The sequence below is a fragment of the Salvia splendens genome, chromosome 11 (genome assembly GCF_004379255.2).
Source record: "Salvia splendens isolate huo1 chromosome 11, SspV2, whole genome shotgun sequence".
Taxonomy (NCBI): Eukaryota; Viridiplantae; Streptophyta; class Magnoliopsida; order Lamiales; family Lamiaceae; genus Salvia; species Salvia splendens.
In genome coordinates this window covers 24,474,480-24,545,148 of record NC_056042.1, presented here as the reverse complement: position 1 = coordinate 24,545,148, position 70,669 = coordinate 24,474,480, and the positions used below count along the sequence as shown (strand labels likewise).

At 38.2% G+C, this 70,669-nt stretch overlaps 8 protein-coding genes across 10 annotated transcripts in view; 5 read left to right on the top strand and 3 right to left on the bottom strand.

The window, feature by feature from the left end:
• The window catches only part of LOC121754649, a 4,784-nt gene extending 2,274 nt beyond the window's left edge, over positions 1-2,510 (bottom strand). Inside the window, exon 1 of the mRNA XM_042149973.1 lies at positions 2,198-2,510. Coding sequence (XP_042005907.1) covers positions 2,198-2,510 — 313 coding nt within the window. The remainder of the gene's footprint in view (positions 1-2,197) is intronic.
• Positions 2,511-18,346: 15,836 nt separating this feature from the next.
• On the top strand, positions 18,347-19,125 carry LOC121756411 (gibberellin-regulated protein 9-like). The gene is made up of 3 exons (XM_042151961.1): positions 18,347-18,562; positions 18,668-18,740; positions 18,815-19,125. The coding sequence occupies exons 1-3, from the start codon at positions 18,518-18,520 to the stop codon at positions 18,994-18,996; spliced, it is 300 nt and encodes a 99-aa protein (XP_042007895.1). The 5' UTR covers positions 18,347-18,517; the 3' UTR covers positions 18,997-19,125.
• A 67-nt stretch (positions 19,126-19,192) lies between these two features.
• Positions 19,193-21,105, bottom strand: LOC121756410. Its single transcript, XM_042151960.1, has 3 exons — positions 21,045-21,105; positions 20,737-20,809; positions 19,193-19,879 (listed from the first exon to the last, which is right to left on the bottom strand). Exons 2-3 carry the CDS (start codon positions 20,800-20,802, stop codon positions 19,295-19,297), a joined length of 651 nt encoding a protein of 216 aa, XP_042007894.1. The 5' UTR covers positions 20,803-20,809; positions 21,045-21,105; the 3' UTR covers positions 19,193-19,294.
• Positions 21,106-34,277: 13,172 nt separating this feature from the next.
• On the top strand, positions 34,278-38,739 carry LOC121755147 (probable hexosyltransferase MUCI70). Of its 3 annotated transcripts, XM_042150428.1 has the most exons (8): positions 34,278-34,665; positions 35,333-35,955; positions 36,022-36,374; positions 36,633-36,844; positions 37,007-37,263; positions 37,353-37,531; positions 37,803-37,883; positions 38,607-38,739. In XM_042150428.1, exons 2-7 carry the CDS (start codon positions 35,490-35,492, stop codon positions 37,881-37,883), a joined length of 1,548 nt encoding a protein of 515 aa, XP_042006362.1. In that variant the 5' UTR covers positions 34,278-34,665; positions 35,333-35,489; the 3' UTR covers positions 38,607-38,739. The 3 variants fall into 3 exon arrangements, with proteins under 3 accessions (XP_042006362.1, XP_042006360.1, XP_042006361.1); XM_042150426.1 differs by lacking the exon at positions 38,607-38,739 and having other exon boundaries at positions 37,803-38,083; XM_042150427.1 differs by lacking the exon at positions 38,607-38,739 and having other exon boundaries at positions 35,330-35,955; positions 37,803-38,083.
• Positions 38,431-38,916, bottom strand: LOC121754648. Its single transcript, XM_042149972.1, has one exon. The coding sequence runs from the start codon at positions 38,914-38,916 to the stop codon at positions 38,431-38,433; it is 486 nt and encodes a 161-aa protein (XP_042005906.1).
• A 1,187-nt stretch (positions 38,917-40,103) lies between these two features.
• On the top strand, positions 40,104-42,046 carry LOC121754062 (transmembrane protein 18-like). The gene is made up of 4 exons (XM_042149397.1): positions 40,104-40,449; positions 41,142-41,247; positions 41,459-41,607; positions 41,690-42,046. Exons 1-4 carry the CDS (start codon positions 40,309-40,311, stop codon positions 41,783-41,785), a joined length of 492 nt encoding a protein of 163 aa, XP_042005331.1. The 5' UTR covers positions 40,104-40,308; the 3' UTR covers positions 41,786-42,046.
• Positions 42,047-44,224: 2,178 nt separating this feature from the next.
• Positions 44,225-45,769, top strand: LOC121755098. The gene is made up of 3 exons (XM_042150393.1): positions 44,225-45,060; positions 45,139-45,257; positions 45,327-45,769. Exons 1-3 carry the CDS (start codon positions 44,250-44,252, stop codon positions 45,744-45,746), a joined length of 1,350 nt encoding a protein of 449 aa, XP_042006327.1. The 5' UTR covers positions 44,225-44,249; the 3' UTR covers positions 45,747-45,769.
• A 4,302-nt stretch (positions 45,770-50,071) lies between these two features.
• On the top strand, positions 50,072-53,273 carry LOC121754037 (probable magnesium transporter NIPA6). Its single transcript, XM_042149365.1, has 9 exons — positions 50,072-50,508; positions 50,929-50,985; positions 51,070-51,160; positions 51,243-51,403; positions 51,525-51,652; positions 51,757-51,894; positions 51,980-52,072; positions 52,158-52,275; positions 52,863-53,273. Exons 1-9 carry the CDS (start codon positions 50,388-50,390, stop codon positions 52,988-52,990), a joined length of 1,035 nt encoding a protein of 344 aa, XP_042005299.1. The 5' UTR covers positions 50,072-50,387; the 3' UTR covers positions 52,991-53,273.
• Positions 53,274-70,669: the final 17,396 nt, after the last annotated feature.

Sequence of the window (70,669 nt, the reverse complement as noted above, 5' to 3'; positions counted from 1 at the left end):
GAACAACAGCTATGATGACGGAGAATTACACGAGGCAGCGGCGGCGCAAATTGTGTGAGAGAGGTAGGAAGGAATTTGAGTTTCTCTGATTTTAGTTTTGGAATTTTTGGATGGGTTCATTGTTTGAGATTTACAGTAGAGAGAGAGAGTGAGGAGAAAGGGAGCCGACGAATAAATCATGCTGAGAGTTGCTAAAATCTTACACGTATCCATGCATACAACTTCTATATATATCTCTCATAGTTAGTAAAACTAATTATACAAGTGTTTATAAATTAACATATTGTAAGTAGTGCTCATATCTAAAGTCCTAAACAAACTGTTGCTTATTTATGTACATATACTAGGAGCACGTGTATTTATATATATATATTCGAAGATAATAGATCCTCCGACAGCCGCGAATTTATTCGTGGCATTATAACTCATTTAAGTCAATGCAATGATCACAAATAATGAAACATATTTGAGATATCACGTGTAGTATTTAGAGATATATTTGATTTCTTTATTGCTTTAATATTTAGAGCTCGATTTAAAATCGAGTTGAGGGAATAAACGTGTAGTATGATGAAAATTGGGAGTATAATTTGTATTCTTATGAAATCCTTTTTAATATCTTTGGAATTTGATTATGGAATTTGATCTTCGGCCTAATTAGAGTGGATGTTTTGTTTTGGGTCATGGAGTTAATTAAATCATCATGGATTGAGATATCTCTTTGCCAAATTGTTGGGGATGTGAACGTCCGAAATTAATCGAAATACTTAAGCTTCTAATTGGAGAAAAATCTAATCCTATCAATAAAAATAATCGAAGCCTTAAAATGCATGCATCTTATTTTTGGCTTGATTTGTTGTGTTGATTTATGCGTTATTTAAATGCTAAATGTGATTCCTTGCAAGCGAGACGTGATATTAAGGGAAAGGAAATAATTTCGGATTAAGAACTTGAGGTGGACTTTCTTTTTAAATAAAGGCAATGCCCTAAGTATATTTTTATGTAAAAATAATAGGAATATTTATCATGTCGTGTTTTGTTTTATCTATGGTACCTATCTGATGTGGCTTTTGCCATCTATGGATAATCGAATTCGGGTCTGACTAGGGAGTGAGTCCCTACTCAGGCTAGCGTACACAGAGGGGATCGTGAGCCGTCTTTTGGGTCGGCCAGTCCAGTGACTTGGAATGTGGCCACATTCCTTGTCATCAATGGATCAGATATGGTAGACATCTATGGGAAAATGACTGCGCAGTCACGAATTTTACGATGGAAATGATTTTAGTGTCTTGGGCGATTTCTAAAGTTAAAACCCCAAGGTCACTCAATGGTGGCATGATAAATACTTTTTATAAAATGTTTTCGGCATGAGTCCACTGAGTGCATCAAGTACTCAGCCCTGCATTTCTTTTTAAAAATGTGCAGGTTGAGCGTGACGGGTGCGGTGGGTGTTGAGCAAGACCGTTGAAGAAATTAAGTGTTTAGAATGTGTCATGTCTTCACACGTGGCATATTCCTTCTCTCAAATGCTTCCGCTAAGTAGTTGTCCTTCTTTTGAGTTCTTGTATCGCTGAAATAATATTCATTTTTTTGAGTTGTTGATTGTTGAGATACTCTGGTTTTATTCGAGCTATTCCCATTTGTTTCGAGCTATGATCGAGTTGCGTTGATTTCCCCTTTCTTCCCCGCTCCTTTAACCCTCCCCTAGTCGCGATCAACCGTGTTTTCTATCCTTAGAAAATGCGGGCGTGACATATAATATCAGGCCGATCAGTTGGACACAATCCTTTGGGGTCAACGAATCTTACAATTTCTGGCCACTTTGGGTTACAAGTAAAAGTAATAAAAAAATTTGGGTACCCCACCCATCTACATATAGACATTGCATCTTGATAGTTCTGAATCATATATCTAGTGCCACCAACAAAACTGTAAGGCAAAATAATGCGTTTTCCTTGTTTTGAGCCATCTGTCTCTCCTCTCAAAACTGCATCAGCCAAACCCTTGTACATCTCAGCACGTAAATTTTTTTGTTGGGTGCGTACAAATCTTAAGCAGCCTGCCTCAATCATAGTATATGCATCAACAACAAATTGTAGAAATAATCGCCGTGAGAAAAGAATGATAGAACACTCATCAACTCATTCATGTAGCCGATATGCAAAATATTCTTTTGGACTAATTCGACTCCTACAACTTGTAGAATCATGTCCAGTAGATTTCGCAAATGGAATGTCATATGTATAACCATCCTCATCATATGGGAATAAAAGGGGATATTGAAGTGGAAGATAAGAAGGATAGAGCTCATTTATACGCTGCAATTTCCCAGACTTACATTCTATTATAATGTCTCTATCACCAAAAGCTGCATCTAAATCTCCCACAATAAGAACAGCAACCTCAGACACAGAAGGAAGATTATAAGTTCTCCCATCTCTACCTCTTTTACCAAGCAACCTCAAATGAACATTCTTATTATTTTCTTCATGAAGTTTTTCTTTGGCCATTCGGAAAGTTTTTACTAACGTATTATTTTCGTCCAGCATCTTTTGAAAATCTGATATTATTTTGCGATGAAGATTATTCGCAACATTCTTTTCCCTAAAAAAATAGTATAATTACTTGGAAATTTTAAAATTAATAAATAAATTCTTTAAAAAGCGAGAATATAAAGCACATACCTCACGGACTCCAACCTATTAGTCACTTCGTTTTCTGTATCATAGATGTACAATTGGGAAAATTTTGGCGAGCAACCATCTAACGGCAACAAACTGGCAATCAAGTGGTAATTCTGGCCACGCAAACGGAAAATGGGAGGCGCACGACCGGTGTTCAAGCTATTATCGATTTTACCACCCAACGAAGTAAAGGCAAACATTGAATTATAGGAGCGAATATTTTTCAAAAAATGGACACTTTTTAATTGTTTAGAGAACATTAAATCATGTAAGACCTCTGGAGGACGAAGAAGCTTAGGAATCTCGATCTTCCCATTCATACAACATTTTGAAAATTTGGGTTTCTTTGCTTTAGACAGTTTGCCCAATCGTTCTTCATACCAAAAATATGCACCACAGAATTAACATAGAAATGAGCATCACCAATATCCCATAATTCTACAAAACATTAAACTAAAGTGAGCTGACAAAAATAAATAATTTAGACATCACAATAAAATTTATCACACGGCATTATGTCCACCCAAACAACTACTTTAATTTTAAAAGCATTATAATGATAATTGCAGGAGCAAGTTTACGTTGCTCGAACCCCATCACCAAGATGAATGCACACAACACAAGCAAAACTAAGCAATTAATCCAGCATAGAGACAACACAAACAATAACCAATTTGAACCTAATACACACTAACAAATTCGAAACTGATACATTTAATTCTGTGAAGATATGAATTAACCGTTTTGCATTTAAAATTGAAAAATGAATCATTTAAACTCTCTCTATATATTACTCTATTTTTTTCAGAAAAACGGTTGTTTTTAGTTTAAGTTTTAATATGGCCCGCTTAGTAAAAACAAACGAAGGAAGTTAGGATTAAGCTAAAATATAAATATGTGGAAAATAATACTGTACATTTTTGTAAAATGGAAAAATGAATGTGACCGTGAGACTAAAAAATAAAGTAAATTTACATCACACAAAACAAAAAAACCTAAGGAACGTATAATTACCACTTGTCCTAATGAGATTTAAGATATTGTTTATCAAAAGCTATAATTTAAGATTGCACTAGTGAGACACTTCCTAGTCGAGCTTCATTTCATTGCAATATAATGACCATATACGCTAAAAACCCAAGCCTTGAAACCTAAATCCTAAACCCTTAACTTTAAAATATACTCATCATGACCAACAAATGAGCCGAATATCAATAAAATTCTTCCTCTGTCTCAGTTCAATTTTACTTTGTTCATCACTTATTCTATTTTGGGGGATTTAGATATGTATTCGATATCTTACACTGGGTCGGCCTACGTGATAATCCTTACTGATAGTAGAGGTTTTTTACATGAATCTTGGCTGTAAATATATTCATATGCTCATATGAAGAAAGTGCTTTATAATAGGGCTATGTGAATGGTAAAATTAAAAAAAATCTTGCTTGCATTCATCCTAGCATCTATTCACCTAATGATATTATTTATTGGAGCCGAAGTAGTGTTTTGTTGAAGCTATACTTGTATTCTATCTAATCAAATAATTATGTTTCACAGGTGCAAGGAATGTAATAGAAGGAATGGAATACATATACGAAGTCTCAAAAAATGAAATGCAAAGCTAGACTCAGTAAGATGACCATTCAAGGAATATTTAAAACAATTACATCTCAAATTGAAAGCAAACCTGTGTTGTGAAGCTCCACTGAACTGGATTTAGCAATTTCCTCTTGTGCAGAAGCCGTTTACGGTTGTAAAGACTTTAGCTGTTTTTCCATTGTCTGTGTTATGGAAAAAAAATAGTAATTGAGTCAGTAAAAGTAAACTAAATACTTATAGAAATGTAACATATAAAAAAACGTTACAAAACCCCATACCACCTCTTAATTAACCAACCATATATATACAGTTTAAAACTATTTTAGGGCTATAGCTAATGTTGTGATTGAGATCTCTATCAGTGAAAGGGCTTTCTAAATGTCAGTTTTTTGAAAATTAGAAGGAAAAAAATCTATAAGTAGTATTGATCTGTATAGTTAGTCACTTAAAGTCTTAAAATAGTACTATAATTTTAGGAGCCCTTTGCATTTTTGTGTGGGAACTCTCATACCACCCAGTTCTATGGTTGCAGCTGGAAAGTGTACACGATGTGCAAGAAGCAAACCCGCCCAAGGAATTCCAAAAATGGTATTTAGATATTAGGATTAATATATTCAAATAAATATTCTCTAGAGATTTTGTTGTGTATCAGTTTTATTATCTTAAGATTTAGTATAAATATCAAGTATATGGTTATAAAGATATTTTCATTTTCTAAGTCTGGATACATGGATACATAATACTATAAGGGGAATAGTTATTTGTATTAGTTTTGGAATACATAATGTAATGAGAAAAATAATTTAACTACACAAGCACTCAAAGTCAAATCATAACACAAATTCATAATTGTTGATTCTTAAAACCTAAGAAGCTATTTGCAACCTCAGTTTTCTTAGATTTTATTTTGCAAAAAATATTTTTGGTGTTTACGATAAAATTGGTGTATAAAAATTATTTATTCTCAAGAAGTCTGGTTTGGTTTACTAATTCAAAATTCTAGTAGTAGCATTTTATTTATGTTTCTATGAAATAGTATTATTTATTTTTACAATTTTATTAAATATAATCAGTCTATTTACACAAAAATACCTATAGTTAATTACCTTCAGTTCAAGAGAGTATAAGTTTTTTGGGTGTATATTTGGAATTATGTAGTAAATGGTGGGTAGAAAATTATTCAATACAAATGAATAAAAAAATGGCGCTAACTAACAATGAAACAAATAACACGCTGTAATCCAACAGTGCGGCTAAAAGTAATCATAAAACCTCAAAAATAAAAATATAGAAATGCATATAACAAAAGCTTATCATCCATCACTTTTAGCAATGATGTCAACCTAACAATTGGAAAAACAATAGCAAATACCAAAAAACTAAATAAAAAACAGATCCATGGGGGTTCATCTAATGAAAATTACATTCTATAAACTAATTCTTCTCCTGCTTAATCATTAATTTCTTCTGCTCACCACCAACAACAATCGTTTGTCCTAAAATTTCAACATCCAAACTTCTTTTCAATGAATCTTTAGCAATCAATTTAGTATGAGTGTCGTTGGTACCAGAGGTAGAGCCAACGTCCGTTCCAACAAGCTGAATAGAAATGAAAAACATTATTACATGGAAGTGTAATAAAAGAACATAAAAATAATCTGGGAACAAATCATTACCGGAGAAAGCCCTTCCAAAGTGGGAGAAATTTCCAATCCTGAATTTGAACCCCTTGAGTCCAAAGTTTGAGGAATGTACTTCTCAACGATTTGAGGGTCATTACAAATTTTATTCACATTGTATGGTTTATCAATCCAATACTCATTACTGTTTTTCACATGGATTCTAAACAGTAAAGTTTACCCCAAAAGTTTTTTGTTCAATCTCAGGAGGAATATATTCATCAGCTCCAAGCTAGAAAAAATAAAATATATATATAAAAAATAAACATGTAATTAAAGGGCCATAAATAATTTGGTATATTACCAAAATACCTCCTCATGGCCAATTTGAATTTCATCAACTTTTTTCCCTAATAGTTGGACACATTCTCAATCCCATAATAGCAATGATGCATTGCTAACGTTCACGATGAACCGGAACTTGCAAAACGAAAGCAAGTGGACAAGTCAAATGCGGAAACAAATATAAATGATGATAAGCAATGGGAAATATCAAACCTCGGAATGGCAATCCCATCAGAATTATCACATTCCTCACAGTTGAACCCATTCTTAATCTTCACAACCTTTTTGACACATTGTTTGCATGCCATGTATGACCATTGGCCATAGTGACACTCAGCATTTTCAATTCTACCACAAATCCAGTAAGAACCATCCTATAGATAACAATAATTAACTTTAAGTTAAATAAAATTAATCTATAAAGAAACAAAAATAGCAAATAGAAGGGGGAAAAATGACCACATCTTCTTGTACATCTGCAAGAGTCTTTACGACCAGGCCATCAAATTCATTAGACACCCTTATATCAGTAAAACGATAAATTGATTCTTGAGACAAGAAAACGACGTCACCAGAAATCCTATGATGATATCACGTGGATGTTAAGACCATTAACATTTCAAGGAGAGTCAATACTATAATAGAGAGTGATTTAAAATCAAAACTCTAAATATGTAAGGAAAATAGCTTTACCTCTCTTTGAAATTGGAAATCTCATCAATATCTTGGTTGATGTAAACCCTAGATGTATTAAAGCGGGTACTCACACGAATCGTGCCTAAAATTTTACTTTTTAAAGTTATTAATTTGTCGCAACAGAAAATTACATATAATTAATACAAAAATGACACTTACCGCGAAACACAGTTAACTTGCAAAATTGGACAATAAAAATGTGCATTTTTCCTTTAATTCTTTCTAGCTGTTGAAGATAGGAATCAACAACATCTCCCCACAATGTGCAAAAAAGCATGTTATGGCTGTGGAAAAAAGGGGTTCAAATACGTTCTAAAAATAACAAAACAAAACAATTTTCAACACTTACTCAGAATATGATGGCTGGATTTCGATGAGTCTAGATGTAGAATGCGTAACAATTTTTCCAGTGTCGACAACCACAACAATGACATCTGCAAAAATATGAAGGTAAGAATCATGGACAAAAAAAGTGTAAAGTAAAGTTTTTTTTTTTTTTTTAAAAATTAACTTCATATATTTATATCATATATATGAAGGAGGAAATTACAAATCAACTCCTATAACAAGGAGGAAAGACAAATGACTTACCAAAAAGTGTAAAGTAAAGTTAAAGATGCTAAACTTACCAAAAAGTGGTTCATCACATACATTACCAATCTGCATAATCTCCTCAAATGACTTCAAATTGAAAAGCATTTTTGGAAATTGAGGCTCATTAACTTCAATCATTTGTGTGCTTGAAATCATCTTAATGTGGTATGCATGATTTGTAACTGGCGTGTAAAATTCGTGGAATAGTTGCTTGAATCCTATGCCCTGAACACAAAAAAGTCCATAGCTAATGATTTCATATAACTTGCAAAAACATAACTAAAAAGCACAAAACAACATACCATTCGATCGTGAAGCACACATTCTAAACTCATGATATTTGTTCTGTCTCTAGGAGCGGCAACTTCATAGACATGGATACAGCGGACGTTGATAATCGAATTAGTTTCGTTGGTTGTAGATCATCGAGCAAGGTGTGGAATGGTTCCATGGTATCAACCTTGCTACTCGTGGGAAGAACAAAAAGATGAAGTTTGAGTTGTATAAGGTAAGTAGGTATGTGTGGATAGATCAAATCGTCAAATGTCATATTTATAGAGCAAAAAATGAACCATGAGGCTCTTTTCAAACTTTTCACATTCTCCACTTAGGTTAAAATTAAATTTGTTATTAAGGGTTTAGGACAAACGATTGGACGCCTATTTCTGGCCATGCTTTCGGTTAAAATATGAAGTGAAAAGCTTATTAGGGTACATGTAGTGCCAATTTCAGTATGGGAGTTATTTTTGTGGTAAGACGTGTGCGTTTAATACACACAATAATGATGGAAGTTATTTTTGTGGTAATTAATGTGCAATCATCCGTAGAATGTCTTGACTAATCTTTTGTGATTTATATTATTTTTGTTTTAAGAATGGAAGGGTTGTATCTTATACACATTCCACTTTTCTGACTTTTTATTATTTTTAACATTTGACCTCCTTACTGTGCTTATTTTAGCAGTACGTATGCTTGTTCAATGGAAGTGAAATATTGTATGCTTGTCTAGATTCTAATTTTAAGCTTAAATCAGTTTTATATAAATTATATTTTTTTATCTTGATTCAGAGGCCTTATTTTCCAATATTAATAATATTCAATGGAAGGTGTGAAATGATTCAAAGCATGGGAAGGCAACGTCTATTACAGTTTCAATTCTTAAATGTCTACATTGTAGCGTCTAAATTATATATCCAAAGCTTAAATGGTAATTCCATAAATACCCCCAAAACTCCCCTTTTATATACGTATAGATTTGGTCCTTTCATTTATTTACAGTACTTATTTCATTGTTTTCCTTGAGCTTGAATTTTCTACTCCACTTGTTAGGGATAAATATTGAAGATAGTCACAAGGTGTAGTGAGTTATGTAAATGCACTAAACCTTAAGGGCTTTATTGCAATTTTAGAGAAGAAGTCATCTCGATTTTTTTAAAACTAACAAAAACACAATTGGAATTTGGAAGAACTTGATATACTACTGCCTAACACTATTTAAAGGGCTTCAGAATTGAAGTATGTTGTCTCTTCTACTCGTCTCGTTTTTCAGTCTCGTATTATATTTTATCTGGCACATTCTATTTGTTAAAGAAGAACCGGAGAATTCATGTGCGTGATACAAGTGATATGGTAGTAGTATTACTTATGAAACGAAGTATGATAAAGAAAATTGAGAGTTGAATCTAAATTGTAGTATAGGAGTACTATAGAAAAATCGGTGAGAATATTACACAACATGTGATAAATTCATCCGAATCGATGAAATCACGTGAAAAAAGAGAAGGAAAGTTTGCTTCCCATGCAACAAGATGAACACATACATGTCAACTTGTAAAATAAATATTTTTATTGAAAATATTTGCTCCTAAATCTCTCATGATCCATGTTTATACAGAATAATTTTTTTGATAAGAATACAAGAAGAAAAAAATATATGTATATTTAAAGAGGATCGACAATGGTTCCCCATTTACCCCCATGGTGACTCAAACCTGATGCTCTTCATCGTCACAAAATATTATGGTCTACAGTTAAATGTGTTACATAATTCTTTTTCAGCGCGAAAACCTAAAATAAAACTAAACAGCAGGACCCGGATGTAAGTTGGAGTCGAAGTCAAGGTCATCCAAACTCAAAGTCGTCGTCGCTGATGGAACGTGTTGATCACCTAGGAAAATACTATCTCCATGTCGCCTCTCCAGTTCTTCGATTAGTTGTTCTTCGGTCGAAACAGTGACGTCAATTGCATTCGCCCCGGAACCTTCAGGGTTCGGCTGCGGCTGTACAGAAGCCAATAATCATGAGCAGGGACCGAGATAGCATAGGCCAAACCACCGCCCCAACAGGGGCTTGGCTGTCGCTGTCCTCCCAGATTCGCCTATACTATATTTGGGTTTTTTCACTGAGACCAGCCACGTATGGAGGAAGAAGATGCAGGGGAGAGAGAGGGAAGGGGGGAAGGATAGAGGAGAGAGGAATAGAAAAGGACTTATAATTACTCTACATAGGGAACAGATCCAACGTTTATATCCCCTTTTTGATTTATGTGATTAGAGCATCCACAACGGTGGTGGGAGTGAAGGCCGCCGTCCGTGCCAGCGGCGAGGACGAGGACCGCCGCCGCTGCGCTCGCGCCGCTGGCACGGCGCTGCTCGATGCCAGCGAGCAGGCGACGTGGCGGCTTATGATTGGGCAACGGCATAGCCGTTGCCTTTGAATTATTTTTTTTATTTTAAAAATCGTTTTTAAATTATATAAAATGATTTAAAAAAAATTCCAAATCCCAAAAATATGGCCGTTTTTTTTCCGTTTTTCTGAATTTTTTTGAGTTTTTTTTATTTTTTTCCCCCCAAAATCATCTATAAATACACACATTCATCATCCATTTATCACATCAATTCATCTCCCATTCATCTCTCATTCTTAAAATTCTCATACAAACTATCAACACATTCATCCCTCATTCAAAACCTCAAATGGATTTCACTTATATTATGACGGAAGCGGAACGCGAAGAACAAGAATACTACGAACAACATCGTGCCGCTTACGAAGCATATGTCGCGGCGAATACCCCCGCTCCTCCTCCTCAACGAACCAGATCAAATCGGCGCTACATCCATCGTGACCGGGAGGAAGCCCACGAAAGGCTCGTTGCCGACTACTTTGCCGACCAGCCGCGGTTTCCGGCAGATTACTTCAGGCGCCATTTTCGCATATCAAAGCGCTTGTTCATGCGAATTGTCAACACATTGTCCGCACGTGTTGAATTCTTCCAAACAGGTCAAGATGCAGCCGACCGGCAAAGTATCACGCCGTTGCAGAAGTGTACGTGTGCCATCCGACAACTCGCTACTGGGCAAACGGCCGACATCTTCGACGAGTATTTGCATATCGGTGAGTCCACTGGAATCCTTTGTCTAAAGAATTTTTGCGAGGGCGTTCGTTCAGCTTTCGGGGATGAATTCCTTCGGGCACCCAGCACCGATGATTGCCAACGGTTGCTGCGTCTTCACGAATCAGTCCATGGCTTCCCCGGAATGCTTGGCAGCATTGACTGCATGCATTGGAGGTGGAAGAATTGCCCGAATGCTTTAAGCGGTCACAAAGGCGGCGGCCTAACACTTATCCTTGAGGCGGTCGCCGACTACCGCCTATGGATTTGGCATGCATATTTCGGCGTTGCCGGAGCCAACAACGACTTGAACGTGCTCTATTCTTCACCACTCTTCAATGGTGTGATGAATGGTGTAGCACCGGCGATCGACTTCACCATCAACGGAAATACATACCACATGGGTTACTATCTCGCCGATAGTATCTACCCAAGGTGGTCGACGTTCGTGAAGACGCTCCACAACCCGCACGACCCGAGACGGGTTCTTTTTGCGCAGCGTCAAGAGTCAGCGCGGAAGGACGTCGAAAGAGCCTTCGGGGTCCTTCAAGCTCGATTCAACACTGTGAAGGCCCCGGCTCGGCTGTGGTACGTGAATAATATCGCCGACATCATGTTCACGTGTATTATCTTACACAACATGATTATAGCCGACGAAGGGCCAAGGGCGGCTAGCTTCTACGACGAGGATGAAGCCGGAAGCTCAACAACGAGGTCTCCCCCACGCCAAGGTGAGCATATGACGGTTGGCCAGAGGATCGAGACAAGGCACACAATGCGCGATACCCAAACCCACATTCAGCTACAAGAAGACCTAATCAAACACATGTGGGCGAAATTCGGCAACGAGTAGTGGTTTTTTTAATTTTTAGTATTTTAATTATGTAATTTTTAATTTTTAGGATTTTAATTATGTCGTTTTTTATTTTATTTGTCATTTGTAATATTATTTATGTTTTTCTAATGAATTTTAGTATTATGGAAATGTTTATGTTTAGTTGAATATTAAATTAATTGTGCTCGTCCTTGCGGAAGAGCACAGTTGTGGGTGTTGTGCTCTTGCCAGAGAGCAGGCATGAATAGTACCACCCGGGCCCACAACCGTGCCGCTGGCAAGAGCACGGTTGTGGATGCTCTTAGGAGCAGTTAGATAATTTGATTTCTTATTTAGTGTGCTTATTAGTTTAAGAATATATTATTACTCTTTCTATCTCTAAAATTGTTTTAAGAATCAATTATTACTAATAAAAGTAATTATTCTTCTCATATTTTATTTTCGATCTTTATGCCAATACGATTTACTAATAAATCCACAATTTACTCATAATTAATTATAAAATTAATACTCCTTATAAAACGATTCACTGTATAATAACTTTTTCTATCATTTTAAATTTATATTTTCAATATTTGAAATGAGTCAAAGTAGGACAAGTAATCGCGGATGATTGGAGTACCATATTTAGGTCAAATTAATATTTTAACAACGTAATTTGTGAACTCTTAGGATATCAAGATACACTTTAATATATGAAGATATTCGTATACTTGTGTATACTAATATTTTCTTAGAATTCGCAAATCAAAAATCCTAGATACAGCACTATGGGCCACTAGAAAAGGCTACTACCGGAGATTCTAGAAGCATCGCGCGTCCTACCGTAGCTCATTTCAAGTTCTGGTTCCATCTCAAGTTCTGGTTCCATCCCTGATCATGAGTGAATATGAATGCAAAAAAAATAAAACAATACGGACTATATATGTTACCTAAATATTTAACGATGAATGTATAAAATAATAGTCTAAATAAACTCACGAATCAAGACTATCATCTGAAAATTCTTCGCCGTCGCATTTCTGTCTTTTCATATCATCACTTTCAAATCGTCTTCATTTGGAAGATCGACCTCCGCCGCCCTCTTCATTGATACAAACGGGGAGGCCGGAACTGGAATTGGAACTGGAGCCGGAGCTTCATAGCCGCCACTGTACGGAAGAACAGTCGAACCATCGCTAATCCTTGGATAACTCATCTCTGATTGAACAACTGGAAGTTCATAACCGCCGTAGTACGGCTGCAAAATGGAATAAAATGGAATCAGAAAGCAATTTACGTTTAAATTTGGATAAAATCGAAAAACCTTAAAAGAAAATAATGAAAAAAAGCACCTTATATGCGTCCAGCTGTAGCGGCTCATCGGATTGCTGCACAGTTGGAACACCACCGGGATTTGCAAATAGCACTTCATTTGCCTGGAACAAAAATTCCAAAAAAAAGAAAATAGATATCAATTTACATAAAGAAAACACAAGAATTTTCTTGAAAACCCTTAAAAAATACTACTAAAAGAATTAGTAAAAAAACAAATAGTACCTGATTTGCGTCCGCCAACGGCTGTGGCTTCTTCTTGATCGTTTTGGTGATCTTACAGACGACGAGGTCGGCCGCATTTGATATTCCGCTCTCCTTAACATATTCCTTGCTGAGGCAATACTCGTGCATCGTCCAGTGCCCGACATCCGCCTCGCCTGAGTGCTCGTACGCGAGCATCTTGGATTGGCCGATGATGCAGCCGGTTTTGGAGTTTTGGATCTTCTTGGGGCCCGTCTGGCCGCCCCACGTGCCCTTCCCGGCTCTTCTTGAAACCCTCTTCGAATTCGAAGCTCTAAGCAGCGTAGTGAAGGCGTGGATGATCTCCTCCATCTTCGAGTGGTAAAACCTTCCACGGCAAGTTCTCGCCGTCCCATCTGAGCTTCTCTCCCTTCACCCACGGCAACAGGTAGCCTTCCATCAGGAGCTCCCCACTTGGCTTGAACTCAATTCCGATCGGAAGCATGTTTGCTCTCATCCCTCAATGTTTACTATTTCATCAGATGTCACACATTTATATTTTGGATAATTAATTTCTTTTTTTTATTTAGATTAGTATTTTTTGTTATTTGGATAAGATCAGTATTTATCTGTATTTCCTTGTTTATTCAAATATAGAATATATGTACATCTTGTCTTATGTATTTATGGAATCTTTGTTCTTTTCAGGTACGTTTCGACCAGAATCCCCTTATTTTTGGATATCAATTTTCCTTGTTTAGTTAGATTCTACCCTCTCCGTTTCATAGTAGTAGAGACATTTCTTTTTAATACGGAAATTAAAAAATAGGTGTGTAATATATTAAATAAAAAGATACTCCCTTCGTCTCCAAAGAATATACACTTTTGGTTCAGCACGATTTTAATGCAAAATTGGTAAAATACGAGAGAAGTAGAGAGAAAAAAGTTAATAAAGTATTGTTAGTGACTTAAACTTTGGTTGTCTATTATTCTAAATAAATTAAGTTAATTATTAACTCGCCAAAATGCTTCTCTTCTCTCTCCCTCTCATCCACGGACATGATCACGACACCTACTTCTTCAATCTTGTGACAAACTTGAAATAAATGTTCGAATTCTAAAGCAAACCTATCGACTTATCGAGCGAAAGTCCAACTTCGATTGTGTAACCATATTCACGTGATTCGTAAAATTCCGTGGGTAGTAAAATAATTAGTAAAATATATTTGTGTTTCCTTTTGTGTTAGTGTTTTATTTATTTACATTTATCAACTAGGGGTGTCGAAATGGATACCCGCGGGTATCAGCACTCGACGAGATGGATACCCGCACCAGATTTCACTCCAAACCCCCCACCTGATACCCGTCCCGCCAGCATATCGGGTATCCCGCACCCGATTCTCAAATTCACAAATTATCTCAAGACTCACAAATGCAGCACTCTCCTCTCCTTTCATTTTCCACACATCACAACTCATAAGTAACTCTCGGAAGCATTTGTTTCCCCATAGCAACTTTATAGTCAAACTTACATTCTAAACATTCTTCATGTATATTAACATAATTTTTTCTGCAACCTATGCAAAAGTTTTTTCAAGTTAAAAATGAAAATACATCATTTTGTATAAACTAAGAAATCATACATGAATACAGAGTGAAACTGAACAATACCAGACAAAACCAACGATACAAACAAACAGAGAAGAAGGTATTCAAAGAGAGAATTTTTATTTCAGATTTTTCACAAAATCGCTGTTACATTGACTCTCTCTCTATTTATACTACTAGCTAAGATTATCAATGGCTCACCCTTAGTCTCTCGCCCACAGCCAGCTAGCATTCACTTGCCTCTTAACGAACTAACCGCCACAAAATATATCCCAACGGCTAGTGACAGGTCATCCTCCAACGGTCACTTTCTTCCAAACGATGAGCTGCTCTTTCAGATATTTCAACACACCCCTTCAAGATGAAACATACAAACTACAAAAATTCATCTTGCTCAAGATTCTTTGTAAAAATATCTGCCAATTGCAAATCATTTTTAATGTGCATCGGTTTGATAATTCCCTCCAAGAACTTCTCCCTTACTGTGTGACAATCGATCTCAATATGCTTAGTACGTTCATGGAATACTGGATTCACACTGATGCGCATCACTGCCTTTACTATCTTAACTCCAAAGTCCTTTAGCAATGCAATAGCCCAGACTACTTCACAAGTTGCTTGAGTCATTGCTTGGTATTTGGCCTCTGCTGATGATCTTGAAATGGTGTGTTGCTTCTTAGCTTTCCAAGAAACAAGCAATAGCCAGTCATGGATCTTCGAGTATCAGGGCAGTCATCATCCGAAAATATACTCAGTGTAGGAACAGTTTTACTCGAGTAAAAGAGCCCATGGTCAGGTGTAGCCTTCAGATACTTCAATATCTTCTCACTTGCCTCCCAACGCTCAATACTGACTGAGCTTGTGTACAACAAATGTTATGTCCGGTCCAGTAATGCAGAGATATAGCAGTCTGCCTATTTGCCTTGTATACTTGGATGAATCCTCCATAACATCACCTTCCTCTTGGATCCATGGGCACAGAAGAGGGTTTACAGCAGAGCCATCCTGCATCTCGTATTGCATATTTCCTTTTAGAGACCATAATGCCTTTCTCATTTCTTGCTATCTCTAGCCGAAGAAAATATTTTGGAGGTCCTAAGTCCTTGAACTTGAAGAACTGACTCAGAAACTCCTTCAAGTCCTTCATCAACTCAGGCTTGCTAGTGGCAGCCATTAAGTCATCTACATACACAACTATTACAAAGAATACAGAATTTCATTCTTGAAGAAAAAAGAATGATCTGAGGCTGATTGTTGTAGACTCAGTGAGCTTCAAATACCACTGTCTTGAGACATGTTTCAAGCCATACAAAGATTTGTTCAGTTTGCAAACCAATCTGGGACCATTTTGACTGCCCCCTCAACAAGCAGCCCTGGAGGTATGTTCATGTAGATTTCCTCTTTCAGATCAGCATATAGGAAGGCATTATTAATGTCAAGATGATACAGAGACCAACCATGAATTGCAGCAACTGGTGAGAATGTGTCAAGGAAGTCAATACCCTCAAGTTGTGTGAATCCCTTGGCCACTAACCGAGCTTTGTATCTCTCAACAGTAGCTTCAGGAAGTGGAAAAATCTTCCATGTATTTGTCTTAATGGAGCATATAGCTCTTCTTGTATGGCTTGCCGCCACTAGGGATATTGAGCAGCCTGGGTATAGGATTTTGGCTAAAAAATGGCAGTCATTGGCACAATATATTTGAGGTGAGATGGAGAGAGTTTGGAGAGAGAGAAATAAGCTGAACATATACTTTCATATCCATTCATGGGCAAAAATGATAATGGTGTTCAGTTCGTTAGATAAAATAATAGTGAGATACAATATGAGATAAATAATTAAAGAATTTGCCTAGGGTGAAATTAGTAGTGAAGGCGAGATTAATTATGAGATACAATATAATTTTTTGGCATTATGAAGGCATGCCAAGATACATTGGCACATGCTGAACTTTTGAGAAAAGTGATGTAGTACCAAACAAAAGCTAAGATTAGTCATCACCTTTAAGTTTGTAAAACAAGTAATCATGGCAATCGAACGGGCTGTGACCAAATAAAGTCAAATACGAGACAACAATGTGGATTGCAAATCAGGCTAAACCAGAAGCCAAACTAAAACCTAAGTCGCGCGTTAGCTTTTAATTCATTTGCCTTGCACTAAAATAAATGAATTTGTACATATGTGTATATGAGCTTTGGTTTCTTTGAGTGCATTCCACTCCATGCTTAATGATGTATGAGGGATTTCCATACACACTCTATTCTTCTTGACTTGTTGTATAGTTTATCTGTAAATTAAAACAAATGCCATTATTTGATTAGCCCCTGCATGTGAGCACCTAAGAGATCTCCCATCACTGTGTTTGGATTTTTCTAAATTCTTAGCACTAGCATAATATTAGGAAGAGACACATAATACAGCACATGATTGAGTTTTGGAGTCGCAATTGTGTTTCATTTCAATTTTATAAACACATGTAGTCTGCACAAAATGCTAAAGAACATCATGTACATGCGAGGTTCAAATAAAAATATTTTCTGTTGACGAACTTAAGAAATATTTTTAATCTTAAATGAGATAGTACTATGTTACAAACATACTCCCTTATTATGCTTCTAATAAGAAAAGAAAGTGGGTCCGTGGGGGTTCATCATTGGTGGTTGTTGGCAATAGATAGGGAGATTCTTTGCACTCTGTCACGGTCTCACCTCAAGTGATCAACTTCTTTCTGCATGTACCTCAAGTGATTCTTTTGGCACGTAATTTAAAAAATATTCCCTTAGTCCCATAGAAATAGGTCATATTTTCTTTTTCCGTCCGTACCATAGAAATAGTTCATATCCATTTATGGTAACCTTTTTCTTCTTCTCTTTTACATTATCATTTATGATCCCACCACACACTACACAATTTCAAATACTTTTTCTCCTTCTCTCTTACTTTACCAAACACATTAACTCGTGTCAACTCTAAAGGGCCTATTTCTATGGGACGGAGGGAGTAATATCTACTGAGTTAATGAAGAGAGAATAAAGTAGAATATTTGTAAGACAAAATATATCTATGCCCCTAACTAGTGCTTTGGTGTGTGTATTTGTATTCACAGAAAAACTAGTTCCTCCTAGCCCGTGAAAGCGCCTCAAATCCACTAGGAACCGGTAAACTCGACAGAGTTTCAAGAATGAACGGATTGCGAAATTAACAAATAAGGATGGCCAAGTAGACTAACTTCATAATTCAGTAGTTGAACATCACATTGTGTGTATATTTTTTATTTACCAAAATAAAACACATTTTGATCCATTTCGAATCGAATATAAGGATCAAGAAAAGAAACAAAGGGGACCATAACTCTTTGTTATCTCCAAGCCTTTCTACATGCATTTTCTTAAAGCTAAGGAATCAACAGCTGTTTCTCACAAACACTCCAAAGGCTTCTTCTCCATAATAAAATGCATACTCCCAAAACTTAACACAAATTGAGAATGATTATTTTTGCTAAATCTTTTCGTACAAACACACACTGTCTGTTTTTCTCACAACCCTATCCTTACATGTGACCTTAAATAGGATAAACATTAAAGCAACTCAATCTCTATAAATAGGGTCGCTTGCTAGTAGTAACCATAATCAAGAAAGTCTAAAGATGAAGCTCCTACATTTGTTTCTCATCTTCATTCTCTTCTTTCAGGTAACTCAGTTTGAATTACTCGAATTATTAAAGAATATTTCCGCATAATCCACTGGTTTTTTCAACAATTTCCAATGATCTTCATCTGCATTGTTTTATCTCTAGGATTTTGTGGTGGAGGGTGAAGAGGGAAATCTACAAGAGCTTACGAAGAAACATCATCGGCCACGTGCAATAAGTAACTAAACATCCTATGTTCCTATTTTCACATGTAAACGATATGCTAACTTAATGCAGAAACTTGAATGACAGATTGCAACTATGCATGCGCAAGAAGATGCAGCAAGTCGTCAAGAAAGAAAGTGTGCCATCGTGCTTGCAAGAGCTGCTGCACGACGTGCCATTGTGTCCCTCCAGGGACGTATGGCAACAAAGCCCTCTGCCCCTGCTATGCCAAGCTTAAAACACATGGAAATAAGCCCAAGTGTCCTTGAATGTGTGTCATAGAAATGAATATGTGTGATAAGGATTTCTTTCTCTACAGAATTCGTGTTTCAGATTCATGTTTTATTAAGGCTGTCACTCTGATGATTAATTTGGTAGTAATAAATTAGTTTTCAACATTCTCGATTTCATATTTTAAGTACAAGAACCACAGAAATAGAATAGGAGTACAATGCTGCGAAAATATACAAGGATCAAGGGAAATTTTGATGTATTAATACTGGTAGAATGGAATGTATAAGATGACACAAAATCAAGGATGCCTATACAAAATGAGCATAATGGCAGTTAAATTCGAGCCCAGCAGCGTGTGCATTGTGCCACACAATCACCCTTGCAATCAATATTATAACCTAGAGCTTTCGGATTACGAAGGAGGAGGTTTCTCAATGTCTTACCTTTGATGCCCCATTGATTATCGAGAATCTGCACGTTTTCTTTGAGTTCGTTTTCCAGGTTGCATCCAAGCACCTCCGGAAATTTCTTGAGAACTTTTCCAAGATCGTCATCAGTGAGGCCTAAATCCTTTAGGTAACTTAGTATCTCATTAACAACCTCGAACTTGGGAACTTCCTTCTTTCGCTCTTCACCCCAATAAGGAGAATGAATATGACCAAATGCCTTGCCAAGAATCTTGTCTTCCTCCTCTGCACCAAAACCATATGCAGACAGCGCTTGCCTGCAAGATTCCCATGTTTTCTTGTCTTCGTCACTGAGAATCACATCTTCAGTTTGAGCAGTAGAATGCAACTCCCAGTTCTTAGATATGAAAGAGATTGCATAACGTCCCCCTCGGAGGGCACCCCATGGGGTGTAAGTGGTAAGGTTTATATTTGCAAATGGTTTGCTAGTCGTCAATGCAGCGGTATCAGGCTGCACAGCAGAAATAATAAAATGCTCCGGTCAGAAAATGGCAGAAGATATTATCGAGTCATTCAAGCAACATCTAGATATACAACTATACACATCATACGTATATTTGATAAAATATGGAACTTTCCCAACAGAATGATTAGACTGCCAAACAGGAGCTCTAGTGATAGTGGTCAAATTAGCAGAAGCACGTGAAAATTTCCGTTGACCATACCCTTGCAATAAAAAGAGACCGGATCCTATAGCCTTTCTTGGATCTGATTTCATGGCCAAATGCATAAATTACATAGTTTTACTCACAATTTATACAAACGTGGTACTGCCCCATGAACTACTATGAGCATAGCCACAGATAGTGTCTACCAAACGATACGTGATCATTTCTAAAATCACAATGAATCTAGTATTATTACCAAAAATGTCATTCCTTTTCCAATTGGAACACAAAGATAATTGCATATGGATGAATCTTTCTTGTCTCTCGGATTTCAGTGCACTTAAACTGCAGATTTTTAAACATTTCTTAGCTATGCGCAGCTGAAACTCATAGCTACTCTAATACATGATCTCCTGTTGAGGAAAGCACAGGTATTCAATCAGGGAACATCATGGGGAACAAGACCGGTGATTCATATCGAAGAAAGTACCCGGTAACAACGTGCCCCTAGCTACACCCGTTGACGAACTTAGGCCGAATTCACACGATATAAGCAGAACAAACAAGAGCTTAAATTCTGATTGTAGGCATTAATTTCGACAGATCAACTTTTCCAATCAAGAAGCTGACACTATCACAATTCTCACCTCAAAACTCTGAGCAATTCAGAAAAAACTGAAAATTTTAATGAAGAGCTTACATAATTACAAAACTGAGCAGTTGAATCAAATGTCAGCAGAGGAGAAGCCACGGATTTTCCCAGCATCCCTGATCTGAAAACAATGATTCACACAAACTAAAACGATGTCAATTTCCTAATCCTAACATTAATCTCATGGAAAATATAAGCAAAAATTTCACAAATCACACAAATTAATTAGACCCAAAAGATTCATTCTTACAAAACTCAAAAGTAACACAAAAGAAAGAAAATACCGAAAAAACTTCCACGAAAGAAGCCACCGCGAAGAAGATAATTAAAGAAGTAGATGAGGAAAGAATTAGTACCGTGGTTGGGGAGCTGGATTGAAACGGCGTGTTTGTGTTGTGTGATGATTGGGCGAATTTTTGATGGTAATAAATGCAGGTAATAAATATAGATCACGACACAGAAAGTTACGTGGTTCGATTTACTGAGGTAAATCTACGTCCACGGGAAGAAAGGAGGGCAAATTTGTATTGCTTGATCTGGATTACAGCTTACAATACTGACTTGCTATATGAGATTCGATATCTAGAGAGCTTAACCCTTGTCTATCTGATCTAAGTTCTATTTATACATTTGAACCAAGATCGTGGCTTGCAGGTTGACAACTGCTTCATACCACTAAATAGATCGTGGGTGTAGTGGAGGTCGTGGAGGTCCTGCATGGGTCCACTATCTCCTTGTTCGGTCGAATACTGAGACCGAACTGCTGAACTTTGCCGATCAGCTTTTGCCGATCTGAGAGTAGAGCTTGATTGGTTCTTTTGCCGATCTGAGAGTAGAGCTTGATTGGTTGGCTTTTACCGAGCTGTAGGCTGCGACCGAACTCTTTGGTTGTGCCGAACCGAACTGAACTCTTTGGTCGTGCCGAACTGATACTCTTTCTTGGGTTTTGGGCTAATGGGCCGTCACTGCTATTGGGCTCGCCATTAGGGTTTAGTTGTTTAGTTCGTACCCCATCACTACCCCCCGAAAAGCGAAGTGAATCACTTCGGCATTTTGGATGAGTGTAAGGGGGAGGCTGACGTCAGGGGACGTGCCATGCGCGTGTCTGCATTAAATGCGATAGCAAATCCGGCCGTTGAATCCAGAAAAAGGGGGATTTGAAACGGCGCTACGGATTTGAAATGCCTCTGTGAATCTGATAAATATTACCATTTTCCATCATTGGAACACTTTTGCTATTGTTTCTTCTGCATTCTCTCTCTTTTGCGCAAAATTTCCTTCCGCTCCTTCAAGAATTTCTTCAGAACTTCTTCAGACTTTCAAAGAGTAAGAATCATGTCTTCTTCTTCTTCTTCTGAGTCAGGTAGCGGTAGGAAAGGGGGTAAGGGATCTTCTAGCCGGAAAGAGTCCGGGGAGAAGACCGTAGAATACTTTCACAGCATCTTGAGTAAGGACACTGTGATATCCCTACACGGAAAATATCTTCTTCCCGGGGGGAAGGTGGTGATTCCCGACGACGATCATAGGGCTAACTCGCCGCCGGAGGGTTATGCCACCGTTTACGAAGCCTGCTTAGAATGCGGGCTTCGTTTCCCTCTTCCCCCACCTTTTGTAGAGCTTCTTGATTTTTTCCAACTCCCTTTAGGTCAGGTGACTCCGAATTCTTGGAGGCACTTATCGGCCTTTGCTGCCGAACTGCGTAGGCTAGATAAGGATCTGTCTCTGAGGGCAATCCTTAATTTCTTCCAGTTTAAGAGGAAGGGATCTTGGTTTTACTTGATCCCTTTACAGCCCTTTAGAGCCTTTTGTAAAACCAAATGGCCGAAATGGCAAAATCGTTTCTTTTTTTATAATAGGACTTCGGCTTCGGACTTTTCCTGGAGAGGGCCGAAGTCCGTTATTTCTCATCCTCGGGTAGAACCGTTGGACGAGCTCGAGGCCGAGCTCAATAAGATTCCCATGATTAGGAAGCCGTACTTGGAGTCTGAGCTCGTCAAGGGCGACTTCGTGTTCGACTCCTCGTCTTCGGACGACGAGACTGAGGGTGAGGATTTCTTTTTTATGCATTACTGCCTTGACGACGAAAACTAACCTTGTTTTCTTGCTTTTTGGCAGTGAACTTGCTCAACAAGCTCGGTCGCAAATTCTCCGAATCTAAGGAACCGGAGAGGCCGAAAACCACCAGCTCGGCGTCTGATGCCGAGAAGAATCCGAAGAGGCAAAAGACCTCTTCGGATCCAAAGAAGCCGGAGTCGACTTCGGCAAAGGGGAAGGCGAAGCTTCAGAAGCCCCCGAGAGCGCCAGAGAAAGACGTGGTCTTGGCGCCTCCTTCGGAACATATCTGTGAGCCCTTTTTATGGCCCACGGACTTCGCCGAGGTGAATTCTCTTCTTGATTTTCTGGCCTTGCTTTTTTCCGGTATTTTTTGTGGCCCCTCGGTTGACTTTTTCCTTTTTCCATTTTCAGAGGAACGATATGCTCAGCAAGCTCGTCGCAGTTGAACTCTCTAAAGCGTCCAGCGACTATGCTGAGATGCAGAGGAAGTTGACTGCTGCTCGTCACCAGGCCGAACAGGCTAGGGCAGATTTTGAGAAGGCAAGGGCTGCTAGGATCTCGGCTCAGGATGAGGCACAGCGGGCAAAAAACGAGCTCATTATCCAGAGAGAGCAGTCGAAACAGAGGGAGGCTGCTGCCGTGGTTGCCCAAGGGGAGGCTCTCCGTGCTTTCGCGGAGAAACTCTTTTTGAGCCATCAATTTTCGGCCTTTGTCGGTGATCTGCTGAAACTGATGACCGATAATGCTGAGCAGGGACCCGAAGTCGTCCTGCCGCTGTATGGCCGAGAAATTGCAGCTCGTCTCCAGAGTCTGCCGCTCCTTGACGAGCTCGCGTCTTCCTCGGTCCTGCTTTCTGCTGACCGAGTCCGTAATTGCCGAGCTGACCGGGACGAGAACATGGAGGCCATCTTTGCCTCCTTGGGACCTGTTTCACCCGCTCCAATTTTCCAAGGAGAGGGTGAGCAGGAAAACGAGGCCGGCAAGGAGACCGAGCAGCCGGATCGGCAGACCGGCGACGGGCAGGCCGAGCAGGAGGTGCAGCAGATCGGCTATGGGGGCGCCGAGCAGGCTGGGGGGAGTAGGGAGGCTGAGGCTGAAGCCGAGGTGGACAAGGAGGGAGAAGCTGAAACCCGGAGGGGAGCCGGAGATGAAACTGGCGGAGTATGATTTCATCTCCCTTCTCTTAGTTTTAGTTTCTTTCTTCCTTCTTGTAAAATGGCCTTGAAGCCCTCCTTGTGTAAAAAATTTTTTTTCTTATGAATGAAAAAATTTTCTTTCTACACTCGTGTCTTCGTATGGCTTTTCTTGATCTCTTTTACTCCTGTTGTGGTTTACTGCCTGCTCGGTAAGCTGAAATGCCGAACTGACCTAGCTGCTTTGTATTCTTAACTCTCAAGGAGCTGGAGGTACCTCACTGGAAGCGGCTATACTCTTCGGCTTTAAACGAAGCTGAGAAAAAAGCCATAGAGGACCAGATGAAGTATGACGAACTCTTGGCTCGTTCAGTGGAGCTGGAGTCCGACAATAAGGACTTAGTGTCCATAAGGAAGGATCTGGAGGCCGAGCTGGATATTGTCGTCGCTGAGAGGACTGCATATGAGGATTTCATCTGCGGACGCGGGGGAATGAGCATATCTGAAGTTCAGAATCAAGTTGATGAACTGTGGGAGGAGCTTCATGTACTCCGGAGGAACAATGCGCTGGAGAGCTCGGCTTGCCAACAAGTTGTGAAATCATTGCGGCGCTGGGCTTCTCGGTACGACATCATTCTTTCCCGGCGTCCTTCAATCGAGAGATTCCTTAGGCATTTCCCGCCAACAGATGCTCACACTCCAGCTCAAACCTCTGATCCACTTGCTCAAAATCCTACTCCAAATCAGCAACGAACTCAGGAGCAACCGGAAACGTCAAGACGAGAACGGACTCAGGAGCAACCGGAAACGTCAAGACAAGGACGGACTGAAGTTCGTAGAGGAGCTGTGATTATGAGTGAGCAAGATCAACAAATGCTTCGTGAAGAGACTCTTCGCCGCCGAGGTGCCAGAACTTCCCGGACTCAGGGAAGAGGCGGTAGGTCGATCAGAGCATCTCGTCGACCTGCTTATTCTTCAGCTGCCCGGAACGCCCGAACTCGGCTTCACGAGGATTTTTTGAATAGGTGGCTCAACTTTAGCAACCGTGGACAGTAGAATAGTCCTTTGTAATGGCGTAACGCCTTCTCGTAGGGCAGCGGAGTTGTATGCCGAACAAGACTTAATAAATGAAATTTTTTTCATTTCGCTTCTATCACTGCGTACTTACAGTTCAGCGATTTTATTTCGCTTCTATCACTGCGTACTTACAGTTCAGCGATTTTTTATTTCATTTATTGTACTCGTCCTCGGTCTTATGAAGTAAACTTCTTTGACCGGACTCGTCCTCGGTCTTATGAAGTAAACTTCTTTGACCGGACTCGTCTTTGGTCTTATGAAGTGAACTTCTTTGACCGGACTCGTCCTTGGTCTTATGAAGTAAACTTCCTTGACCGGACTTAGTCCTCGGTCTTATGAAATAAACTTCTTTGACCGGACTTGGTTTGCGTCCTAATTTGGCGAGTTTTATCGCTTGGATCGGACTTTCCCTTTGTTAACCGAAGTGGTCTTATGAAGTAAAATCTTCTTTGACCGGACTTGGTTTGTGTCCTAATTTGGCGAGTTTTATCGCTCGGATCGGACTTTCCCTTTGTCCTAATTTGGCGAGTTTTATCGCTCGGATCGGACTTTCCCTTTGTCCTAATTTGGCGAGTTTTATCGCTCGGATCGGACTTTCCCTTTTTGCAGTTCGTTTCAGACGAACTGCTTGTTTCTTAAGCTGAATTGTGGAGTCTTGTATCTTCCTGAGAAGCTTGGACTCACAATTGTCTTTAATACATGTTCTAAAAAGGGGATCAGCCTTTAAAGAACAAGATACCTCAGTAACATTTGTAAGAGACGACACGCACATAGAGAGACAACGCACATAAAGACAAATAAAAAAGACGAAAAAGGTTTTAAACTTTTATAAAACGACAAGCATGAAAAACAAGTAAAAAACAAAGAAAGCACATACCCCTAGGACCGAACTAGACACAAGACTGACTGACCGGACTGTCTCTTACAAATGGAACTTCTTGAGGTTGGAAATGTGCCATGTTCGGGGTACTTGTTCTCCTGACATGTGAGTCAATTTATAAGACCCTTTGCCGAGGACTTCTGACACCCGATATGGACCTTCCCATGTGGGTTCGAGTTTGCCCAGCTTTTCTGCTCGGCTTACTTCATTGTTTCTCAAGACGAGATCTCCCACTTGAAATTGCAGCTTTTTCACCCTTTGGTTATAATACCGGGCTACTTGCTCCTTGTACTTGGCTGCTTTTATGCAGGCCAATTCTCTTCTTTCTTCGGCAAGATCTAGTTCGGCTCTCAGTCCGTCCTCATTCAGTTCTGTTGAGAAATTGAGTGTTCGGGGGCTGGGTATGCCGATCTCAACCGGAATCACGGCTTCAGTGCCGTACACCAGACTGTACGGAGTTTCACCGTTTGAGGTTTTTGGTGTAGTTCGGTAAGACCATAGGACTTGAGGAAGATTTTCTACCCATTGTCCTTTGGCTTGTTCTAACCGAGCTTTTAAACCTTTCACCAGAATACGGTTTGTTACTTCCGTTTGTCCGTTTGCTTGTGGGTGAGAGACCGAAGTGAACCGCTGTTGAATATTCAGCTCTTGGCACCAATTCTTGAATGTCTTGTCGGTGAACTGAGTCCCATTATCCGAAATGAGGATATGGGGTATGCCAAATCGGCAAACTATGTTCTTCCAGACAAAATCCAATGCCTTCGAGCTCGTTATCGTAGCTAATGGTTCAGCCTCCACCCACTTCGTGAAGTAATCCACGGCAACGATAAGGAATTTCATTTGCCGAGGAGCTTGTGGTAGTGGTCCTACTATGTCTATGCCCCATTGCATAAAAGGCCAAGGGCTTTGCATAGCACATAGATCGGTCTGCGGCATCCTTGGGATATTTGCATGGATTTGGCACTTCGTACATGTCTTGACGAGCTGCACTGCTTCTTGTACCAAAGTTGGCCAATAATATCCCCATCTCAGAACTTTTTTAGCTAAAGCTCTAGCTCCGATGTGGCTACCGCAAGATCCTTCATGAACTTCTCTAAGGATGTAGTCCGTCTCTTCTGGCCCTACACATCGCAATAACGGTTGAAGGTAGGACCTTCTGTATAGGACTCCTTCATGAAGTTCATACCGAAGTGCTCGGCATGTGATTTTCCGAGCTTCTCTCTTATCCTCGGGCAGTTGTCCTTGATCTAGATACTGTAAGATCGGCGTCATCCAGTTCGGCGAGCTGGTTACTGAATGTACCTCAGCTTCATCAATGCTTCGGTGTAGTAATTCCTCCACCTTTGAGCTCGGATATGAGGCCAACTTACTTAAAGTATCTGCTCGGCTGTTTTCCGCTCTGGGAATGCGGATTATCCGAAAATAAGAGAAACTTCGGCTAATGCTTTGCGCTTTGTCCAAGTATTTTTTCATCCTCTCATCTCGGGCTTCACTTGTACCCAGCATGTGATTCACTATGACTTGTGAATCACAATGGATTTTGAGAGATTTGACAAATAGACTTTGCGCTAATTGAAGTCCGGCAAGGAGGGCTTCGTATTCGGCTTCGTTATTAGTAGTTGGGAATAAGAACCGAAGTGAATAAGTTACCTCGTGTCCGTCGGGAGCGATAAGTAGAATACCAGCTCCACTTCCCGTCTTATTCGAAGCTCCATCTACGAATCCACTCCAGCAGTCCGGCGGCTCTACTTCGGATTCCTGGGGCTGTGTTAGTTCGTCATTGGCAGGATTTTTCTGTTCGGCAATAACAGGGATTGCTTGATCGAACTTTGCCTCTGCAAGAAAATCTGCCAAGGCTTGTCCCTTGATGGCTTTCCGAGGTAGATATTCTATTGAGTGTTCTCCCAGCTCTATGGCCCACTTGGCAATTCTGCCTGATGCTTCAGGCTTAGTCAAAACTTGCCGAAGTGGAAGATCGGTTAAGACGCATACCTTGTGAGCATAGAAATATGGCCGCAGTCTCCTTGCTGCATTTACTAATGCCAGAGCAATTTTTTCCAGAGGTTGATACCTTGTTTCTGGACCTCTTAATGCTCGGCTTGTAAAGTAGATGGGAAGCTGCTTTAGGCCTTCTTCTCGTACAAGCACCGCGCTAATGGTTTGATCTGATGCCGCTAAGTATAAGAATATCACTTCGGCATCTGTTGGAGCAGAGAGAATAGGAAGCTCGGCTAAATAACTTTTGAGCTCGTCAAAAGCCTTTTTCTGCTCGACTCCCCACTCAAACTTTGGTGCCTTCTTCAACACATTGAAGAACGGCATTTGCTTTTCGGCTGCTTGGGAAAGGAATCTATTCAGTGCGGCTAGACATCCAGTTAGCCTTTGCACATCATGTATGGACTTCGGCGTTGCCATGTTCTGAACAACTTGAACTTTTAGCGGATTTGCCTTGAGTCCTTCCTTTGAAACCCAACAACCAAGAAACTTTCCCGAATCTACCAAAAAGGTACATTTTTGGGGATTGAGTTTGAGGTTGGCTTTTTTGAGCACGTCGAGAGTGGATTTGAGATTGTTTTCGTACTCCGAAGTGCTTCTGCTTTTAATGACTATGTCGTCAACATACACTTCAACCTCTTTTCCGATTAGGTGCCGAAATAGCTTGTCAACCATCCTTTGATATGTGGCTCCGGCATTCTTTAAACCGAATGGCATCTTTTTGTAAGCAAAAATGCCGAAGTCAGTAATGAAAGCCGTTTTTGAAGCATCACTCTCATCCATTAAAACTTGGTGATATCCTTTGTATAAATCAAGAAAACAAAAAATTTCGAAGCCTATCAAAGCTTCTACTTTTTTATCTATGTTCGGAAGGGGATAGCAATCTTTAGGACAGTGCTTGTTTAGATCGGTAAAATCTATGCACATCCGCCATCCTCCCTCTTTTTTCTTGATCATCACAGGGTTGGCCACCCAAGAAGGATATTTCACTTCAAATAACACATCCGCTTTCAGTAATTGGCGGACTTCGTCATGGATGACTTGACTTCTTTCTGCCGCAAAGAGTCTTTGCTTCTGTTTTATAGGCCGGACTGAAGGATCAATATTTAACCGATGTGTAATTACCTCGGGGGGCACTCCGGTCATGTCCAACGGAGACCATGCAAAGACGTCTTTATACTCCTTGAGGAGCTGGATGGTCTTTTCCCGGAGTAGAGGTGTTCCCGCGAAACCGATCTTCACCGTTCTGGAGGGATCATCTTCATATAACCGAACTTCCATCGAGTTCGGCTCCGGTGTGACTTCGGTCATTTCGCCTGCCTCTGACTCCGGCTGCTGTGATTGCTATGCTTGATGGTGCCGATCTGATTGCTCGGCACTTTTAAGCGCAATCTGCAAACACTCTTTTGCTCTCTTTTGATCACCTCGGATGACCGCTATCCCTCCTTTAGTGGGGATCTTGATGGTGAGGTGATAAGTAGAGCAAATGGCCCGAACTGTGTTGAGCCAGTCTCTTCCCAGTATAATGTTGTACGGGGACCGAGCTTTTACCACAAAGAACTCGATCATCGTACTGGAGCTTGTAGGCGCTCTTCCCACCGTAATCGGAAGGCTGATAATACCTTCAGGGCGGGTGTCCTCCTGGGCGAAACTTTTCAGAGGAAGCGGAGCCGGACTGAGCCGAGCTGGATCCACTTCCAGTTTATCGAAACATTCTTTAAAAAGAATGCTAACTGACGCTCCTGTATCCACGAACACTCTGTGGATCAGTTTGTTTGCCACTCCGGCTTGAATGACAATGGCGTCTTGATGAGGAGAGATGGCCGGGACGGGATCGGCATCTGAAAATGTAATCACTTCGTCCTGCTTCAGCCTTTTATGCGTTGGCTCCTCTCGATTGAAGCCTCTGCGCTCTGACTTCAGGGACGATTTAGTCTTCCCAGCTGGGAGAGCGTCAATAGTCTGGATTACTCCATCATATTGCGGCTCGTCATCGTCTTCGGGATCCTGTTGCCTTTTCGGATCCTGAGGAGCGCAGTTCGCACCTCTCTGCTTCTTGTTCTTTTTCGGCTGCTTGCTTTGGTATTTTTTTAACGTCCCTGCTTTCACAAGAACATCAATACCTGCAGCCAAATGTCGGCACTCCTCGGTATCGTGACCGTGGTCTTGATGGAAGGAGCAATAATTATCCTGACTTCGGCGCGCGACCGATTTCGTCATCCGCTTTGGCTTTTCGAACATATCGGAATGCAGTTCGAAAATTTCCGCTCTCGACTTGTTCAATGGTACGAACTGAGCGGGCGGTTTCTCAAGATCGAGACGTGGTCCCAATCTGCCTTGTACCGGTGCCCTTTGAATTCTTTCAAAAGGAGTTCGGCGAGGAAGCCTCTGATCGCTATGATCGGGCTTCTTTTTGTCTCCTCTAGATGAGCTGTCTAAAGACCGTTTTCGACGGTCTGCCTCATCGGCACGAGAAAACTGGTCCGCAATGTCCCACATCTCTTGAGCTGTTTGCGGACTGCATTCAACGAGCTTCCTGTAGAGAGCTCCTGGCAGTATTCCATTTTGGAATGCCGAAATGACAAGTAGATCATTGAGATCATCTACTTGTAGGCATTCCTTGTGGAACCTCGTCATGAAGTCGCTAATTTTTTCATCGCGACCTTGACGAATAGAAAGCAGCTGAGCCGAAGTGATTCGGGCTTCCGCTTTTTGGAAGAATCTCCTATGAAAAGCATCCATTAGATCTCTGTAAGATCTAATGCTGCCTTGAGGGAGGCTATCAAACCACCTCCTTGCGTTCCCGATGAGCAGCTCGGGAAACAGCTTACACATGTGAACCTCATTGAGACCTTGGTTCGCCATATTATACTGATAGCGTCCCAAGAAATCATGAGGATCCACTAACCCGTCATAAGTCATTGACGGAGTTCGGTAATTCTGCGGCAACGGAGTTCGGGTGATATCATCCGAGAATGGAGTCTTCAGCGCTCCATACATGGCGAACCCGACATCTCTTCGGTATGGTGGAGATGGAGTTCTCCTGTGATTCCGGTAACGAGGAGGAAGAGGAACATGTCGGTGGTGAGGATTCTTTCTCCGGGGAGATGCGACACTACTGCGGTAGTGACTTTCATGTCTGGATGGAGAGGGAGAATCCGCCGTTTTCGTCTCCGGCTTTTGGCCTATTTGCAGGAATGTTAAGAATTCATCCTGCTTCTCGGCCAAAAACAACTTGACAGCCTCGTTCAAATCGGGCTGCTGGGAAGACTCGGTGCGACGACTTCTGGAGTGGCTTGTTCCTTCACCGTGAGGACTGGAGACAGATTTCTCACGAGGCTGTTTTCCAGACCGACGGGCTGGACTAGCTTCCTCATGGTTATCACGGACGGAAGCACGGGTATTATGTGATCTGGTATGCATTTTTTTTGGTGGAAGAGGATCAAAAACTCGCTTTATCACAGATTTGGTTCTCTGGTTCCCACAGACGGCGCCAGTGATGATTGGGCGAATTTTTGATGGTAATAAATGCAGGTAATAAATATAGATCACGACACAGAAAGTTACGTGGTTCGATTTACTGAGGTAAATCTACGTCCACGGGAAGAAAGGAGGGCAAATTTGTATTGCTTGATCTGGATTACAGCTTACAATACTGACTTGCTATATGAGATTCGATATCTAGAGAGCTTAACCCTTGTCTATCTGATCTAAGTTCTATTTATACATTTGAACCAAGATCGTGGCTTGCAGGTTGACAACTGCTTCATACCACTAAATAGATCGTGGGTGTAGTGGAGGTCGTGGAGGTCCTGCATGGGTCCACTATCTCCTTGTTCGGTCGAATACTGAGACCGAACTGCTGAACTTTGCCGATCAGCTTTTGCCGATCTGAGAGTAGAGCTTGATTGGTTCTTTTGCCGATCTGAGAGTAGAGCTTGATTGGTTGGCTTTTACCGAGCTGTAGGCTGCGACCGAACTCTTTGGTTGTGCCGAACCGAACTGAACTCTTTGGTCGTGCCGAACTGATACTCTTTCTTGGGTTTTGGGCTAATGGGCCGTCACTGCTATTGGGCTCGCCATTAGGGTTTAGTTGTTTAGTTCGTACCCCATCATTGTGACAATATGAAAGAAGAGGAATTTTTTTGTTTCAGTAGATTGCACCAATTAAGGTGTCTTCTTCTCTTCCACTAATATTTATATTCTTTATAAATATTTATATTCTTTATTTAAACTCCTATGTGATTAATAACATTATAAACAAATTTGTTTTCAAAAATCATTACCAAAAAAATATGATCATTAACTTTACCAAAAAAAATATGATCATTATATTTGTATATTTATCATATCGATCGAAATTAGGTGTAATTAAAGTTGACATGACTCTGAAAAACACACGTATTGCCATAAAGGATGTACTTGCATATGTGTAACTTTTAAACAATTACTTTTAAGGTTACTTTGATTGAAAATATAATACTAGTAACTTTGTATACGTCTATTTTTATGTCAATATTTTAATGTCATGGGCTAAAACACAAAATGACAAAATTAAGAGATTGAATGGGAGATTGCAAGATAAAAAAATATTGCTTATTCTTCAGCCATCCATCTATAATTTGTGATGTATAATATCATGGTACGAGGAAATTCATGCTTTTGAAAATGGGATCGGATTATCGTCACATTTGATTTGGTTGAGTGTTGTTTGGTCTGATTCAAGTTTAGAAATCGTTGTACATGTTCCGATTGCAACCATAGCTTGATTGGGGCAATTTTAGAATTTATCTAAAAGTTAACTAAAAGTTTGATTTAAGTAACAAATTTTATTAAATTTTGAATTGTATGAGATAATTGTTATAATTTAATTAGCTACTTTTATAAGTTTTGGATAAACTAGAAGTCAACTAAAAAGTTGTGATTCAAATGTTAATTTTTCTAAACATACTTGCATAAACGCGTGATAAAGAAGTGATGCATGTGACATCTCAATTACTTTTGCAGGAAAATGCATGTGCCACCAAATATTATATGCGAATGCATGTGATAGACATACATGCAATAAAAGAGTGATAAAGAAGTGATGCATGTGTGATCTCAATTACTTTTACCAAAAAATATGTGACATCAAATAATATAAGCAAACGCATGTGATAGATATACAATATAATAACATACAGATGAAGAATGTGTCAATTGACCCTCACTTTTGATAGGGAGACTAACAACACCTTAAGATTGGGTTCAAAAAAGTTATTCTATTTTACAATTAAATATATATACATAAGTTTTGTCTTTAGTGGGTGACCCTCTCATTGGGGTCTTAATATGTTTTTGTCTATATTCTCATAAATTGGTCGTTTAATCATTCTATCGTATTTTCATAATAAAAATAACTTAGAAGAAGAGGCCATGTATGCAATGTGCATAAGTTGAAGTCGTAATCACGAACACAGACATGCTAGCGGTCTGTTAGGTCGCACAATGCTATCCAGTGGCCTGCTAGAATCATTCAGACGAACTGAAACATGTCATATTTTGTAAACCTTATTTCCTTATATGGGAATATATCTTTTTATTGGATGCTGTTTTACTTATTCATTTATGTAATGTTATACAAGCATTTATGTCATTAAAATTCTTTATTGTAGACAGAGTGGTGAAATATGTCTTTCACTGAATATTGTTCAATCGATTTCTTGAAAAGTTACCGTGTTAGCCTGAAAGTTTTCTTACATTGAAGTACTAAGTATCAAAAGATCAGTTTGCAATGCTTCTACAAACTTGTATTACATGTTTAATGTTTGTCTACTTAGAGAATCAGATTTATCATTTTTGTTCTTATGTTGTGATCTGTGAATAGTTCAAATATGCTCTTTAAAATCCACTCGAATACATATATATTAAATTGGTGTATTATTTCAACTTGCATATTTTCCAATAGAATACATACACACTAGTAGTATTAAATTGGTATTCCAATGTTCCCATAATGTACACTTTATTTTTTAGTTTATCCAAAAAAAATACTCCCTCTATCACATCTCTATGAATGACTATTTTTCGGAATGTATTCGAGAAAAAAGTAATAATAAATAGTTAAGTTAAGAGAAAACAAAGAAAGAATCTTATTTTTTCTCAAAAAGTAAATGTGACAAAGTAGTAATTTAATGAGTTGGAAGTTGTAAAGAGAGTTGTTCTTGAATTTTAGTACTTCCTCCGTCCCGCACTACTCGCACGTTTCCATTTCGGCACGGGGATTAAGGAATGAGTGATAGACAAAGTCAAATATTACGGCTGTAGGTGATAATTTTTACTAAAAATGGAAAGAGTGCAAGTAACTTGGGACGCCCAGAAAGGAAATAAGTGCAAGTAGTGCGGGACGGAGGGAGTACATATTTAGTTTTTTGGTGAAGTGGTTGTTGAATCACACACACTGACAAAACCGCCATCTTCTTCTTCCGTACCGCAGTCTCTACTTCCAACCAAATCTCTCCGGTGAGCTCACGTCCAACAAAATCTCTCCGCGTGTCCTTCCTTTCATTCCCCACTATACCCTTCCAATCCCTCGGAATTCATCGCATTCTGTATCTACATCCCATAATGTGCGGATGGCCGCCCTCTACAGGCAATCCGGCATCGGCGGAAACGGAAACGGAAACGTGGCCTCCGATTACGTATCCGTCGGAATCCACGGCGGCTGGCGCCACTTACACCACCGGCGATTGAAACCGCCGCCAGCTTATAGGATCTCGGTTGGGCACTTCGCTTTGACGATCACTCTCGTTCTCTCAATCTCCGCCCTCTTCTTCTACCACATTTTGCAGAGCAATGGTATGGAAATTCACACACTTTGTTTGGGGGTTTTGATGCAGTGGGATAGATAAATAGAGAGTGTGGTTGTGTTTGTGTTTATTGGGGAAAATTATGATTGATTGGTTACATGCAAGTAGAAAGTGGATTGGGGTATTCAAAGCGTTCATCGATTTCGAGCTGTTACAGTTACGGCATGATTGATTGTGGTGGTTGAAGTTCTAATTTCGAATTGAGAAACCTTTATATGTATATATCTGTGATTCTGTATTTGATTTAAGGCATATCTGTTGTGATTAGAAGAAACATGAAAAACATACTCCACAAAGCAGAGGTTATTGGTGAATTGAAATGCGGATGCTTAAACTTGATTTGTAATTTTATTTAACTGAAAAGTAGGAGCTAAATTGTTTTCAACATATTATATGGCTTTGGAGGAATCAGGCCTTTCATATGAAGTGATAACCTAATCACATCTGAAGTTAAGTAAGACCTATTTTGTGTACATAGATTTCTCCGTTAATTCTACGAGGTTTTATAACCTTAATGGTTTTCCGACCATTTGGCTGTGGGTTTGTTGGATGTGAAGGAAACTAATTGGAGGAACTGTTCTTAATCTTAATGCTAAGGATCCTGAATTTTAGTTAAAAGTGTTTGTTGTGCATTTTACATACTCTATGTTTAGCAGTGGAAATAAGCATGCACCAAGCACAAGATGATGGCATCAGCACGGATGCAGACTTTCTAAAAATGTGACGCGAACCAAAGCATCCAAGTACATTAAGTTGGGCAGCGGATCATTTTCCCGTGGCAGGGATTCTCGTGATAGGGGCAAAGATGCGAACATGAGAGATGAAAACGAGGCATTGAGGCAAACCCGGGATGGTTCTGTAGAAAACATTCATTCTATCATGAAAAACATAAAGAGGAAGTCTATATTTAATGGTTCTCATAGAGGATTATATAAGGAGGGTGAGCGTAATGAATTGATAATGTTTGAAGCTAAATATAAGGCCTCGTTGAAGAATATCAAAGGCTCGGAAGATGTGCTCGGTGATGACCATCTATCTGACACATGGGATTCTTCTCATTTGGATCTGGTTGAAGATGAGAAGCAAGATGTCATTGAAGAGGCTGACAAAGATTCTAGTGATTTAAATAGTCAGGAAACTCTTCCGCATCCAGAGAATGCTAGTGGTCAATATAATTCTAAACGGACAAGGCCTACTGAAGGTCAAACTGCCCATAGGCAGATTCCTGAAAAGCGACGCCCAGATTCCAAAAAGAAGCCCAAAAATCGGAAACCTCCAGGTAATTGTACCTCCTTTTTTACTCCTTTATATGCGTGTTATTGCCACTGATGGTTGACGGCTTTAGGTGCTTGCCCAATGGCAATAATGAATTCCACTGCACTGCTTATCGAGCCTCCAGAAAGCAAAAAATTTGGAATATTTTCCCTGCAATATACAGAAAAGGAAGAGAAGCCAATAAGCAAGGAGAACTGGGAACCTAGATTTGCTGGACATCAGACACTCAGAGAAAGGGAGGAGTCTTTTATTGCTCGTGATCAGGAAATAAAATGTGGTTTTGTTAACGGCCCTAATGGGTCGTCAATAGCAGGATTTAACTTGGACGAAGATGATGCAAAATACATCAGCAGCTGTAATATTGCAGTCAGTTCTTGCATCTTTGGAAATTCTGATCGCCTGAGATCGCCAATGGGAAAAACGGTACAATTCCCTACACATTGTTCGGTTTTAGTAAGAAAGATGAGTCCTGTATGCTTTTAGACACGTCATTCGTCACTTGTATTTTACTCATAAACATTGAGTGCAAGTACTATAAAATAGAGATCCTTTAGGTCCATTTTCTGAACATTGAGATTATAAAAGTGTATGGATCATTTTCCTTGCTAAAAAAGTCATTATTGAGGTGCCAATTTGTGTGTATTCTGAAAATGGAGTTATTTAGGATCTCTGATTTTGTAGGTCTCACGTTTCTCCAAGAAAAATGTTTGCTTTGTCATGTTCGTGGACGAAGTAACTCTGAATACTCTTTCATCTGAAGGCCATATGCCAGACACCACAGGCTTCATTGGGTTGTGGAAGATCGTGGTGGTGAAGGATCTTCCTTACTCCGATATGAGAAGAGTAGGGAAGATACCGAAATTATTACCACACCGTCTCTTCCCTTCTGCCAGGTATAATAAAACAGAATTAACCTTCATTCAAATAAGCCATATTATGTTCTGAAAATTGCAGTTTAAGATACATATCTCAGTTTTCTTCGCATTGCTGTTTCTTGAGATTTGTTTGCCTGTTTTCTCATGGCTTCTTCACAGTCTAATCTGCTTGTTGTTTAGGTACTCGATTTGGTTGGACAGCAAGCTTCGTCTCCAGCTCGATCCGTTACTGATTCTGGAATACTTCCTCTGGAGAAAAGGCTACGAATACGCTATCTCCAATCACTATGATCGCCATTGTTTGTGGGAAGAGGTTGCACAGAACAAGAAGCTTAACAAGTACAACCACAGTGTCATAGACGAACAGTTTGTATTTTACCAATCTGACGGGATGCGAAGATTCAATCAATCCGACCCTGACAAGCTTCTCCCAAGCAGTGAGATTTCAATCCACTCTCATCTAAACACAATTTCTTGGGTTTTGTTGGTGCTGTCTATGATGTATGTATTACGTGCTTTCAAGCAGATGTACCTGAAGGGTCTTTCATCGTGAGGGCTCATACGCCAATGTCAAACTTGTTTTCTTGTCTATGGTTCAATGAGGTGGACAGGTTCACGCCCCGTGACCAGCTGAGTTTCGCCTATACATATCACAAGTTGAGCAAGATGAATCCCGGGAAGCCCTTTTATCTCCATATGTTCAAGGTGGGTTCGAGTCTAGTAGGTTAGTGGTATCCTTCCCCTTTGTACGGGTCCCCATCACCCAACTCTCTGAGAAATAGAAAAAAAAGAAGCATAGCTCTTGAAGAGGCAAGGAAGGTGGTTACATTTGGTGATAGCTCCCACAACAAACATACTCTGATATTTGACTGATGTCAACTTCTTTGATTGTCTAATCCTTCAAATGCTCACTCTGATGTTATTGTGAATATAATCTACTAATCTAAGCCTAAACTGTCTGGTCTTTTCTTTTTAGGACTGCGAGAGGCGAAAGATTGCCAAATTGTACCGTCACAGGTCCAAGGAGAAGAGAGCTAGCTCCCACGTCGATTTATAGGTATCTTTTCTTCTCTTTCAATTCGCTGTGCATCACCGGAGTCGTCAGAGCTGGTTCTAGTACAAAGCAAATTAATCTGCCTCGTTCGTATGTTAGCTTTGATTGTGTCTCCTAAGATCACTTGAAAAATAGACCAAATCCATACAAATTTTGAGTCCAAAATCTCAATTTTTATTATCTACTTATATTACTATTCATTATGTAAAATCTTAGAAGAAGCAATATTCACGATGACATTACTTGGTAGAGTTCATATTGTCAAGTTCAAGTTATTCAATGCCTTCTTTCTTTTTACAAACATCCAGCTTCATTGTTGATGCTCATTTGAGTTTAAATATAAACACATTAATCTTTTTGACAAAAATGTACAATTATTCAGCTTGAACTCGAACATGAAAAGTGAATGAAAGATGATAAGTTTAATTTATAAAGAATCAATAAACTTGAACTGACACAATCTGACACCTCTATAATAGGAGTAAGAATCTAAGCTAAAATTGGTCTCAAACTAACTTTTCTATTGAAAAAAAAGAAGAAAGAAAGAATATCACCATTCAAGTTTCTTGATGGAAGCACCAGAATCATGCATGGGGAAACTCTTTTTCAACAAGAATCTGATCAAAACCAAAATGCTGACTTTCTTCCAAGAAATGGTTTGCCCATTTGCCTTTGACAACTTGAAGGCTTTAACACAGCAAACCTGCACATGATCATCTTTCCCAGGTGAAGAAGAACTATCACACAAATGATCTTCTGCAACGTTTTTCCTCGAAAACTTCTCGTTCAAATCCTCCCACAAAATGTCCATTTTCTCCTCCTTATGTTCATCATCATTGACGTAGCAGAAGTTCTCTCGAAATGTGATAGTGTTGCGCTTGAATTCGTGGAGTGAATCACACAAATTGAAGTTCCATTCATCTTCTTGTACATGCTTCCCGACGGACGGCCAAAGAGGTGGCGATTCCAGCAAGCACGGAGGCGGGTTGGTGATGGTGGCCGGGAAGGTGAAGTCCTCCTCCGCGTCGTCGGCCATGAGCTCGCGGGGGCGGTTGAATTGGAAGTGTTGGTAGTTAGTTCAGTAGTAGTACAAGATATGTGCAGCACCCTTGAATTGTGTTTTATTTTTCAACAGATTTAAGTAGTTCCTCTTCAACGGCTACTAATGAGCACCTATTTTTTTTGTTATAAATGTACATTTAATTAGTATATCTACATTAGAATAGGGAATAAAGTCAAATTAATGTGATATGTTCACCAACTCTTTTATTCATTATAGTCCTGTTTATGACAAATGTAATAATTTTAAAAACGCCTATAAGTTTTTATAAGTAACTTTTAAATGTTAATTAAGCTCAATTTATTGTGCGTGCGTGTGTGTAACGGTTGGATGCATTCATGAAAGCTAGTAGCATATAGATTTAATTGCATTATTACAGTAGAGTTGAGCTACTATTATTACCATCCCATGATTTTGTCATTTATTGTCTACACCAAATGCCAAGGAGAAATTGATAGAAGAGTTAATTTAATATTGAAAGTATGTGTACAAGGAAAATTGGGGTTTACTATCCCCGTATTAAATAGCCATATTACATTTCAAATAACTGTAAAATTCATGTGAATAATAAATAACGTACCTAAAATCGGACTTAGATAATAGTGACGTTGTAAACGGAGGAGCAATAATTGCTGTACAAATTCAAAGTATTTTCAATTACGTGTGGGATAAGTTGAATATAACAGAAATTCCAAATAAATTAAATAACTGTGGAAATTCTTGAAAAATCCGAATACTTGTGTTTATATTTATAATCGCACACGACTAGACTTTGTATAAGTCGACTGACGTTGCCTCCCAGTTTTAAAAACTGGACTAGTAAATAAATCAGCAACGCTATCAATTCACGGTTTAATTGGTCAATTAGACCATTATTGGGCCAAAATAGTGCAATTAAATATAGTTTATATGATATGTTTATAAAAATATAAACTATAATAAAAATTGATTAGTTGATAAATATAATTACATATGTACATAAATTTTAGCAAATGATAAAATATGATTATAAAACAATGACCGCTATATATATGAAAATTTTAATGAATGACAAATAATATTTATATGCATAAAATTACACTTTGTATGTAGTTTAATAATGGATATATCATATATATACTATAAAATGAATAAATTTTATTGAATACTCACAATGGATTAGGGGCACTTCATTTTACAGACAAAATTCCTAATCTAAAACCCTAATTTTAAAAACGAATTTATTCAACTCTGCCGGCGAGAACTTTCTTGAGGATCTACGAATAATAATCAACACTCAACAATAAGTTGAGGCTAAAGTTCAAATCTTAGGGTCAAAAACCGCATCTTTTCAACAATTTTGTGGTGAAATCAAAGAAATATCTTGCGATGGCGGAGCTGCAATCCGCGGTTAATGCCCACTTTGATCAAATGGCTGATCTGGTGGAGAAGCTCTCGGCGGAATTCCGCTCCGGCCTCAAACCTGCTTACGAAAATTTCATGGGTTTCTTCCACGCCATTGATTGGAAGGTACTTTAGTTGCTTTCTCTGTCGGTGTTGATTGAATTCTGTTATATCTTGCGGTGATCGAGATCGACTGTTAGGTCCTTTCGTGGGTTTTGCGTTTTTATGTTCTGATTAAGTGTTTCTGTGTCTTGGAATTTCGAATCGCGTTTCCTTGAAATGTGTTATCTTACATAGAAGGAGCTGGAATTGGTTTTGATTAATGGATGTACTACTAGTTTGTAACTTCAGCTTTTGGGATGTGATTTACAAAATGAGTTGTGTAATTTGCTACTCTAATGAGTGAGTGAGATCAAATTAACTACATAGATTGAACTCTCTGAGGGGGTATTAATCAGTTATTAGGATTACAGTGGTATGGCTCGTAACCAGATTTAAAATCATTAAAGAGGTCTTCTTTTGGCCTATTGATGTCCTTAACATTTCATTTGTGCTGGTTTCTGTGGTTTTCTGTTCATGATGTTGTAACCACATCCTATCTTAAACTAGCGCCGATTGGTTTTTGTTGATTACTCGGGAACATATAGTAGATCAAAGGAATTACTCCATGGTGCTGTTGCTTGAGTTTAAGCTGTTTCACTGCCCAATTAAAGCTTCTCTAGCTATGTGTTTCATCACTTATCTTGTCGTTTTTAGATGTATACCTCATGTATTGGCTTGCATTTCTCTGATCTTCGAATTTCCTTTCTTGTCTGCAGGAACCTTGGTTGATATGTCTTCTCTCCTTCCATGTAATCTTGCTAGTAGTAGTTTTTGTATCACGGAGAAACATCAACTTTCAGATGTTTTTATTCCTTCTTGCATGTAAGACTCCTATAATCCTATCAATAGTGCACCTTTTTTATAATGTCGGACCTAAGCTAATATGAAGCCAGATTTTGATAAGCATATAACTGCCATATTTTATTAAATTACAAAAGTATTTGAACAAGCCCTCTTGTGATTTTGGAAGATGCAGCAGTCGTACAGTTAGTCGGGCCATAGTAATGAATCATATGTATTTGATATTGTGCAGTAGGAGGAGTGTATCTGGCCGAGAGGCTTAATCATGTCCTTGGCAGCAACTGGAAAAACTTTGCAGGCCAGAACTACTTTGACACTAACGGACTCTTTCTCTCGGTGCTCTGGTCAGGGCCCTTGCTAGTGATCGCGATCATAATCTTGGTAAGCTGTTGCTCACCCTCTTTCCATCCTCTGGTGATGATATTCATGCCTCACTCCATGCTTGTGTTCCTTCCTCATGCAGGTGAACACATTGTTTTCCTTGTGTTATTTGATTGTGAGATGGAAAAGGGCCGAGCTCAAACATCGCACAAGAGCAGCTCGTGGTAAGGAGGAATAAGCAGAGACAATGCTTTGTATTTTAGTCTCCCCTGTGAAGTCCAAATGTTGGTTTTGCTTACACGTTGGTCTTCTCCTGCTGAAAATTATACTCCTAGTTAGTTTGTAATGCTATAGTGACTTCTTTTAATGGTAAAGTATTTTGTCATCCAACAGATGGCCATACTTTGTCATCCAATAGTACATCACAAAATTATCACTCCATAAACTAATGAAGTGTTCTAATGAAGTGTTCTAATGGACTAGATGATACTTTGATAAATGAATCTGTGTTGCATTATTAGGCATAATCGATACATTATATGGGTATAATTGTAAAACCACAGTGAATCACACACGTTTCAAAACGGAAGGAGCGATAATTAAGCGGGATTTTCATAGACCTTTCATCTACTCTCTCTCTCTCTCTCACTCACTCCAACCGCCTCACTCCTCAACTCACCATCAAATTTCGTCTCCCCTAATTCCCACCAGTGTTGTGAAAATTGCGACCCAGGCGCGCTCGGGGCGCGGGGCGATCAAAGCGAGCCTGTAATCGACCCGATGCGGCGGGGTCGTGCGAGATCCGTGGAGCGACGGTGGGGCGCGCTTGGGTCGCCTGGGCCGCCGTGGGGCGCCTGGGTCGCCTGGGTCGCGGGTCGATTTAAGTTAAATATTGATGACTCTTCATCTTCTTCCTTGAATAAACCAAAAAACGGTAACTTACCAACTTCCCACACTCTTATTTATGGAAAACCTACACCAACCCTTCTATTCAGCCGCCTTCTCCTCTCCTATTTCTTATCCTTTCTTCTTCATCAACCACCACTCCTTCGACGTGGGTTTCCTCAGCAAAAGCAAAAATCACGTTATTCTTCAGCAATCACTCCTTCGACGTCCAGATTCTCAAGGTTTCTACGGGTACGAGCATCAATTGTTATGGGGATTCACGAAATTTCAGTTTATCTGGAGTTTGTGTATGTGTTTTTTTGTAAAGAATTGTTTTTAGAGATATTGGGTACATTTGGATTTGTAGAACTGTTTTGTAAAGTCTCAATCTCCTCTAATTTGCTGCGACTCCACAAGTAAGAAACAGAAGCCAAAATATATAAAAATAATTCAGAAGAAAATTTAAAAAAAAAACATTCTCAATGTTTACATGTTTTCTAGAAAATAACTATATAATTTTATTTTAGTTTTCTGAGCTTGCAATCAAAATATATAAAAACAATTCAGAAGAACAATTCAAAAAAAAACATCTCAATGTTTACATGATTTCTAGAAAATAACTATATAATTTTATTTTGTTTTTCTGAACTTGCAATCAATGTGGCTGCTTAATATGCATTGTTTATTTGTTGCGTAACACGTAGGGGTTGGTGTGTTGTTGGCTCCATAAGTACTCTATATTTTTGAAAACTACGTGTAATTCTCTGATGTTCTCATTCCTGCATTTTTTTATTTTGAATTTTTGTTGTTAGAAACTTTTTACCTTTTACTATAAACTTTCTTAGAAACATTTTACCTTTTACTACTGTTGAACTTATAAATGATTGTTTCTTTCTACAGATCATTTTTATACAAAATGTCTCAAGACCCAACTAGGAAATATGCAAGAGCTGATCCTGATACCAGATATAAACTTACATGCAACATTTGCGACAAAGTGATTACATCGGGAGTTCGAAGGCTCAAAGAACATTTCGTTGGCGGATTTAGAAACGTCACGAAATGTACTAAATGCCCACCACATGTGAGAGAGGAGATGATCAACTATATGAAGAAAAAAGAGGATGCTAAAATACTGCAAGTTTTTACAGTGGCAGCATCACAAAGCAGGCAAGAGTTTGAAGATTTGGGTTACGGGGAAGATGAAGAAGACAACATTATTGGCAGTAGCTCGACCAAACAGAAAAGGCCTTGGACAAAAGGCGCCCTTGATATGTACTTCAACCCTGATCCAGCAAAGGTCATCCAAGCACAGAAGTTGAGCAAGGAAAAGCAACAGACATTAAATGATGCATACAAAAAAGATTTGCGTGAATTGGTTTGCAGCAACTGGGCTAAATGGTTTTATGATGCGGGTATACCATTTAATGCTGCACAATATGATAGTTTCAAGATTGCTATCGAATCTACCGGGCATGAAGCCTCCAAGCTATCATGAGTTAAGAGTTCCTTTGCTTAACAAAGAAGTCAATGCTGCGAAGGATATTCTAAAAGACCATAGAGAAGAGTGGGCTATTTCTGGGTGCTCGATCATATCTGATGGGTGGCGAGATTCGATTTCTCAGAGAGACATTATCAACTTCTTGGTGAACTCTCCTAAAGGTTTGGTTTTTATCAAGTCTGTTGATGTGTCTGATATAGTGAAGGACGCAAATGCATTGGTGCCAATGTTTGAGGAGATTGTTGATTACGTCGGAGAGCAACATGTGATTCAGATTGTGACAGATAATGCCTCAAATTATAAGAAAGCTGGGCTGATGCTGCAAGTTAAGAAGCCCAATTTGTTTTGGACTCCTTGTGCTGCACACTGCATTGATTTGATGCTTGAGGATGTTGGTAAAATACCAATGGTCAAGGAAGCTATCAAAAAATCAATATCTTTGACTGGTTTTATTTACAGTAAAACCGGTGTGCTGAATATGATGAGAAAGTATACAAGCAAGAGGGAATTGCTTAGGCCGGCCACCACTAGATTTGCCACTTCCTTCATCACCCTGAGGTCCATCCATAACCAACGGCAAAACCTCAGAAAGATGTTCACTAGTGATGAATGGAGAAATAGCCAATGGTATAAAGAGATACCCAGCAAAAATGCAACAGCTACTGTCCTCAATGACAATTACTGGAGGCATGTTGTCTACGCTCTCAAATTGACCGGTCCTCTTGTTAAAGTGTTGAGGATGGTTGATGCCGAGCGTAAGCCTGCAATGGGTTACATTTACGAGGCTATGGATCGGTGCAAAGAAGCCATTTCCAGTGTATTCAATGGAAGAGAAGAGAAGTTCAAGAGAGTATTTGAGATCATTGATACTCGATGGAATGATCAATTGCACAAACCGTTACATGCTGCGGGTCATTACTTGAACCCAGAAGTTTTTTATGCCAATGTGAAAGGTATTTATGAATGTTCGGAGGTCATGGATGGTATGGTTGCATGTATTGAGAAGTTGGTCCCCGACCAAAGCATTCAAGACAAAATCATAAAGGAAGAAATGCCCAAATATAAGAAGGTTGTCTCCTGTTTTTCACGTCCTTTGGCTATTCGAAACAGAACTCAAATGGCACCAGGTAATTATTCATTATCTTTTCATCATATTATTTATTTAAATTGTAACAATAATTATTTTTATTTTTTATTTACTTCAGCTGAATGGTGGAATACTTTTGGATCTGACGCACCAAATTTGCGAAGTTTTGCAATTAGAGTATTGAGCTTAACTTGCAGTGCTACCGGCTGTGAAAGAAATTGGAATGTTTTTTCACATGTAAGTAATTAGAATTTGAATGAGTAACATTCTTATATTTTAACATATTATTTTTCTTTTTATTTCCAGATCCATAGTAAAAAGAGGAATCGTCTAGCACAACAACGATTGAACGATTTGGTATTTGTGAAATATAATAGAGCGCTCGAACGAAGATTCAAGATTAGTGACACCACCGATCCTATTCTATTGAGTGATATTGATGAAAGTAACGAATGGTTACTTGGTAGGATGCAGGATGAGGATAATGATTTTGATGATTTGGTGTTTGATGATGATGATCTTCGTTGGACGGATGTTGGTAGAGCTTCTGGAGCGTCGGAAACAGTGTACCATACTAAAGGTAGCACAAGCACAAGAGAACAAGCCTCAAGCTCTATGCGTTCTTATACTCTTGTGGATAATGAAGATGACAGTGAAGATATTAACTTGGTTGTATCCGATGAAGGAGAAGAGGACTTACCTATGAGTGATGATGATATTATTTAGTTAATTATTTTATGTTTTGCAACTTTTTTGGAACTTTGATGATTTTTGATAATAAAATTCAGTTATTTAGTTATGTTATGTTGTTTAAAAATTTATATTTTTCGTCTAATCTTTTTTTTTAATATGGAGTAATGATGTATGTAGATTTATTTGATGTGATAAATATTCAAGCAACAAACTTATAAAAGAGACAAATATAATCATCATTCGGCTATTCTGGCGCCCCGATTCATGGGTCCCTCGCCCCATCGCCCCGCGACCCGGGGTCCCCCCTCATCGCCCCGGGGCGCCCCGCGACCCTAACAACACTGATTCCCACCCAATTCCAAACCCTAGCCGCTACTCCAATCCACCAGAATTCTACCATAGCGTCGATTTTCACTGTTAAATCAACCCTCCGCCTCCGTTTCACAGTTGAAACCTCGCTCCCTTCGCGCTCAACCATCAATTTCAATTCGACAACAAGGTAGGGCTTAAAAGTTTCAATTTTGGGTAATATCCTCTTTTAATCGCCGATTTACACCGTCAAAACACCACACAGTCGACGATTCAATGTTTTGTTCCAAACAATATCACGGTTTTCACAGACGTTTTAGCCGATCTTTTCCGTAAATCATGAAATCGCGTCCATTATTGAAGTTTGTAGTTAATTACTGGTTTACAATTGTGTATTGGGCCATTTTGTAGAGGAAATCTTATTGGGTTTGATTTTTGGTTCGTCTCACAGATCAAGAATGACGAAAAGAGGCAGACCTTTCAAAAGCCAACCCATCCAGACTGCAGGTGAGCAATCTTTTGCTCACCTTTTGATTTTAAGGAGTAGTTGTACATTATTGTAGGCAATGGTGTACATTATGTTTTTTTGTTTTAAGCTACATCAATCGGTTTCATAGAATGCTTGTAATTGAGTGAATGTTATATTCTTCTGTGCATTCTTTGCTTTCTTTTGTACATTATTTTATCAAGTAGTCTGCATTACAGTATATTAATGCGATACATTATTGATACCGTCGATTATAATCATGTACTGATGTTGTATATTGGACAACAGCGAAGCATCCTAGTATGAATGTATGATCTGTTACATTTTTCATCTTTTTATACATTATTTACTCAAAATTTTACATTATTCGATGCGGATGTGCTACATTATTGTGTTACAGTTTCTGCTCTATATGGTCATCTGTATCTTCTTTCAAAAGTCATAAGCACATTATTTAACTCAATATTTACATTACTTCATATTGATGTGCTACATTATTTTGTGTTATAGTATGATCTGTTACATTTTTTCATTTTTTCTGTACATTATTTACTCAAAATTTTACATTATTTTATACGGATGTGCTCCATTATTGTGTGTTATATAAGGGTGTGTTATATTAATACACTTTTTACTTACATTACCGGCTTCATAAGGTTACAGGAAAATATGCATACATTAGGCCTTTAGACATTGTTTGATCAAATATTTACATTATTTCGCATTGATGTGTTACATTATTATTATTTGTTATCTTGTAGTAATGTAAATTCGTATTAACCAGTAATGTAACATTTTGACTAATCAATGTATCTGTTTATGAATAGGTACAAAGAGGTCCAGAGTCAAATTCGATGACAGTGAGGAGTCCACTTGTATTAGATTTCTTATTTTTTTGTTGTAATATGATGAAAATAATGAATGTTTTTTGAAACATTTATTTATCAAATAATGTACATTTACGATCTAATGATGTGGACAGAGAGGATCCCAACATTACATTACTTGATGTAAAACATATACATTATTATTGAACATACATATGTTGGTGCCCCAATATTTTGATAATGTAAATATACTTCAAAGTAATGTAAACCTTTAGTAATCAGTAAAGTAGAATCATAACAATATCATGTGTTAATATTATAATGTAGACAACACATGAAATAATGTAAATGGGTACTACAACCTAGCCCCATGAATTGCTAAACCCAAAGGGCATGAATTCAATTTCCTTTCAACATTATTCTCTTCAATCTGTACATTTTTCACTGATCCGTGCACATTATTAGATACTATTGGTACATTATTTACTGTACCAAATCTTAAATGCATTAAAATATGAAATTTAATACATGTGGTTGTGCTATAACCTAGCCCCATGAGTTGCTAAACCCAAGGGGAATGATTCAAACTCTCTGCCCTTTGTAATGGTTCCGTTTGTGAAAATAAAATGACAATTGATGCAAAATAAAACTAAATACAAGAACGAACTAATCACAAACAAATACAGAAAACCATAGATGTCAATTACACTACTAATACAATAACTTTCTACCAAAATTTATCAATAATCACAAAAAAAACATACGTCTTCAATTGAAAAAAGACGACAGCAATTTCTTGAGAAGGTCTTCAATGGAGAAAAAACGATGAGGCAGAGAAGAAAAAATGATGAGGGAGAGAAGAAAGATTGTTCAATTTCCCCAATTTCAACATCTCCATATCTGATCTCAACCGCTGCGTGAAGAGATCGGAAATGCAATTGTGGAGGAATTGGAAATCGGCGTCGTGATTGAATCTCTCCACCACTCTCCTCGCTCTCTCAATCCTTCTCTCTTCAGTCGTCGTGAATGAATACTCCAACAATTTGGTTTTGTGACGAAAACCTAAACACCAGATGCCTTCAATGGAGAAAAACAGAGAATAATTGAGGGAGAGAAGAAAGATAAATTGGCGTGTAATCTTGTAGAAAAAATCAAAATGAATTAAACGTATTTTTGCTGATCTTTGAAGGAGAAAATCAAAGAAATTACCATAACTGAATCTATTGTGTATACCAAAAATGACATTTTTGAATTTATTTAATACTCCATCCGTCCCCAAATAAGAGTCGCTAATTTCCATTTTGGGCCGTCCTCCATTAAGAGTCACTCTTCATTTTTACCATAAATGGTAGTAGGCCTCACATTTTCACTCACATTTTATTATAAAACCAATATAAAAATGTGGGTCCCACATTCCACTAACTTTTTCAACCAACTTTTCTCTACATTTCTTAAAACTCGTGTTCGGTCAAAGAGCGATTCCTATTAGGGGACGAAGGGAGTATTTTCTTTAATAACATGTGGCACTGTTTTCGGCCATTAGATTTTCAAATTGTGGGGTTGAGATTTAGTTGGAAGAATGAACAATAATTAGAAAAAGGATATGAATACATCCATATTGACATATTTTGATATCTACATTTACATTAATATGATACATTAAAAATGCAAAAATTCTAAAAAAATTCAAATTTTGACATCGGAACATATGCAACTAATATCTCGTTAGAATCCTTATAAAATTATCTTTAATTTATTATATGTTGTGTAAACAAATAATTTAAATTGAGATAGTTATAATCATTTAAAGTTTTGAGATATTTTAAAAAAATAAATTATAACTAATTTGTTGTTAATTGACACTAATATCCCTAGTTGACATTTTTTACACTGCATTGATACTCTTGGCTGAATGACCTTAGGCCTTGATTTAATGATCCAATGTTTATTATTCAATTGTAGTTAGCAATTTAAGAGAGAGTTAGCAATATAATGCACCCCGGACTTTATATATTCATGTTTAGTAAATTAAAATAAGGAGAAAAGTTACAAAATTTAGTGAAGTTTATATCAAGAAAAAACAAGTTACGTAGAAAAATATAAAAATAATAATAATAATTATTATTATTATTATTATTATAGATATGAGTGTGATCCGCTGCTAACTTTTTTTAAGTTGCTAACTTGCTAACTCATCAATGCAATGTATTAAAAATGTCAACACGATGATACTGAAATGTCAACATAAACTTAAGTTGATATTTTAATACATTATGTTGACATTGATATTTAAATATCAACACAATTTATTAAAATATCAATACAAATATGTGTTGACATTTTTAATACACTACGTTGATGAGTTAGGAAGTTCTAGTCCGACATTCAACATCTTATTACGTACTCTATTTTGTTTTATCTTTTGTAGACTGTAGTAACTATATAGTTTTTCAAAGTAAATATCTCTATTGGTCTATGCATGATATGCATAAGAGATACTGAAAAACTTAATTGAAAGAAAGCAAATATGTCGAATGATAATTATTAATCTTACTTAAAATAGGCTATATTTGCAACCATTTTACGTATGTTAGACCATATTTGTGATTTCATTTTAAAGATGATTTTAAGAGGTCAGATCAGACTCTAAAGTAATTCTGTCATAAATAATTATGTAATCTGTTTATCTATGAATATGATGATTATCTAACTGATAAAAAAAAAAAAAAAAAAAAAAGAATATGATGATTATCAAACTCTTTTTTTCCCCAAAATGCAGTTAGCATTAAATTCCCTCTAATTCCAAATCCCAACACCCCAAATACAAAACCACCCAATCTGAACTCATGATTTGCAGATGATCTGAACTCATTATATACATACATTACATCGTCGTAAATTTGCTGCCGACATTTCCACATCTCATTTTGATTCGTGATTGTTGCATTTGTTTTCGAAAAAAAGTCTAGTCTTGGGGAGTAAAGACATTAAATTCGGGGGATATTAAACAAGGATTATTATCATTAGCACCGGATTCGGTCGATTTGGGTCATGTTTAAGGACAATCTAATAGGGTTCGGATTAGCTGTGGGATCGAGCGCGTTTATTGGATCCAGCTTCATCATCAAGAAGAAGGGTTTACAGAGAGCTGCCGCATTGGGCTCTCGAGCTGGTGAGTCTTACTTTCTTCGGATCTTTCTCGCTTGCTTTTCTTAGGAGAAAGGTATACAAATTTTTGGGGCATTCTTCTTTTAGGGATGTTAAGGTAAAGTTAGATAATTTTTTTATTTTTACTTTTTTTGTAATCAACATTGTTATTATCTTGATCGAATTTACCAAGTTTAGTTCTTTTAGATTCAAGGAAAAAGTTCGAGTTTGTAAGTTTTGAGTGGTTCTTGGAGCAAGTGAGTAACTCGCTAGCTTCAGAATTACTCATATGATTCTGAGTATAGAATCTTCATAATCTTAATTTTGGTTGTTGGTGTAGTTTTTATATAGGGAACCTAATGTCTTGGCACAACTTATACACATTAATGTCTAAGGCAGTTATTTTGTTTATAGTTTCTAATGATAGTCAATTCCTCAATTGAAGGCTCGGGAGGATATGGATACTTGCTCGAACCACTTTGGTGGATCGGAATGTTTACTAGTAAGGAGTTATTTTTTCATATATACAACATTATCAAGCTCTTTCAATGACTGCGGTCATACTAAAGAGTTGTGATTTTCTCAGTGGTCATTGGGGAGTTTGCCAATTTTGTTGCTTATATGTATGCCCCTGCTGTCCTTGTTACACCACTTGGAGCGTTAAGCATAATTGTCAGGTTATCGGATGTTTTTATCCCATCTATATTTTGTTGACAGCAATACTAACAAAAACTAAACAGGCATTGTGTTCATTGGCAGTGCTGTTTTAGCTCATTTCTTACTGAAAGAAACCTTGAGGAAGTTAGGAATCTTGGGATGCGTTTTATGTATAGTGGGTTCTACAGTTATTGTGCTTCATGCACCTGGTGAACATGCTATCAGCTCAGTCGATGAAATCTGGGAATTGGCAGTACAGCCAGGTGAATCTATTACTTTAACCGCTGCTGCTTTGATTTTCTTTTTTCTTTCTGTAATGGTGGGATGAGGGTGAAAAAGAAAAAGAGCAAGGTATCTGTATACATGTATGGTTTCTTGGTCCAGCTTTTCTTTTCTACGTGGCTTCAGCAGTAGCTGTGGTCTTGGCGCTTGTGTTGTATTGCGAACCACGCTATGGACAGACAAACATCATGATTTACATCGGGGTTTGTTCTGTAATTGGATCTTTGACTGTAAGCACATGCCATTGCTTTTTCCTTCTTCATGTAAATACTAACATTTCATGTTTAACTGAATCTTGTTTCCCTGTCTGATTAAAAGTGCTGTTCCTTTGCAGGTTATGAGCGTGAAAGCACTAGGCATCGCTATAAAGCTCACATTGGAGGGCAGTAGCCAGGTAGCTCACTTCAAGTCCTGTGTATTTGCCATGGTGGCAGCTACATGTGTTATCACTCAATTGAACTACTTAAACAAGGTTGGTATGTGAATTCCAAAATTCTCATAAATATATACTCTTAGATTAGGCATAATTTTTATGGACAACTTTGGCATCTCTCCAGGCTCTGGACACATTTAACACAGCTGTTGTATCTCCAATTTATTATGCCATGTTCACGTCACTTACAATCGTTGCCAGTGCCATAATGTTTAAGGTATCTGTAGTGTTGCCGGATAATTTTCCAGTGTAGCTATTATTTTGGTAATAGTTAAAACTTAAACTACTTTCTCCTACTCCAGGATTGGTCTGGTCAGAGTGCTAGTAGCATCGTCTCTGTTCTCTGCGGATTTATAACTGTGCTTTCGGGTACAATGGTTTTGCACAGTACAAGAGATCCAGAGAAACAGCTTACTAGAGGTAATATACTAGTAACCACCACTTTTCACGTAAAATGAAATGGCATCTACACCTTCTCTCTCTCTCACTCACTAATTTCTTTGTCCAATATTTTATCATGCTCGATGCATTTGGGTTTTGCAATACTGATAAATAGTACTATCTGTTATAGAAAGTTATCAAGAAATATATCATAGTTAGAGGACAGTTGTTAGGCATCTCCGTGTATACTACGTAGTTCTGCCTTAAATCTAACTAGTCACTCTACCAATTTCTTTACACATTAGTTCCCGATAAATTGACTCCAACTTCAAATTTAGGACAAACGGGCCAACTTTTCTAGTGCTTAAAAGTCGTGTTGGCAATCGAAAACAAAGGCAGACATTTTCTTTAAAGAGCACATGCTCTGGGCTAGAAAATGGTATCTACCCTTTATATCCTAGGACTATGATCTTTTATCCGAGCCTAATATTCTGTTCTGGATCCGATTACTAAACTGAGAGACTGCGCCACAAAATATCCAATACACGATCCTTGATATGATAACATGTTGATCTTCAAGCCTCTAGGGAAAGATATTTTGACGACTCTAGCTCGACATCTTGCAGATTATTCCGTGCTTTCTCCACACATATCTTGGATTGTTCATGGGAATGGCGAGATATGGAAACAGAAAGACAACGATGACTTGCAAAATGAATACGTTGCAATCATCCATCAAGACCATTTCAAATAAGGGAATATCCTGAACATGTAGTAGTAGTAGCTTCTGTATAGGAATATATCAAGTCTAAATTGTTTATTGATGCGTTTAGTTGTCTGGTTAATGAATGTTATCCTCCTTTTTTGGGTTGGAGAGTTGTATGGTTGATGTAAAATAACTCGAGCATTTTTTTCATTCATATACCAAATTGGTCTAAATATTTGGTGTATTATATACTTATTCTCAAAGAGCATTTTTAACTGCTCTTTTTATTAGTAAAATCTTGATGGAAGTCATATTTATTATAGTTTTACTAGTGTTTTTTAATTTAGGGTGAGGCGATTACATATTCAAATTACTATATGGTGGCAGTTAACATAGTCGTTGGAGTGGATATCAACTTCTTTAAATACTCTTAAATACGAACAAAAATTTAATCTGCAGGTGGAAACTGTGTTTTCAGTACAGTCAACGGCTGACTTTGCTTTGTAAATTGCCTTTTGAATTTGATGTTAATCAATTTCCACCAAATTCTAAAACTTGTATATTTAAAATCATTCCCACATTAGTTGCCAAGATTCATAAATTAATTAGGCTAAATTGTTACAAAAATTATACTCCAATTCTATAAAGTTTGAGTATTCGAGAATAAATATTGAAAAATAGAGAGTTGAATTCTTTACATGCTGACATAGTAGTAGTAGTTCATTAAAAAAAAACCATGAGAACCAGAACAATCACAACTTATTCATATAACTAAGTAATTGCACTACTTAGGAGAAGAAAAAACAAAACAAAGTATGACATTTTTGCTGATGGAGAAACATATTTTGCATCAAATAATCGTGTCTATTGCTTTAGCATCTATTCTTGCACTAATTTTCAGGCTGTATAGAGAGAGCCCTGGAGGTGGCGCCCCGACTGCTGCGGCGCGTGCTCAAGCAACAAGGCGTCGGAGGGCCGCCACCATCTTTTCTACTTGGTAACATTTTAGACATCAAGAATTCACGAGCTTCTGCCGCAGCCGCAGCCACTGTTGCCGCCGCTGCCGGATCTTTCCAGCTTTTAATGAATGGAAGCAGCTATACGGTTAAGTACTCCCTCCGTCCCACGTTATTTAAGTCACTTCTTTTATTAGTTATTACTGTAAATTATTATTACCCTAACGCGAATATCATTTTTCCAAAACGATTAATATAGAGAGTATCATTTTTCCAAAACGATGGCGAAAAAGAGAGCAACTGGGAAAAGGAGTATAGTTTAGTGAAATCATTATTAAAAATAATCTTGGTTGAATATATATTAAACTAGTTACTATATCTTCAAAATGAACGAACTGTTAATGTCATGCTGATATTCATAAATCAAAATGAACGAACAGTTAATGTCGTTGACTTTCTATATCTTCAAAATCATGCTGATATTCATAAATCAACGAACCGTTAATGTCAACTAATGTTTGAACTCTTGTAGGGAATGACAAATTTGATGTTGATAGAGTCCTGGAAGGTGGCAAAGCAGATATTAAAATTGATGATTATTTGAAAAAATTGTCAGGAGGAGTAATTTCAAGAGCTTGTTTTGGAAGTAGGTATGCCGAAGGGGAACAACTTTTTCAAAAACTTGCAGAACTTGGTGCCTTATGTTATTAGCTTCGAATCCAGAGTGGCAGCATCTGTTCATGCCATTTGGGTTCGGGTCGAGGATATGCTTGAACTCAAGATACTTGTTGCTCACATATTGTCCAACTACTCTTTCTCTCTCTCTCCAAACTATGTTCATGCTCCGGCCATGAAATGGAGTTCGTCTCGTGATTCAAAACTTAGGATGCTGCTTCTTAAGACAACAATTTAATATGCCAATGCGCTTCATTCAAATTCTTCTTCTTTCACAATGGGGTTTTTATGTCATATTCAGAGGAGAATGAACTGACATGCATGGATCTTTCATTATACGTGCTGAGTCTAATGTGGATTCCTATCGTGGGACAGAGGTAATAAGTGTATTTTATAATAGTTGTATGTTTGTTTCATAACTTCTCATGTGTGGATCCTTGATGTTTTATGTTTTCTATAAATTTCTTAAAATTCGCGTCCACATTAATTGTGACTGCTATTGTAGGATGTGACTGCTATTGTAGGACGAAGGGAGTAACAATCATATTAATATCTAACTAATTTTATTTTCCGTACAAAATAGTGAATTCACTATGTTAAGCGCGAATATTTTTATAAAAAATACAAAAAAAAATGTGTATCTAAATTAAGGAGATTCGATTAAACGTGGACTTTGAAATAAATAATAGTATATCAAATTCAAATTTCACTCAATTATAAACTAATACTCCCTTCGTCCGCCATTATGTCTCATTTTTCCTTTTTCCTCCGTCCGCCAATAAATGTCTCATTTCACTTTTATTATATTTGGTAAGTGGACCATACATTCCACTAACTCCTTACATTCATATTTTATTATAAAAATCAATATATAAAAGTTAACACCACATTCTACTAACTTTTCTACCCACTTTACTACATAAAGTCAAATAATATCTAAAAATAATTTTCTAAAGTCAAACAATATCTTAAAACATGTGCCAGTCAAATAATGACATTTAATCACAGACGGAGGGAGTAACTGAACTTAGCAAGATAGTGTTCAGCTTGGCTAGATTTAATTCAGCTCGTGATCCGCCGTTAACTACACATGACACAACTAAGAATAAGATCATAGTTATTTTTAAGTATTTGAGATTTTCAAACTGGTTCCACAATTTGTTCTCACACTTTTTTTTTATATATTTCTTTCCTACCCATCCGTGTTTTATTTGCAACGAGACATTTAATCCAACCATATATCAAAGTTGAACAAGTTTGAAATGAATTTTGAATTATTTATTAATAGCCACTTCCCACTTGTATATACCTTTCTTTTTTTTAATGTAAAAAGAAAATTTACAAACTAAAAATGAAGGAAAAATGCATCTTTCTACCAAGGTGTCCAACATGTCACATTCTTCTAATTGCAATAGTATTTTTTTTAAATGAGTGTAAACATGATAAGTTTAAACATATAATACTTCCTCCGTCCCATAATAAGAATCACATTTTGTCATTTTTATCCATCCCACGGTAAAATCACATTTTGAATAATACTTCTTTATTTACTATGCCAACTTCACTTCTAATATTCTTTTTTAGCAATGAAATTTATCTAGAGCACGATAACGTCCATCACATCTACTCTAAATAAATTACAATATTTTTAATTTGATTATAATTTTTTTTACTATTACGATGATGTACAGAGAATGACTATAATTTTATTGAACTAAGTCTTATTATAAAATAAACTAGTTTTATTGTTAATTATACCAATTAAATATTCAATTTGGTATGAATTAGTTTTATTAGTATTAATTATATTACTGTAAAAATTTATTTTATTTATTGAAATGTATTTTATATTTTATATCTATTTCGTAAAAATAATATAGTTTTATCCCTCTATTTTTGTTAAATAATTAATGCAACTACTTAGTTTATGAATGAAGTAGGAGTATATCTAGGAAAAGAGAAAGAGAAAGAGGAGGAGAGAGGTTTGTTGGAAAATGAATTTTCTATTGCTAAATAAGATTCCACTTTTCAATTTAATAGTTGTGTGTTAGGAAATGTATCGGCAATTGTATTAGGTGATTCTTATTAGTAATCGACATGTTAGAGTGAAAGGGCGTATTGGCTTGGAATAGATTTGGAGTGGTAGTAATTTTTAAAATTTTAAAATAATATCCACATGTTAATTTTTTGTTGGTGTATTAAATGATGTTTTTATCTTTTGAGGGAATGAAAAATTGAATGTAGTATTTGTTATTGATTTAGATGGATCGAGGATGAGGTAATTGAGCATTATATTATACTCACTCCGTCCCATGTTACTTGCACTATTACTTTTCGACTCGTCACAAACTACTTACATTATTTATAGTTTAAGTTAGAATTAATGTATTTAATTAATATGTAAGATTAAGTTAAAAGCTCATTTATTAAGTGATGTTTCATTACACTTAAAATTTTAATTTAATTACACTAAAAAATCAATCCCAAATTTACGGCCTAAAATGAAAAGTGCGAGTAACATGAGACGGATGGAGTATATATGCCAGCAAGTTAGGTAAAACTTACTTAAATTGACTCAACGAACGACTTGTTTGGAGGCAATTTCCAGGAATTAAAGTCGAATTGGAGAAAGCTACTCTCATCAAAGTCACTTCACCAAATTATGCTATTCATTTCTCAAAATGGCTTGTGAGCACATGCCTCGTTTACATTATTGATAATAAGAAGGTATTTATTAAGTCTTGCTAGCAATTGGATGCAAGGTTTAACACACAGAATACTTTAGGTAATTGCATGACCCCCATAAGAAAGAAAGTCTATGAAAATAGTGGACTCATCTAAATAGCCTCTTAAATTTATAATTTTATAGTTGTACATTTTTAATATATCTAATAAAACATTATTCTGCACTTGATTAAACCGCAACCCAAGTTGGGTTGACCCATAACACAGTGTTTAGCCTAACTCAAAATATTGCCTATATATTGTTTCGCTTTGTTTGCATAATAATGATTTTGATAAAACAAATATAAAAATTAAATTAAATTAACATTTCAATTTCCATTTAATGTAAATATGTTTCAATATTTTATTAATATAGTGGAATATTCAAGTTCATTATAAAATTATTATCAATTTAAATATGATTGAAATTCGCCAAGTTAAAAAAATTACTCCAAGTTAACATGAATGTTATTATTATCATCAATAATTGTCTAAAGTGTCGTAACATCTACACAAATGAAAACGTATCACAACCGTTCAAGAAAGTCTTCAAACAAATCTACATTGTTTTTTGAAGGGGCGAATCAGTTACACCCCGTCCCTATAGAAGATATCTTACTTTTCATTTTTTATTATATATGTCATATATCCATTTTGGAATGAATTCTTGCTCACTTGTGAAATTCACATACGCATTTTAATGTAAAATTGAAAAAGCAAAAGAAATGTAAAAATAAAAATATGTTATTGAAAAATGGGTCTCACATCATTAGAGAGAAATGAATTTTCTTAAAGTAGAAAGTTTATATATTTAGGATAAAAAAAAGAGTTATATTCTTAAGGGGCGAAGTGAGTATAAAATAATATTTTCTCTCTCTATTTTACATACTTTCTCTGTCCCGCCATAAGCAAGCTACTTTTTTTGGCACTAGATTTAAGGAATTGATATAAAAAAAATTAAAGTGGAGAGAGAAAAATACGAGAGAGAGAAAAAAAAACAGAGGAGTAAAAAGACTAAAGTAGGTGGAAAAATAAAGTAAGACAAACGATTTTTTTGATTAAAACAGAAATGGCTCACTTATGATTGGATATCCCAAAAAGGAAAGCAACTTATGGTGGGACGGAGGGAGTACAAAACAAAATTTCTTAAAATCTCATGTCATTCCGAAAGTATGACAACTTTCGTGGAACGGAGGGAGTATTATACTGTAACAACCCGAGACTATTATCTTCTATTATTAGTAGCATAACTACAAATGTGTATAGACTAGAGTTCGTTGTAATAATAGGAGATCACCCCGTTGATGTTAAAAGAAATAATAATAATAATAATAATAATAATAATAATAATAATAATAATAATAATATATGAAATTTTAGTATAGACATGCAAAAGAAGTTTGTGGTGTTTCCTTGACTAATTTAATATGAAAAAATATAATAAACAAATTACTAATAATGATAACAATAAATTAATAAGTATGATCACATTATTGATCTCCATGGGCGGTTACGTACGATGGAAGAACAACTTGGCAGGAGCATTTAATGAGTCTGCACAAGATCAACATCCTATAGCCTTCCTAAATTTTCTCTAACCCTTCCAACCATAGGATTAAAGTTCTCCACCTGACAGAAGGATAATCTCTAAGAGAATAACATGAACCTTGTCAGTAACATTTAATGTTTCATTCCTTTTTGCATCACCACTTGCCAGATGAAAGAGGTATATAAATACCGTAACTTTCTGATTTCACACCCATCCTTTTCAACAAAATCTCACCAACTTATATATATACCTACAAGCAAGGAATAGAAAAGAATTAAGAGTGGGACCGAGAACGATAGGAAGTGCAGAATCTGGAAATTTAATATACGCTACCTTTTTTAAGGTAACACCAGAAACCCCTTTTTATGTCTTCCTTCAATTATTGCATCACATATAAGCATATAGTGATAGAAATTGACAAAAGGAATAGAAAGTCTTCATAGTCCAGAAACATAAAGTGACGAGAACTCAAACTGTCATAATTGGAAATAAGTCCACAATCTATGCAAAAATATTAGGATAAATATCACAATAATAGGAATTCTCTAGAAAAACAAATTTAGAGCATAAACCAATAAGTACCAGACCCTTGCCTTAGGGGGGATGTCGGTGAACTGGTGTGGAGGTGGAGAGCTCGCCTGCTAACCGGAGACAGCCGGATCGTTGAGAGAAGGGCGGCGAAGCCGCCGCCTGTGCATGCTCAGTGGCGGCGGCAGCAGACCTGAGAAGGAATAAGCGGCGGCAAGACGGTGGTGCCGGCGGTTGGCCGTCGTGCTCGCTGCAGTGGCGGTGGCTGGGAGTGAGATGGAGGGGGAGAGCTGCTCCTTTGTGAGTAGAGTTAGGGATTAAGTGATGAGTATTGGATATATATGTGGGTCTTTTAATTGATTTGGGTCACTGATTTATTTTCACTTGGTCCAATTTAGTAAGGGAAATAAGTGAGAGCCAAGTTTTAAATGATGGTTGTAGTAGAAAATTAATTAAAGGCCCATTTCCGGAATTCTTTTATCTAGGCCGTGGGATTAAAAGGGGAGTGCTAGTATGTCTTTAATGAAGGCTTTGTAGATTTTATTATTTGAGTATTTATAGTTTCTTGTACTAATATAGTTATGTTGGAATAATTAAATCTTCCAGATTAAAAATTTTAGGAGTATAACTTTAGAACCCAAGACCAATAAAGAGAATAATACAAAATTTTATGCATTATTTAATTACTATCCGTTTGACGCTAAGTATAGTCCGACCTCTTCTTTTCTTAAAAGGGGAGAACTTGCGAGGAGAGTAATACCGCGAAGCAAGGATTTAATACCTAAAAAAACCTTGAAGACACACGAGGTGAAGTTTTCTATCCTACATACTAATGTGGATAAAAATGCAAATTATTTGGAGGTGATATTTTATGAAAACTCGAACCTATGTTCGTTGTTGTTTCAAGTGATGTTGTCTTGCCATAAATATTTTATGTGTGATGCCTATCTGTTGGCTAAGGCCAAGAAAGTGAGTTGTGAATCAAATTCGGGTCCAAGTGAGGGTGGTGTCCCTACTCGGACTAGTGTACACAAGAGACCTATGGCCAGAGGGCAGGTCTGGTGACCGAGGAAGGTGGCCACCTTCACGGCACATGAAAGTAAGGTGACCGTGGGAGAACACCATCTCCACGGCACATGGTGATCGGATATGGCAAAGAATGGAAAGAACTTAGACTGAGCAGTCGAATAAAGATTTTTAGTAAGCCCAGGTCTTTTAAATAAAACCCCTGGGTGTTACTGTGATGATGGCTTGATAATATTTTCAAAAGTATATTTGTATTTTTCGGTAATGTGTTCACTGAGTACTTTTGTACTCAGCCCTGCATGTATTTCTAAATGTGCAGGTTGAGCTGCGACGGGTAAAGTGAGTGTTGTCATCTATCAAGAATAAACTCTCGGAGGTTTATGTCTTCAAACATGGAACCGAGTTCTTTTGCTTCCGTTGTACCTTTAGCCTTTACGCACGCAACGTTTATTTCGTTTAAAAACTGTCACGGCCGCCTTTACTAAGGATAGCAAGGACGGGCTAATCGCGACCATGGGGAGGGACTAAGAAGCGGGGAAGAAATGTGGGACACAATAAAAGTTGACACTTAATGCAAAAATCTAATTAACTTCCAAAAGATCATTTGTTTTAGTCTACAAAAACATTTTAGTTTAACGAAATAAGCAGCGGATTAATGTCTCAAAGTATTTGACATATTAAAAACCATACGAAGTAAAGTAAACTCTTGTGGCATCAGTTTCAAAAGTAGCAGCAGAAATAAGTTATCAAAGAGAGTCATAGGATGACACCTATGTATGAGGACACAACGCATCCAAAGTTCCTAAGCCGACTCAACATCCATCGCAACATCCCGCTCAACCTGCACATAAAGAAAACATATGCAGGGCTGAGTATTTGATATACTCAGTGAACACGTGCCAAAATATTTGATAAAGGTTATGTCATCCTTACCACAGTGAACTCGAGTTTTACGATTTATTTAAGAAAATATCACGAGTATCACAAAAACAGTTTCATAGTCTGGCCAGACAATCAATCTCCCCACTTTCTCAACAATCCAACAATTACATCATCATTCCACTGTGCGACGAAAGTGTGGCCACACTATTCGCCCACGAGACCGACCGACTAGCAAGGACGGCTCCCGATCCCACCAGTGTACACAGCCTGATAGGGTTTGCGGCCCTACTCAGACCCGAATTCGTTTCACACATAGCCATATAGCCTAACGGAGTAAACTCAGACGAACTAGGCATCAGGCACACAATCTCAATCAAAACAATCCATGGCATGACATAACACTTTAAACCACCCTTATAGCTCCACACTCATACTTTGGAAAAATAAAAGAGTTTAGTTAAAGAAAGCCCACCTCGCTTGCTTAGACAACACAATACACAACTCAAAAGCAACCCTCGTTCCTTGTGCTCACGTACGCACAACAACCCTTGTCAACACCACAATACAATCAGCCTTCCATCAATACTATTTATCATGCATGCCCTATCGTTCCTTTCATCGTTTTCGTAAATTACCCATCCCAAACGTTCACCAACATAAGGAAACACACTATAGTATACCTCAACGTATAACACATAACCACTCCATAAGATACGTTCCTTAATCACACATGCATCATGTAATTCATTCAAACTTGACAACAAGTATTATTTTAACATGACAGAAATCTGGCAGAACTGTGCAGTCGGTTTGTAAAAATCATTAAGTATCCATCAGACCTCCGTTGGGGCTGAAATTTTACCACAACACAGAAGACACATCAAAGATCATCCAGTTAAAATTTCACATCAAAATCATATCTTTAGGTAGGTCAAATAAAAAACGAAACTCACTGGACGAGAATACAAATTCTGACAGAACTGCGCAGTTAACTTCAAAATTTCTTTAAAGGATTGGTGAAGGATTTTTGGAGAGAATGAAGAGAGGGAAGGAGGCGTGTGGGGGAGAGAAAATGAGGGAGGGAGGCGTGTGATTTGGTGGCTAGGGTTAGGGTTTTAGTTATTTAAGGTTTAGGTTAAATTCCCACACTAAATAAGAATAATTAAATTGTGGGAGAATAAAATAGAGGTAAATTCCCACAATTAAAAAAATAAAGTAGGCGTGTAATGGAGGGAGAGGATTTTCGAAAATTTCTATTTAATTAGCAAGGAATTGATTTGGTATTTACCTGGAGAGAAATATATTCACAAATTAGGCAACAAGATAATGAGTATTTCATAAACAAGGTAACAAGATAATTTAAAATCTCCAAGTATAGCACAAGGGGGGGGGGGGGGGGGGGGGCGGGGGCGTGTACTATGGAAGCATGGAAGGGAACAATATTTAAATCCTCAATTAAATGGGAATATGATTTAAATTTGGTAATTTTTTTGTAGGAAAAGACTCCCACAAAATAGGTAACAAATAAATTTATTCCACAAGGAAAAAAAGAAGGCATATGGGGCGTGTGATAGGGAGAGAATTAAAAGGAAAATATTCACATCCCCAATGAATTTGGCATATGAATTAATTTGGTATTTATTTGAATAGAAGGGATTCCACAAAATAGGAAACAAATATAAATTCCTCTACAACAAGGGAGGGCCGAAAATTTGGGTTATATTCCCACAAAGAAATAATTCAAATCTTAATTTAATTAGGGTGAGGAAACAAAATGTGGCAAGATTTAATTGGATTTAAATTAAATGAAAGGAATCAACAAGACACTAATTAAATCAAAAATAATTCATCCTCCTAATTAAATAGGGGATTTTTCGAAATCTCTCAAGAATAGGCTTAGGGTTCGAATTCCATGTAGCACAAATTATGGATAATTTGATTTGAATTTAATTTGGATAAATATCCCAATACAATTAATTAAATCCAAGAAAGAGAATATAGTTTCTAATAATTGAACGGGCCGAAAATTACCACTAAAATAGCTAGAACAATATTCATGATCTCATTTAATTATTTCTCCACTTTGGAAAAAAATATGACACTTCATTCCACATCACTCACAACAATTTATTTCACATAATCAACTCAATCATATAGGAACAAATAAATTCTATAAAAGAAAAATTTCCACTCGACATCCATATTAAAACAAAAGTCGCAAAAATTTTTGGGATGCTACAAAAAACTCTGATAGTTAAATATATGTATGAACAATCACTCGAGTTTGCATGATCGAGTGTCTTTTTCGTTGAATACTCTTCCCTTTAATGTATCTCGATTATCTATTTTGAGATTATTCTTATTTTCCCCAATTTCTTTCCTCTTTTCTTACACCCCCCTTACGTCACGGTATTCCGGAGTTAGATTATCCTTAATCAGCTTCGGTCGTGACAAAGTGGTATCAGAGCCATTATTTCACGCTCTGAACCCGAGAGTTCCTCCGACTAAACAAAGTCTAGACTTGCTAGACTAATTGTTCAAAATCCCACAGCACTCACCCCGACGCGCTCAGTTACCCGCGTAACGAGAGGACAGAAAGAAAGTAAATTTTTGTGTTGATAACAGATTTGTGATTTCTTTATGGATTAATGCTCCTTTTAGCACTATATAGAAAGAAACATTAAATATGACCATTGCTTTCCCGAGCAAGGTAAATTAATCCCGAATGACAGTTAACTCAGGCAAATTGATATTGACTTGACTTTTGAGGCATTTTCCGATGCCTAATCATAATCTAAGACGAGTACAACCTATAAGGACACTTTAGTGTTTTCATCAGAACATGTTTACTTTGTATCTTTTTATGCATATTTACATACAGTGATACGAGGAGGAGGCTGATCGATGCAGGTTCTTTTGCAGATGGTTTATCCTACAGCCGAGGACATTCTCCTTGAGTACCTCACATTTGTGATACTCGTAGGAGAGGATCTTGGGACATTTCTAGCACAGTTAAGGTGGCTCTGGGAGAGAGCGCACCCATTTGGAGTGACTCACTATGACGGTATCCAACGGCTTATCAGGCTTCTACCCTCGGATTGGGTAGGCTTTGACATCGACCGATCCCGTGATTATATATTTTCTGGAGCCCCTTTCTTCGACTCTCATGGTGATTTTCCCAAGTTCATCGGGGACATTCACTCGTGTTTTATCCTACATGGCCAGGCACCGAGGGGGGGCCATATATGTGGCCGGGCGATTTAGCCCCGGTAGGAGACCCAGGAGTCCTGCAGCCAGCAGACCTTCAGCCCGAGCTGGTCATCCCGCAGCCAGCAGATCCTCAGCCCGACCTGATTCTCCCACCTCTGCCCTCTCCACCGCGGCGTCGGGCTCGCGGAGAGTTTGAGGCTGGACCATCTCGTCCCCCTGTTGGAGAGGAGGAGGACCCCTACCCAGCCAGCCCCGACCCCGCATCGAGCCTAAAGGGAGTAGGGTAGGCTAACACCGAGGCGAGAGAGTTACGAGATGCAGCAGCCGAGAAGCGTAGGAGGGGCAAGGCCCCGGCCACTCCTTCAGACGAGGATGAGTCAGTTGAGCAGAAGATCATAGTAGGCTCCAGTCGCCTACAGCCACTGCCTATTCCTTCTGAGACATCTCCCGACGCACTGCCAGGAGCGATGATTCCTACTATTCCTAGTCGCCACGAGTCTATATCCCCAGAGCGTGGACCCGTCGGATGGGCTATACGCCATTGGGGAGCTGTGACCCGTGGACCACATCCTCCGGGTAGCACTATTTAGTCAGCTATTCTACTTGATGAGAACTCGGACGAGGAGGAGCCAGAGGAGGATGAGGGGGCCCCGGGGACTGGTGCGAGTACCACTGAGACACCAGCCTGATCGTTGACTAGATAGGGATGTGAGCTTCGTATACATGTGTGTACTCCAGAAACGGATCCGTTATAGAACCGTTTTGGTCTATGTTTATGCTTGGTAGTAGTCTTTTTGCACCACGGGAACATTTGTGTGAGTGTCCGTGACTTGACATATTTTGCGACACTGTTGATGGTTGTACGAAAAAAAAGTCCTTTGCGAAGGCAATTTTCCTATGAATGTATATATATCTATGTTATCATAATTGTTGCCAGTAGCATGATTTTGCGACACTTATTGTGGTATTAAATTGCATCATTTATTTGTTTAAAATCTTATTTCTGAGATAGAATGTGTAAGGGATTTATTAAGTAAATATTTATTATTAATTCAGCATGATGCCAAGAATAGCTGGACGACCCGGGCGACCCCGAAGGATAGGGATAGAGCGGGCAGGGGAAACACAACCAGGACAAGGTGGACTTGAAGAAGGGCGCGTGGCAGCTCCACCACCTCTACCTCCACCCGCCATGATACCAGAAAGGAAGATCAAGGAAACTTTCTTGAAACAAAAGCCACCTATATTTAACGGCATGGGCGACCCCACTAAGGCCGAGTCATGGATACGTGCACTCGAATGCATATTTGACTTTCTGCAATGCACAGACCAAGAACGACTGACATGCACCTCGTTCCAGCTTTCTGGGTCAGCAGACTTTTGGTGGGAGACCCGCAAAAAGGCAATGACTCCATAACAGTTGGCGAATATGACTTGGGAACAGCTCAAAGAAATAATTTACGAGAAGTATATTCCCAAGAGTTACAAAAAGAAGGATGGAAATGGAATTTTACAACCTGACCCAGGGGCGAATGTCAGTAACAGAGTATGACCGCACTTTTTGTGATATGTCTAGATACCGATCTGATCAAGTGGATACTAATGTGAAGATGGCTGAAAAGTTTTGTGCTGGCCTAAGACCCGAAATAAGAATGGAATTGGCCAGCCACGGTGGAATGTCTTACCCGGAAACCTTGAGTCGAGCCCTCGACGTCGAGGCAGCAATGCCTGGAGAGAAAACTACACACTCACAGATACAGACCTCATCCCAAGCTCAACGAGACAAAAGAAGATGTGAGGGAAACCGGAACCAGTGGGAATCAAAGAGGTCATGACAGGGACCACCCCGTCCACAGGGCTCTGCACGACAACCTACTTTTAACCCTACAGGAAACAACCGGCCAAGAACCAACCCTTGTCCCAAATGTAATAAGATACATAACGGAATTTGTAAAAGTGGGGAGATTTCTTGTTACGCTTGTGGAGGAAGGGGTCACTTCGCATGAGACTGTCCATGTAAGATAGGGATGAATACAAGACCCAACTCAGCAGCACCACGGCAATACGTACGGGCCTTACAGGTGGACATGCAAGGAAATCATCGACCCCCACGTCAGCAGCAACTACAACGCCAGAGCCTCCCGACGCAGGCCAGGGCGTATGCATTGGGGAAGAAACAACACGGGGATGGCCATGGAAATTTGGCAGGTATGGGCACCCTACTTGAAGTACCTATTGTCTTATTATTTGATACTGGCGCTTCGCACTCTTTCATATCTACCTCTTGCATAGATGCTCTAAGACTTATAACAGAACCAGTTGAGTCTAAAATTAGAGTATCTTCACCCGTCGGGGGATTATAGATATCACACAGAAATGTTCAAATTTAGAAATCACACTGGGAGAACATAGGATACTAACCAATACCTTGGAAGTTTTGACAATGAAGGATGTTGATATTATATTAGGAATGGATTGGCTGGCCGAAAACCATGCCACCATCAAATGTAAAGAAAGACAAATTTCTTTTCAAACCCCGGGTAAGGAACACATTGGTTTCCATGGACTTACCTTGAGCAAGAGAAAATCCATCATCTCCGCCCTACAAGCAGCCACACTAGTGAGGAAAGGATGTCCCGCCTACCTTGTTTATTTAAATGAGGAGAGAATCGAAGAAAGAAAAATTGAAGATGTAGAAGTAGTGCGTGAGTTTCCCGACGTATTTCTTGACGTACTACATGGTCTACCCCCAGACAGACAACTGGATTTCACCATTGACCTAGAACCAGGAGTGACCCCGATATCAAAAGCACTATACCGAATGGCCCAAAAAGAGTTAGGAGAACTTAAATTACAACTACAGGAACTCTTAGACCTAGGGTTTATCAGACCCAGTGTGTCGCCGTGGGGAGCCCCTGTGCTCTTTGTTAAAAAGAAAGATGGAACCTTAAGAATGTGTATAGATTATCGGGAGTTGAACAAACTGACACTCAAGAATAAATATCCCTTGCCCAGAATAGATGACATGTTTGATCAGCTTAAAGGAGCCAGTGTATTCTCTAAAGTGGATTTGAGATCAGGATACCACCAGTTGAAAATCCGACCAGCAGATATACCCAAAACGACTTTTCGTACTCGTTACGGTCACTATGAGTTTATAGTAATGCCTTTTGGTTTGACCAATGCTCCTGCTGTATTCATGGACTTGATGAACCGTGTATTCCACCCGTATCTCGATAAATTTATTTTGGTCTTCATTGATGACGTCCTCATCTACTCAAAGAATAGAGCAGAATATGAAACACATCTGAGAACTACCCTCGAAACATTAAGAACCGAAAAGCTCTACGCTAAGTTTAGTAAATGCGAATTCTGGCTTAGTGAAGTAAATTTTCTGGGACACATCGTAACGGCCGACGTAATTCGAGTAGATCCGGCAAAAATAGAAGCCGTACAGAATTGGAAATCGCTAACAAGCCCAAATGAGATCCGGAGTTTCCTAGGCCTGGCGGGATACTACAGGAGGTTCATCGAAGGATTTTCAAAATTCGCAAGGCCAATGACGCAACATCTCAAAAATGGAATTAAGTTTGCATGGACCCCCGAATGTGATGTTGGGGTTTGGAGCCCCTTGCACAGCGGAAGTCATGCATTCACAAATAAATCATACATACATATCTATTTGACCGATTATGAGATTAATTAACTACATGTTAAACAATAAAAAATGCATGCTAGAACGCACATAAATCATGTAAAAGGAATTAAAACCTAAAACATGAATTTCCTACGGATTAGAATTACCTATCTGATTCTCCAAAGAATCGTCGATTGCTTGCGGCTTTTCCACGTGATGTTCTTAGTACTCAACCACGAACCTTCTAATCTGTATCCCGAACTCAGAATCCGACCTTTGGGTGGGCAAAGCTTGTCAGAATCGAAAAAGGCTTGATTAGGAAGGAGATAGAACTTGAGTTCTGTGAAGAACTGATTTTTCCGTCCACTCCCAGAGGGGAGCACGAAATTATGAGTAAAAATTCCCCTTAATCTTCTTTCTAATCTTCTTTTATATAGAGTTATTATGGGTCAGATTAGGGATCCATGGAGGTTGGACTCGGGCCAAACCTGTTGGACTTTTACTATTAAATTGAGCCCCAATTTAATACAAGTCCAACAGAATATTATTATCAGCCACTATAGTAAAATAATATTGACTGCCCGTCCAATCCCAAATTACGAGTAATCCGGACTTTACCTCTTTAATTTATTATTTCCCGTGTTTAAGATATAAATATCCATTAATTAATTTAAGCCTGCTATTTGACTTTAATTAATTAATATGTTTTTCCAAGAGTTGTCTAGTTCAAAATTTTTATTTATTATTCTGGAATAAATTCCAGCCGGCCGGGTTTCTGAATAATAAAACCTTTTTCGAACGCCTCTTGAGGATATTATCAAACTGGACTCACCCAGCACACGATTCATTGCAATAACAATACTAGCACCTTTAGACATTAATCACCACTACCCAAGATATCAGGATTCTTGGATTGCGAAAAATCCGCACCATTTGATAAATCAAAGTAGTGCATAATCAATATCGTATGCTCAATGTTATATCAACAATGATTAAGAAATAACAATCACCAAGACCTCGTCTTTCAGTAAATAGCAAGAAAGACTTATCTCAACTGTTAGATCATTCAGTGCTATACCACACTAGTGTCGTTTATTTCCTAAGGTAAGGAAACATGCGGACTGACACTGCAACCTTTCACGATAGGTAGCCAAAGCCTATCTAGGTTGTGAAATTCTATTTCTCTTCTACAAAGGACCGACTGTGTCACCTTCTATGAACGCCGTTCACGACCAGTCTACTATGCAGAAGAATTAGACTTATTTGCTTCTTATACATTTAAATGTTTGAGAAACATCTTATAAATGCATAAGCAAACACCAATGCAATAAAATTAATTCTTCTCGCCTTGGGTTAAAAGTGGATTGTAGAGTTTATTGTATGCAAGCAATTATATCCGTGCAACATGCTCGAAATATGCTTTTCAGTATACCAATCCTAACATGTGAAACAAGTTTCCAACTGCTAAAGGAGAATCTAACAACAGCACCTGTACTAGTGGTACTAGAGCCGGGAATAGATTATGTGGTGTACACTGTCGCCTCAAAAAATGGTCTCGGGTGCGTACTCATGCAGAATGGGAAAGTGATAGCTTATGCATCAAGACAACTCAGACCCCACGAGTTGAACTACCCAACCCACGATCTAGAATTAGCAGCTGTAATACATGCATTAAAAATTTGGAGACACCACCTTTACGGAACGAAGTGCGAAATCTTTACTGACTACAAGAGTCTAAAGTATCTCTTCGAACAAAGGGATTTGAACATGCGACAAAGAAGATGGCTAGAGCTAGTGAAGGATTATGACTGCTGCATAAATTATCACCCCTGCAAGGCTAATGTGGTAGCCGATGCGCTGAGTCGAAAGTCGCAACAATTGGCTAGTCTAATCACCCAGGAAAAGGCACTAATACGGGAATTCGCCAAGATGAGATTGGAAATAGTGCATGCACCCGAAACGATGGAGGCAAGGATCACCACTTTAGTGCTGGAACCCGACTTAAGGAAACAAATAATAGATGCTCAAAGACAGGATGAAGTCTTGGAGAAGATACAAGTGAGAGTACGAGCCGGGGAGCCAGGAAGTTATAGAGAAGAGGCAGACAATGCCCTAACTTTTGAAGGAAGGTTGTGCGTGCCCGCCAACGAGAACTTAAGGAACAAGATACTAAGTGAAGCACATGACACCCCCTACATCGCCCATCCTGGAAGCACAAAAATGTACCAGGATCTGAAAAAGAAATTTTAGTGGAATGGCATGAAGAGAAGTATCGTATCATTCGTCTAACCTGTCAACAAGTTAAGGCTTTGCATCAATGACCGTACGGGAAATTGCAACCTTTAGAGATTCCCGAGTGGAAATGGGAACACATAGAAATGGATTTCGTGACGGGCTTACCCAAATCCAAACGAGGAAATACTGTCATTTGGGTTATCGTTGATCGACTTACAAAAAGTGCCCATTTCATTCCAATTTCTATCACCTATGGGTCGGAGAAGTTAGCACCGATATATGTACGGGAAATCGTACGTCTACAT

What these genes read in the sequence shown, in the direction of transcription:
- LOC121755147 (XM_042150428.1), top strand. Translation starts at nt 35,490, where the DNA reads ATGAGAGATGAAAACGAGGCATTGAGGCAAACCCGGGATGGTTCTGTA. An exon ending in CGTCTCTTCCCTTCTGCCAG is followed by an intron (nt 36,845 to 37,006) that starts GTATAATAAAAC and finishes CTTGTTGTTTAG; the next exon opens with GTACTCGATTTGGTTGGACA. An exon ending in TGACAAGCTTCTCCCAAGCA is followed by an intron (nt 37,264 to 37,352) that starts GTGAGATTTCAA and finishes GCTTTCAAGCAG; the next exon opens with ATGTACCTGAAGGGTCTTTC.
- LOC121754648 (XM_042149972.1), bottom strand. Translation starts at nt 38,916, where the DNA reads ATGGCCGACGACGCGGAGGAGGACTTCACCTTCCCGGCCACCATCACC.
- LOC121754037 (XM_042149365.1), top strand. Translation starts at nt 50,388, where the DNA reads ATGTTTAAGGACAATCTAATAGGGTTCGGATTAGCTGTGGGATCGAGC. An exon ending in CGCATTGGGCTCTCGAGCTG is followed by an intron (nt 50,509 to 50,928) that starts GTGAGTCTTACT and finishes CCTCAATTGAAG; the next exon opens with GCTCGGGAGGATATGGATAC. An exon ending in GTGGATCGGAATGTTTACTA is followed by an intron (nt 50,986 to 51,069) that starts GTAAGGAGTTAT and finishes TGATTTTCTCAG; the next exon opens with TGGTCATTGGGGAGTTTGCC.
- LOC121755098 (XM_042150393.1), top strand. Translation starts at nt 44,250, where the DNA reads ATGCTGCAAGTTAAGAAGCCCAATTTGTTTTGGACTCCTTGTGCTGCA. An exon ending in CAGAACTCAAATGGCACCAG is followed by an intron (nt 45,061 to 45,138) that starts GTAATTATTCAT and finishes TATTTACTTCAG; the next exon opens with CTGAATGGTGGAATACTTTT. An exon ending in ATTGGAATGTTTTTTCACAT is followed by an intron (nt 45,258 to 45,326) that starts GTAAGTAATTAG and finishes TTTTATTTCCAG; the next exon opens with ATCCATAGTAAAAAGAGGAA.
- LOC121754062 (XM_042149397.1), top strand. Translation starts at nt 40,309, where the DNA reads ATGGCGGAGCTGCAATCCGCGGTTAATGCCCACTTTGATCAAATGGCT. An exon ending in GTTTTTATTCCTTCTTGCAT is followed by an intron (nt 41,248 to 41,458) that starts GTAAGACTCCTA and finishes GATATTGTGCAG; the next exon opens with TAGGAGGAGTGTATCTGGCC. An exon ending in TGATCGCGATCATAATCTTG is followed by an intron (nt 41,608 to 41,689) that starts GTAAGCTGTTGC and finishes TTCCTCATGCAG; the next exon opens with GTGAACACATTGTTTTCCTT.
- LOC121756410 (XM_042151960.1), bottom strand. Translation starts at nt 20,802, where the DNA reads ATGCTGGGAAAATCCGTGGCTTCTCCTCTGCTGACATTTGATTCAACT. An exon ending in CTGCTCAGTTTTGTAATTAT is followed by an intron (nt 19,880 to 20,736) that starts GTAAGCTCTTCA and finishes TCTGCTGTGCAG; the next exon opens with CCTGATACCGCTGCATTGAC.
- LOC121756411 (XM_042151961.1), top strand. Translation starts at nt 18,518, where the DNA reads ATGAAGCTCCTACATTTGTTTCTCATCTTCATTCTCTTCTTTCAG. An exon ending in TCTTCATTCTCTTCTTTCAG is followed by an intron (nt 18,563 to 18,667) that starts GTAACTCAGTTT and finishes TTTTATCTCTAG; the next exon opens with GATTTTGTGGTGGAGGGTGA. An exon ending in TCATCGGCCACGTGCAATAA is followed by an intron (nt 18,741 to 18,814) that starts GTAACTAAACAT and finishes CTTGAATGACAG; the next exon opens with ATTGCAACTATGCATGCGCA.